Below are 68,230 nucleotides of genomic sequence, written 5' to 3' on the forward strand. Positions count from 1 at the left end.
TCGCCGCTATCAGCGCAGAGCCCGCTTTGGATCCTCTGCCCACCTCTCTGCCCCTCCCCTGCTTGCACTCTCCCAAAAATAAATATTAAAAAATATATATTTATTTTTACTTAAGAGAGAAAGTGAGAACCAGCAGGGGAGGGGCAAAGAGAGATAGAGAAAATCCCAAGCAGGCTCCATCCTGCCAGTGCGGAACCCAACTTGGGGCTCAATCTCATGAACTTCGAGATCATGACCTGAGCCAAATTCAAGAGTCAGACACTCAAACGATGGAGCCACCCAGGAGCCCCACATAACACTTTTTTTTTTTTCTTTTTACAAACTATGTTCTGGAAGAATATATTAGCTGTGACTTTCATTCCCACCTAGTAAAGAATCAGTTCTAAGAGGTGGGCATGAGGCTAATACGTTAAGAACCATTAAGTGAAGAGTGAGGGTAGAGAAGACAAAAAAGTGTTGAGCTCTGGGTCCCTGCAACAGTTCAGAGGTCAGGAGGGAGGAGACAGGAGAGACTTGAGACGCAGCAGCCAATAAGGATCTGAGTGGTGTGAGAGGTGGACTGCGGTGGAGGCTTTGGGAAGCCACTTGGATCCCCTTCAAGACCAAGACTCTCACTTTCTCACCTCCCAGGAGTGTGAGATGCTAGCGGCCCCAGGAGAAGTTCCACCCCAGTAAATGCCTTTGGTTGAAGAGAGCTGCTCACCCCTTCTGGGAATCAGCCAGAATTCGTGACTGTCCATGTGAGGGTTCAGAGGCCTGGTTCCCAGGCCTCAATTCAGAACAACTCAGAAGGGCTATCCAAGCTCCAATGCACCCCCGGGACCAGCTGAGGCCTCTATGTGACTGATGGCATCTCAGTTACACTCTGCCTACTCTGCTCCCCTCATTCCCTTGCAAGAGTTGTCCCTGAGATCACTCTCTGCCTCCTGCATGCAATTCTCCATGAGTCTGTTTCCTAAAAAATCTGACCCAAAACAGCCAAAAACTGAAAAAAAAAAAAAATCAAGTAGTGATAATGTGAATATGTTTTTCAGAGCTGTAGCAATAAAAGCCAAAAAATGAATGTTACCTTTGGCAGGGCAGGAAAATTATGGTGAGGGGGAACAGAAGAACATCACGTTATAACAAACTTCAATGATTTTCTTTAAACTATGTGCAAATTATGACTTTGATAAACATTTTTTGAAAACACTTTTGAGGGGCGCCTGGGTGGCTCAGTCGGTTGAGCGTCCGACTTCGGCTCAGGTCATGATCTCACGATCTGTGAGTTCGAGCCCCACATCGGGCTCTGGGCTGACAGCTCAGGGCCTGGAGCCTGCTTCAGATTCTGTGTCTCCCTCTCACTCTGACCCTCCCCCGTTCATGCTCTGTCTCTCTCTGTCTCAAAAATAAACAAACATTAAAAAAAATAATTAAAAAAAAGAAATACTGTTTTTAGAAAAAAAACACTTTTGATAAACATATTTAAAAAATATGAATATTTAAGAAAATAGGAAGAGGTGCTTGGGGGGGCTCAGTCAGTTAAGTGTCTGACTTCGGCCTAGGTCATAATCTCGCTGTTTCCGGGTTCCAGCCCTACGTCGTACTCTGTGCTGACAGCTCAGCCTGAAGCCTGTTTCAGATTCTGTGTCTCTCTCTCTCTCTCTCTTTCTCTCTCTCTCTCTCTGCCTTTCTCCAACTCGCACTCTCCCTCTCTCAAAAATAAACATAAAAAAAAAAAAAAGAAAGAAAGAAAGAAAATAAGAAGCACACAACTGTGAATGTGAATAGTAGTTACCTCAAAGAGATGGGCTGGAGGTAGCGAGGAGAAAAAACTTTAGCTTTTAATTTATAACCCTAAAAATAGTTGTAACTTCCAGGGGAGAAAGCTGGCAGCCATCTCCTTAAGCAAGCAACCAAAGGTGACATCACAAATATTGGAACTGACATCATGCACTTCCTTACACGATACACTGGTAAGGAAACAGCATTCTTCTGCAGTGTTCCTGCCAAAACACATCACACCTACACCTAACCATGAGGAAGTACTAGGCAAAGATTAAGAAATAATCTTAAAAACAGGCCTGTCCTCTTCAAAGTCATCAAGATCAAGAAAGACAATGAAAGGGGCACCTGGGTGGCTCAGTTAAGCGCCCAACCCTTGGTTTTGGCTCAGGTCATAATCTCACAGTTTTTGAGTTCGAGCCCCTTATTGGGCTCTGCACTCCTAGTGTGGATTCTGCTTGGGATTCTCTCTATCTCCGTCTCTCTCTGCCCCTCCCCTGCTCACACTCACGCTCTCTTTCTCAAAATAAATAAAACTTAAAAAAAAAAAAAAGACAAAAAACTGAAAGACTGTTCCAAATAGAAGGAAACTAAAGAGACTTCTTTAGTGTGTGGTGTGTGAATCCTTGCCAGGGAAGAACAATTGCTAAAACTACTATAAAGGACAATACCAGGGTAACTGATGAAATCTGAATATGGGTTGAAAATTAGTAAACAGTGTTGTACTGATGTTAAACTTCCTGATTTTGATGGTCATACTGTGATCACGTAAGGGAACATTTTTTTTTAATTTAATTTATTTTAAATATGAAATTTATTGTCAAATTGGTTTCCATACAACACCCAGTGCTCCTCCCAAGAGGTGCCCTCCTCAATGCCCACCACCCACCCTCCTCTCCCTCCCACCCCCCATCAACCCTCAGTTTATTCTCAGTTTTTAAGAGTCTCTTATGGTTTGGCTCTCTCCCTCTCTAACTTTTTTTTTCCTTCCCCTCCCCCATAGTCTTCTGTTAAGTTTCTCAGGATCCACATAAGAGTGAAAGGGAACATTCTTATTCTTAGAAAATATATAGTTGGGGCACCTGGGCGGCTCAAGTTGGTTGGGCACTGACTTTGGTTCAGGTTCAAGCTCCATGTTGGGCTCTGTGCTGACAGCTCGGAGCCTGGAGCCTGCTTTGTATTCTGTCTCTTCCTCTCTCTCTGCCCCTCCCCCACTTGTGCGTTGTGTCTCCCTCTCTCAAAAATAAACATAAAAAAATTTTTTTTTAAGAAAATATATACTCAACTATTTAGGAGTCAAGAGGTATGATGTCTTCAACTTCCTCTCAACTGGGACAGTAGGGGGAAGATACATCTATGTATATCAATTCAATGTAAAGTGTAGAGGGCAAAAAGTAAATTAATGAGTGGACAAAGGATATATGCATTCCTTGTACTATTCTTACAGAACTCTTATTCCATATACCCATAAGTCTACAAATACATCAAAACTACAAAAAAAAAAATACAATTTATAACTTTCAACTGCCTACTCTTTCTAATAGTCCTAAGCCTTTACAGAACTTCGAAAATGTCTGCTCAGTCTCATTAGTTACTAGATGTTGGGATCCCAACAGAAGGACTCAGATTAAAAGTGTTAAAGGCTCAGGATTCCAGGAAGCCCCCTCTCCAGCCTGCTCAGCCACCGGCATCCTGCCCAGAGTCCCGCTCACCTGTTGTCATGGGGACAATGTCTGAAAGCAGAAGCATCTGGATGCAGCCAGCTGGCTTGTTCCCAATCTTGATGTCCATGTACACCTGAGGATTTGATGAGGCCTTTTTCGCAGCGGGATCTCCCTGGGTGCAGGATAAATCATTAGGCTGGACAGAACTCGACCCCCCAAGTAGGAGAGCAAGTATTCTGAATACACACCAAGAACCCAACAGCCGCAAGCAGGCTACAGCAAGATGCTGGCAGGGAAGGTCCTGGGCCGTGAAAGGGAAGGCCACGGCCACAGCCCCTGGCCGGACACCCAGTGACAGGACACTTCAGCACCAGCTAACCTGAGCCCCACCTCGCAAGCTCATTCCCTCATCACACTTACCCTCAGACATGCCAGCTCGCTTCACCCTGCCCTGCGGTCACGGAACTTTCCTGGCCCATAGCACATAGCTCTTGACACATTCAAACACCAGTTCAAGCCCACCCACCGCACTCCTGTTACAGCGACCCACACCCTTCTCCTCCATGCCTACCCCTACAGATTCACAGTCCGGCTTCAATGGAAGCAGAAAGGGCTGCTCTCTGGCTTGGGCCTGACTGCTCAGAAGACTGAGGTTAATAAAAAGACCTTCCATTTTACTTCTAAGAAGTCTGCGATTTGCTCATGATTAATGAGGAGGTTGGGCCTTGCTTTGTGCTCCAGGTGGACCAGGATGACTAGCTGATAAACACAACATTCAGTACAAACCCTACCATTTGTTTCATAGAGAAAGCTCTATTGTCTCTGACCTATTTGTGGTGTGAACTGATAGGTCAAGATATAGGTATTGAGCTATGAGGCCCAGTACTGGAGTTGTTAAATAACTGGCTATCCAGTGGGGGAGGGCTGGCCACAAACACGAGACACACACAGATCCCAGAGCTACACAGCCTCGGTTCAAATCTAGGCTCCGTCACTTATGAGCTATGTAATGTTGGATAAGTTATTTGATCTCCTTGTGCCTAGTTTTGTCACCAAGAGTTGGAGATAATATTAGCACTTACCTCAAAGGATTATCATTAGTATTAAATATTTGTAAAACACTTAGAACAGTTGCTGGTATAGAGGAAGCAACATTTGAACATTTGTTAAGTAAATAATGTCAAAATAACGCTGTAAATGCAGGATAGAGGGAGCTACAGAATCCCAGAGGCAACAAAAGCCCGGAAGGGACACTGATCTCACTCAACTAGAGGATTCAAAAAAGGTTCCTAGAGAAGGCAGCAACCGAATTCAGCTATGAAAGATGAGTGGGAGATGGCGACACAAAGTAAGTTGGAAAGGGAATTTAGGCAAAGGAGCTGCTTAGGTAAAAACACAAGACACTTATAGGTACCTACAAACTCTGTCCTAGAATGTAAAATGTACATACAATGTGGAGAGGTGAGCAGGGTCTGAACACGGAGAGCCCTTCTGTCCCCCTAAAGGAGCCCAGACTACTCCTCCTATAGATGAGGAGTCCCTAGACTGCTTGAGAGGAGCCACATGGTCAGCACTATGCCTTAGAAAGCTCCCTCTGGCTGCTCAGGACAGGAGGAATCGGGCCCAGGGTGAGAGACCAGCTAGGAAGCTACCATCATTATTCGTAGCAGAGATGACAGAGGCTACAGCAAGCCAATGCAGCAGAAGCAAACAGGAGAGAAGAGATTCAGGCAGGTGTAAAAGAGAATGATAGCAGGATATGGCAGTGCATCAGGTGTGGATTGTGATGAGGAGTCAGAGATGACAGCGAGGTCCCTGGTTTGGGTGACTGTGGAAGATGGCAAAATTTGCTAAGATTGGGTACTTGGGACAACCAGAGAGGAAGGAAAGAGGAAATCCACTTGGGACATGCTTTGTTGACTTATGGTAACTGGGAGACATGCAGGCAGAAACCCGTGAAACTCAGGAGCAAGGTCAAGGTGAGGACTAGAGACCAGGAAATGAGCAGAACACTGAGTGCTGCAATAAGCTCAGACATGGGACACAGTGGCTGAAACTACAAGGACAATGGGCAGAGAGGAATGGGGGGCTAAGGGAGGAACTTGGAGAAACACCGCTGCTCAGAGGGCGGACAGAGGAAGGGTAGCCTCCAAGTTATCCCCAGAAGTGACGGTCAGGATGGTGTATCGAGAAGCAGGAGAAAGTGCCGAGGCAGGCAGCAACTGGCTAAGGACGGAGGGATTGAGGCCTCTCTGGAATCAGGCCAGGAATAGGAAGACAGCAAGCCTGGGGCCAAAGTCTCAGCGAGGGAGCAGGAAAGGTCAGGAGGATGGCGGATACTGGTGAGGGGGAGTCCTCACTGTCCTTTCTCATCTCAGACCCCCACCTAGTTCAAGCAATCACAAATCGGTATCCAAGCATGCATACCATACTTCTCACCTAGAACCCCTCACAGACAAGAAAGCCACGCTTCTCCATTCCATTCACCTGCCGCCACCTACATCAGGAGCGCCCTGGGTGGAAAGCGCCAGCCCCTCCTGTGGAAGCACACACCTTCAAACCTCACCTCCTGGGTTTCCACTTTGGAAGGCTCCGTCCGACCCTCCTTCCTCTTTATTCTCTTCAAGAGTCTGCCCAGAAAACTTCTTCAACCAGTCATCACCTGACCACACTGAAAGGAAAAGAACTGAACAGATGTTAAGAAATTCAGGCTATTGGCCAGCTGTTCACTAGCTGTGCCCAGTTCTTCACTTTGTCAGCAGAACGGACACACCATGTGGCTCTCACAGGCAGAAGTTACCTCTCGGACAAGGGAAGCTGTCACTGGGAAATGTCAGGCCTTCAAGTCCAGCTCTCAGCAGAGGCAGATAAGAGTAACAAGGGAGGACTAAGCCGAGCCAAAAGGGAAGTTCCAACCACTGTCAAGGCCGGAAGGGCACAGTGTACGTCTACATCCCGGAGCAAGACTTTCACAGAGACCATGCCTCTAGCTTTGCAGAGAATCTCAAAGTCTATTTCCATGGAGGAGCTGCATTCTCCCCTCCCCTGTACACCACTCTACCCGTGTATATACTCCCACCACAGCCGGAAGTAAAACAGGGATAAAAAGGCAACAGAGGCCAAAGTTGAGGATGTGATTGGGAATCTGTGATTGCCCCCACTTGCCTGGTCTGAATGAGCCTTCCTTAACGCTCACTAGTTTGGCTAAACGGACACGAATTGTCCACCCAAAGAGTTCAGGTTCATTCTAAAATGACTGCAATACAACTCAGCTGCTTAAACCTTGTAAGGTTAATAAAAGACCTTCCATTTTACTTCTAAGAAGTCTGAGATCTGCTCATGATTAATTCTATGCTGGGAGCCCACACCCCGCAATGGCAAGCTATACACAAAACCAACCATAAAATGTCCCTGAGCCACTACACATTTCTTTTCTTTCAACACCAACAGGAAGATCTGTGCTGGCATGATCTTTGAATCTGAGCTCAGAACTCTGAAATTATAAGGGTAAATGCAGTTACCATGTATTGAGTCCATTTTTAAAAGTCAAGATCAGCACTAAATGGGAAAGAAATAGTGTTGCTGGCTGGTGGGGGACATGTTTGATGAAAAAGTAACAGAAAACACGGATGTACAGGAATATTATCCAAGAACAACTGACACTTGGGTAGTTTTTTTTTAAGTTTATTTACTTATTTTTAAGAGAGAGAGAGGGAGGGAGGGAGGGGCAGAGAGAGAGGGAGAGAGAGAATCCCAAGCAGGCTCCCCACTGTCAGCATGGAGCCCGATACGGGGCTCAAACCCACAAACCATGAGATCATGACCAGAGCTGAAATCAAGAGTCGTACACTTAACTGACTGAGCCACCCAGGCATCCCAAGATTTTTAAAAAAGGTTTGTTTTGGGCCTTTTCATGAAAACTAAAAAAATATGAAATAGGATTCCTTAATTAGTAACATTTAAGTTATAGCTATGCTTCGTTCCTAGAAACAAAGATGAATCAAGTACTAATTTTACTTATAGCAATTAAGAAAAAGACTGAATGATAGCATGAAATACCCTTATTTCATATTTAATCATAAAGACAGATTATAAGAGAAGAAAGGTTTATCATAAAGATAAAAAAAAGGGGAGGGTAGAAACATGTAAGAGTCTTGTTGTAGGCAAAATAACACCCCCCCCCAATGGTGTCCACATCTTATTCTCCAGAACCCGTGAATATGTAATATTATATGGCAAGAAGGAAGGCTATCGCTCGTTGGTCTGCCGACCTTCAAATAAGGATATTATATTGGATTATTCAGGTGCTCCCAGTGTAATCACAAAGATCCTCTAAATGTGACAAGGGAGGCAGGGGAGTTAGTTTCAGAGTGACTCAGGGTGAGAAAGACTCACCTGGCCACTGCTGGCTTGAAGACAGAAGGGACCAGAAGCCGAGGAATGAGGTCAATCTCTACAAGCTGGAAAGAAACAGACTCTCCCGTAGAGCCTCCACAAGGAATGTAGTCCTGCTCATGCAGTGAGACACATTTTGGACTTAAGACTTCCAGAACTCTAAGATAATGAATTTGTGTTGTTGTTAAGCCACTAAATTTTGGTAATTTGTTACGGCAGCAGTAGGAATTTAAACCACTTTTCTTTGAAGCACTCAGCCTAACAAACCTTACAGGTTTTCTCTGGTTTAACTTTACTTAGAGAGAGCCACTTTTGAGCCATGACTCAAAAGTTTACACTTTGTTGACTAGAGCCAACCACAGCAGTTTTCCATGAAACCCTGTCTTTTATGCCAGATTCACAAGTTGACTTTGCAATCCTTTTACACTCTATTTGCAGTATACTGCCCTGGACTAGAGGCTGGCAAACTTTCTGTAAACGGCTAGACAGTAAATATTTGTTTGTAATTTTTTTAATGTTTATTTCTTTTTGAGAGAGAGAGAAAACAAGTGGGAAAGAGACAGAGAGGGGGACAGAGATCCAACGTGGGCTCTGCACTGATAGCAGAGACCCCTATGTGGGGCTTGAACCCACGAACCATGAGATCATGACCTGAGCTGAAGTCAGACGCTTAACTGACTGAGTCACCCATGTACCCCTAGACAGTAAATATTTCTTTGTGGGTCAAACAGAGTCTCTACTGCATATGCTTTTTTCCCCTTTTTTTCCAAAACCCATTAAACATATAAAAAACTATTTAGCTCATGGGCCATACAAAAGCAGGCTGCAGGACAGATGTGGCCTGCAGTCTGAATTTGCTGACCCCTGACATAGATACAAAAGTGTCAGGGAGAGGGGCGCTGGGGAGGCTCAGTCAGTTGAGTGTCTGACTCTTGATTTTGGCTCAGATTATGATCTCATGGTGCATGGGATTGAGCTCCATGTTGGGGTCTGTGCTGACAGCATGAAGCCTGCTTGGAATTCTCTCTCTCCTTTTTCCTGCCCCTCTCATGCTTGCTCACTCACACGCTCTCTCTCTCTCTTTCAAAATAAATAAATAAACATTTTTAAAAAACCCACAAGTGACACCTGGGTGGCTCAGTCAGTTAAATGTCCGACTTCAGCTCATGTCATGATCTTACAGTTCATGGGTTTGAGCCTCGCATCGGGCTATGTGCTGACAGCTCAGAACCTGGAGCCTGCTTCAGATTCTGTGTCTCCCTCCCTCTCTCTCTCTCTCTGCTCCTCCCCCACTCATGCTCTGTTTCTTTCTGTTCCCAAAAGTAAACATTAAAAAAAATTTTTTAATAAAAAAACAAAAACACACCAAAGTGTCAGGGAGAGACTCACCAACAAAGATGGTTGGCATTTATGCAAACATTTAAATAGGAAGGATTTCTGAATAACAATTCATTTCATAAGTAGCCAGTTCACAGTAAATACTTTCAAATAATGACAACTTTTGCTTCCTAGATAACTTGAGACTGTGGAAACTGGAAACACCATATGCACCTGAGGGTCCCATGTACTGTAAAGTAGCATCAAAAAATAGCTTCAGTAAAAAGCAAAGAGTCTCAGCCATATCATGTTGTCGATTGCCGCCGTAGCATCCTGCTAAGAGAATATAAGAGTTCATGTGTGTAGTCCAACTCTTCCTGTGGTTAGCACTCAAATAAAAACTCAGTAGCACACACATGGAAAAAAACCCCACACTTTCCCTCCTTCCCTCCCTAGATTATATGCATTTAACAAAGTGTATGTACTAACTGCTTATTAGAGCTGGTGATGTAAGGATGTGTGCTCAGGCACAGAAACCTGAAAACACACAGGAGACAGGAACCAGCAATGCAGGCTCTAGAAGGCAGAGACAGATCTCTGCAGGATCTGTCTTCCACATTCTGACTACATGAGGCTCTGACTATGAGCCTGGCTTGGTGAGCCTTCCTTCAACCAGAACTTCTTGTCCCTTGGCAACTGTCACCACCAAACCAGGGTTTTGGGGGTTGAATCATATCCCCCGAAACTTCAGGTCTGCCCAAATTTCAGAATGTGACCCTATTTACAAATGGGGTCTCTGCAAACATAATTAGTCAAGATGAGGCCATACTGCATTAAGGTGGTCCTTAATCCAATCAACGACTGGTATTCTTGTAAGTAGAGGAGACACAGACACATGTGGGGAACAAGGCCATGTGAAGACAGGGGCAAAGACTGGACTGATGCAGTTATAAGCTACAGAATGCCAAGGACTGCCAGGAGCCACCAGAAGCTAAGGAGGGAAGGATTCTTCCCTAGAGCTTTCAGAGGGAGCATGGTCCTGCCAATACCTTGATTTAGATCTGCTAGCCTCCAGAGCAGGTACAGCTGTGAGAATAAATTTCTCTTGTGTTAAGCCAAGTTTGTGGTAGTTTGTTATGGCAGCCCCAGGAATCTACTACATCCACCCAAATGGAGGGTGGCACCTTTTGTAGCCAATGACAATAGGCAACACCAAATACTAAACAAGGAAAATTTCTTACCTCTGCCAATTCAAACTCAACAAGAGCAAATCCTTGGTGCTTTTCACAACAGCAGATCGTTAGTATGTGAGCAATAGAAGGAAGCATGCCATATCCAGACGCCATTTAAAAAAATGAAAATCTAGGGGCGCCTGGGTGGCTGAGTTGGTTAAGCATCCAACTTCAGCTCAGGTCATGACCTTGCGGTTCACGAGTTTGAGCCCTGCACCGTGCTGATGGCTCAGGGCCTGGAGCCTGCTTCAGATTCTGTGTCTCTCTCTCTCTTTCTCTGCCCCTCCCCTGCTCTCGCTCACTCTCACTCTCAAAAAAAATAAACATTAAAAAAAATTTTTTTTAATGAAAATCTAATTTTTAGGGTTTCCTTAGTTTAGTCAACAGGGCTTCCAGAAATATTAAGGTTATTTTGTTCATTTTAAATAAACATAGCTGAATAGTGAACTAAATTTTTAAACTTTGTAGTATCCAATTCTATCACAACAGAATTTAAGACTTAAGTTACTTTCCAAGCATTTTAATAACTTGTTTATAAGACATACAGAAAGCAGACAAAGTTGTTTACCAATTATTCATTCCAACTGAACACCAACGGAGGACGGAGCGCTGACCTCACTACGGAGTTAAGTGATTATTAGTGAAGGAGCCTCATGCTTGTCCTCAGGAAAACATTATGTTAGCTGGCAGAAAGCAAGGGCAACAAGAGTTACTAATTTATAGAATTCAGGGATAGACGAGCCCCCAGTGGCCAGTCTTACTGTTTTATTTAAGAAATGAAGAACTCAGAGAGGTGAATATCAACCCAGAATTAGTGGCACAGCTGGTTCTAAAACTCCTATCTTAGAAAATTACAACCAAGGATCAAATAGAAATATACACCATAACTACGATACCAATTTAAGGGAAACTCCCCCAGATGAGCAGAGTCCAAGGCCCTGCCACTGTTGCAGCTGAACTTTCCTGCTGCCTGCTGCTATTTAAAATCACAACGGCCAATAAGGGAGGTCTGGGCAGCAGGTGTGGTGGGGTAGAGCTACCCAGCACGGGGATGTGAAACATTACTCAGACCTCTTAAGATTTTTCTAAAACTAGCTTCCTACTGAATCTTACTATGCAGTTTATATATTAAATGATCAAATATCAAAGCCCCCAAGTGGTTCCAATGTGGAGAAAGCCTTTCTTCAAATCCAACAAACTGTCAATCTAAATTTCAGCCCATAGCCACACCAGCATCCTGGCCTTGTTGTCCTTGGAACATTCCTTTTCCATCACCAAGATCATAGTCACGTTGACCTAGAGAGACATCCTCCTGAACTTCATTACATATCAACCGTAAACAATGCACAGGACTTAAAATTCTTCTCAAATTCTTTTCCTGACATTAGGAATCCGAACAAGAGACACTGAAAGAACTCACCTGTTTCATAATCCAGGGAAAACTAATTATCCATGATGTCTCCAAACAGAAATAAAAGTAGCACGGAGAACTTTGTTGTCTACCTCCTCTGCCAACCCAACAGCAAAGAGGAAGTGCCTTCTGAACCGGTGCCCTCCATACTCTTGGTACAGATGCTCCGTTAGCAAGACAGCCACAGGGAGAAGAAGGAGTCCCCAGTCTTTTAGGTATACAAAATGACCGGTGAGGTACACTCTTCCCCTATCCCCCTTCAGACTTACATCTAGCCCTTGGTTACTGTGATAGGTTCACTGCCTCCAGTTTCACAATCCCTTCAATAGTTACTAGAATGATTCCAAGAAAGTGCAAATCGGATCACATCACTATCCAGCTTAGCTTAATAGTCTCCAAAAGCTCACCAACGCCCACAGGACGGAGCCCAAATTCCTTAACACGGCATATAATAAGACCTTCATAAGGTCTGAGCCTTGCCGACCTATCTAGCCTTTCTCCCTGAACGCAAATCCCACATGTTGGACTACTTCACCTCTCCGGGCTCTTTTCTTGCTGCTCTCCATTCAGGCCACAGCCTCACTCATGATCTTTCAAACCCAGCTTCGGCCTCTGCGCTTCAGAAAGTTTGCCCTCACCTCTCCTGATGGAGTGAGTGTTCATTCCCCAAAGCCCTCAGCTCGACCCTCATCAATACTGTCTATTTTATGGTCACATCATGAGCCTTGCCAGCCCGCGCAGTAAGGCTGTTCCCAAAACTCCCCAACTATTCGGTGAATTCCTTCCTCTAAGGGGTCAGGGCTGCGGAGTTTATGGAATGAATGGGCTTGAGAGTTTGGAATGCGGTCTGAGGTCACAATAACAGATCTTACCAACTCTCCGAGACCAAGATCATAGAGGGAAAGGGCTCTGGGCAGCGCCAGGACCAGCAGAGCCGTCAAGTCGCGGGCGCTGCTCACAGGCTGAGGGGGCAGAGCCACAAGAGAAACCCACGCTAGCTCAGCAACGAACAACACGGTCTTGACGGCAGCCATCTTGCTCCCTGGCTCTTCCGCCGGAAGCCGAAGCCAGGCCCCGCCCCCGGACCCGACCTCTCGCTCGCTGGCGCAGCCGCTGTGCTCCTGGCCAGTGGCCTGCGGCGGATGTTTAGAGGGCACTCAGAATAGAGATCACAAATACATAGCGGCATTAACTGGGGAAGTCAGGAAATAGAAGAATCTACTTTAGATCCGGCCTTTATTTCTAATTATTTTAATGCCAGTGTAACATAAGTAACAGTGTTATATTCGTCTCAAATGTAAAATATAGTGATTCAATAATTCCAAATATTGCTGTGTGCTCAAGATAAATGTAACCTCGATCCCCTTCACCCGTTTCACTCATTCTTCCACCCATCTCCCCTCTGGTAAGCAGATTGTTCTCTATAGTTAAAGTCTGTTTTTGGTTTACCTCTTTATTTGGTCTTTGTTGTTTCTTAAATTCCGTATGTGAGTGAAATCCTAGGATATTTGTCTTACTCTGGCTTATTTTGCTTAGCATTATACTCTAGTTCCATCCATGTTGTTGCAGACAGCAAGATTTCCTTCTCTTATGGCTGAATAATATTGCATTGTATATATACACCACATCTTCAGTCATACATTTGTCGATGGACACTTGGGCTTCCATATTTGGCTATTTTAATAATGTTGCAATAAACATAAAGGTACGTGTATCCCTTTGAATTAGTATTTTCCTACTCTTGGGTAAACACCCAGTAGTGTGATTACTGGATCATAGGGCAGTTCTATTTTTACTTTTGAGGAACCTCCTTACTGTCTTCCATAGTGGCTGGGTTACCACTCACAGTGCATTGAGGGTTCCTACTTCACATCCTTGCCAACACTTCCTGTGTTTTTAAGTAGGCTCTATGCCCAACGTGGGGCTCAAACTCATGACCCTAAGTTAAAGAGTTGCATGCTTTACTGACTGAGCCACCCAAGTGCCCCAAGTTGTAGTTCTTCATATATTTTGAATCCTAAGCCTTTTTTAGATGTCATTTACAAACATCTTCTCCCACTCAGATTGTCCTAGTTTTCTTATTCCCTTTGCTGTGCAGATCAGGCCTTAGTTATTTAATTTAAAGTGAAACCAGACCTTAAAGAAAATGGGGAGCCTGCTAAGAATATTCCAAGCAAAATGATACCTTGGGTAAGGCCCTGAGAAAAGACAGCCTGCCAGGTTTCAAGGAAAAGGAGAAAGTGTTCCTGGAGGACAGTGAGGGCAAGTAGACTGGTTGACCTTGGCCAGGTGAGGATTGAGGACTAAAGGAACCACAACACACTTAGGACTCCAGCACTTGCTTGCTGTTGCCACTCAGACTTAGCCACCAAGCCTTTTCCCAGTGCCAGAGGAAATCTTAGCTGCATAATCAACCGGATGTAGGAAAGGGGACGCACAAACCCCAGCTAACACATCCAAGGAGGGAGGGGCCGGGTTCTGCTGATCTCCCCATACAGCCTTCATTCATGTGCCAACCCCAACCTGTACCCAATTCTCCCGTGCCAGACTTCTGTTCCCTGTAAGTTAAATGGAGGTCCATTATAAAACTCCTCCCACAACAATGCAATGGGACAGTTCTGTATACCTGGCTAACTCAAAATAGTCTGTTTATAACCATCAGGAAAGGATGATAGGCTATACATACTAAAAGTTACTTCCAGTGATAACTGAATTTAACAGGGTAAAACTGGTCAGAGTGAAACAGGACAGGCAGTTTTATGGAGATTTTTTTCTTTATTGAGAAACTTAAGACTTGGGTACATCAAATAAAACCAATTTCTGGGGGAAAAAAATCAAAACCCACAATAGAAAAAAAAAAGTTAACACTGTCTGGGCCATAGCAGAACCCAGAGAATATATTCTTTTAATTGAAAAATTCTAGGTGCTTCATAATTGACCTTTTGATACAAAATGACCTATTAAATTTCCAATTTGTGGTTCTTGGTGTTGAGGTCCATAGGACACGCTAGAAATCTTCAAACCTTGAGCTGAATTCCAGGAGGGGTTATTTGGCTTTTGAATCCTGAAAAGAAAAGCACCAACACAAATAAATACATAATCAGAAAAAGCGCAGAGATTCACTGAAATCTCTGGCTTTATAGAAGGTATTGTAGAAAGCGGTGCTTACTGACATGTGGGATGGACGATTGTGTTGGGACTGTCCTGTGCATTGCAGGATGTTTTAGCAGCATCCCTAGCCTCTACCCACTAGATGTAACACATCTCCAGGTATGACAACCAAAATAGGTCTCCATTGGCAAATGTCCTCTCAAAGAGGCACCCCTGACTGAGAGTCACCCACTTTGAGGCTATGTACTTACTATACAGCCCCACCCCACACCCTTCCTGGCCATCCTGTACCCAAAGTGATGGTTCACTTGCTTAAATCCCCAATGAAAAGTGTTCAGGCCTTTACCATATGCCCTTTTCCCTTGCCTCTGCCTATTTGGTTCGCTCCTTCCTCCACCAGGAGAGGCACCCACCAGTCCTTGTCAGAGGTCCTAGTTAAGCTTCACTCACTCTGCAGATGGGGGCCATGGCCTCCAGGTCCAGGAATCGACTAAAACCACACCCTGTAACTGTAGTCAGGTGTGTCTGCCTCTCCCACCTTACACAGGGCCTGTGTCCGTTGTGTTCTCAGAGCTAAGCAGTGGCTTCACACGCAAGCTCACCTCACCAACCTTAAGCCAAACCAGGGAGATGTTCATAGAAATGAGGCTGTGGGATCAGATTATGACAACACCTTGTATATCCATCTAAACCAAAAAAGTCATTCTTGAAAAAGATCTAACCAGGTGCTCCTTATGGAGAAAACTGCCCTGTTTCCTCCTTATAATTTACAACCTGTTCTCTCTTTTCTCCAAATTAACTCCTTCAGATTATAGAAAATACTCGGGTGACAGCCTGCCCAAGTTATCAGGTTAAATAGCAGAAACATGGCTCTATATGCTGCCCCTAATCTTTTAGGATGATCTTCACAAGTCAAAACCATTGCAAAAAACAAAAACAGCCAAACATACGGTTTTTCCTTGTCTAAGAGGTAGCAGCAGCAACAGCGCCCACCTTCTGGGCAGCTTCTTTCTTGGCATGATGAGCCTGTAGAACCGCCACAGCTTCATCCACCTGTGAGGAATCTCCAGGTGGTCAGTGACATCTGAGGAGAGGCCCTCCACCCCTCCCTGGTGCCCAGATCCAGTAGTAGGGTCTCCTGGTGCTGCCTGCTCTTCCCAATACCCACCCCACAAGCAGCCTTCCGTCTCTCTGCTGAACCAGGATGCCAAGGCCACCCCTTGTCCTCCCAGGCGGAGCAAGTGAAAGCCGAAGGGTCTGGAAACCAGCTCACCTTGGAGCGGAGAGACTCAGGGGACTCCAGCATGTGCAGCAGCTCAGAGTTGTCAATCTCCAGCAGCATTCCTGTGATTTTTCCAGCCAGGTTTGAATGCATGGTTTGGATGAGTGGGAATAAACGTTCTCCTGGGGGAAGAATATTTAATTAAAAACCAGGTTGAATCCCAGTAAAGAATGGACACGGGTATCCAGGTTAGTACCAGGTTCTGGCTCCCTCTTCTGCCAACACATGGGTCACTCACCCAACATCTGCTTCTGTTCCTGGGGGGGTGCTGCAGCCAACATGGAGGCGGTCAAGGGCTCCTGCCCCTGCACATGGACCGCAGGCTGGGGTGCCTGGGAATCAGGAGAGGCAGAAGGTTAGCATCAAGGAAAGGACATTTGATGGTCATGAGCCTGACCATTCGCTCTCAAAGCCTACTATGTGAAAAAGATAGAGGTGGATGTCCTTGCTGCCAAGGAACTAATCGCCGTCTTGGGGAGGAAGGGGTTACATGAGCAACAGAGGGGTACACAGCATAAACAAAAACCAACTACAATGAAAACAGCATGCAGGGCACCTGACAGTTAAGTGTCTGACTTAAGCTCAGGTCACAATCTCACAGTTCATGGGTTTGAGCCCCGTGTCAGGCTCTTTGCTGACAGTTCAGAGCCTGGAGCTTGTTTTGGATTCTGTGTCTCCCTCTCTCTCTGTCCCTCCCCCGCTTGTGCTCTCTCTCCCAAAAGTAAACAAAACAAAAAAAAGGAAACAGCATGCTATTAGAAGAGAAAGGAAATGAGTAAGAAACCTACAAGGCTCAACAATTATCAAGTGATTCCATTTATAATTATATCCCACATCACTTTATTATACCAAATGTTTTTAATGTTTACTTATTTTTTTGGAGGGGGGGGAAGGAAGGGAGGGCACGTGTGAGTGATCAGGAAAGGGGCAGAGAGAGGGGATCCAAAGCAGGCTCTGTGCTGACAGCAGAGAGCCTGATGTGGAGCTTAAACCCACGAACCGTGAGATTGTGACGTGAGCCGAAGTCGGACACTTAACCGACTGAGCCACCCAGGAACCCCATATCAAATGTTTTTATTCTATTAAATGCTTAAGGACTACCAACATACACTGTCAACGCCAGTCACAACTCTAAAAGTAGGGCCCTGTAGGCAAAAGCTACATAAGCAAAGTTCTGAGGCATCTCCAATTTAGAGAGCATGAAGTAGGAGCAGGCAGCTCAGGGGTCACAAGGCTAAGTGTTAAGTGTGGCTCCTCTAAGCAAATTACTACTGAGTTCTGGGTCTAATCCCCCAACCCCAACTTAACATCTCTGAAACTGAATGTCTCATCTGTAAAATGAAGTTCTTTACTGACTTAATGTACCAATCTTACAGAGAGGCTAAGCATCAACTCAGCCAGTGGAAATGAGAAGCTCAAAGAGCTAAGTGAGCACACATGTTGTAAAAAGGAAGGCAGAAGCACCAGCTGTTTCTGAGGCTGGGGCATTTCTAAGTAAATTATTATGGGGGGGAAGGCTTTCCAGCCCCTTTCCCTCACAGTAAAGAAAGCCCCTAGAAGGCAGCGTCATCATAGAAAACACAACACCCTGACACAGAGCAGGCATTAATGGCTGTTGAAGGAATCAAAGCAAAGACATCTTTTCAATCGAATGCAAACAGGGCAGATCCTTTCAGCATTCCGTTTGGTAGACCTCACCTGCAGAGGCTGGATGGCAGGGTGAGGGCTGCGGACACTGGAAGCGTATTTATAAGGTGCGACAGCCCGAGGAGCAGCAGCAGCAACAGCAGCACGAGGTGCTAAGGTCTGCACAGCTGTGGGAACACCTTAGGAAAAGAATAAGTAAAATTAAAGCCAATCAGTCTGGGCAAAGACCCGTCAAATCCCATCTTTCCCCATTCTGTGTGCATCCAATACCACCTCCAGACTGGCAGCTGTCAGTCAGCCCTTGCTGGGCGGCACCAGCCCCACCAAAGTCCATAGCCAAGCGGTCCGGGCACTCAGACCCTACAACAGACCAGCAAATGCACATCAGTGTCGGCAGCAGAGGTCCAACTGGCCACGTCCCACGGAAGGAGCAATTCCAAAGCATGTTCACACAACACATCACACGTGGAGCCACTACTGCTACTTTCGAGGAACAGCCAACAGATAACATACAACTCTTCCCGCCTCTTGGAATACAGGACACATTCTGTAAACAACAGTTTCCTTCAATCTCCCAACCCCACCCAAAAGAATAGGCTGCCTCTGTAGTCATCCAGCTAACAAGCATCTATAATTAACCTTTTTCGCATGAGTCACCAATGAGCAAAAAAAATCTTAAGTCACCGACATAGCCCAAGAACTCCCATGGTTTCTCTGCTCTTTAAGTACCAACCAGAGCACACAGCTAAGATTACAGAACCAGAACTGGAACATGAGCCCAACGAAGTGACCAACTCTGGGCAGAAGCTAGTCAACCTGACTCCCTCCTCCCCAGGCCACGCTTCTCAAGGCCAGTTTGCTCACCGACTCTCTGAGCAGTAGTAGGGAGGCCACGAGAGGCCGGAGCATTACCAGTTGGAGCCAGATGGCGAAGAGCTGGACGAGGCCCAGACTGGCGTATAGCACTTGGCATTCCTTGGAAGCCTGGTGAAGACAAAAACTGTGCATCACCAATCAAGCATATGGACCACAACCTAGGCTGTGCCTCAGAGGGGGCAAGGAGGAGAGGCGGGGAGACCAGAATACGTTTATCCTGGGTGACCAAGTCACCGTTCCCCACCACCTACCTTGAGGTCTCCCACCTTGCTGCCAGCGTGGATTAGGCCTCATCTGTGCTAACTGGTTAGGTGTGTAATACGGAGGTCTTCCCTGAGCCTGCAAGAAAGAGCATCCGAGCCCTTTTATTTGAAGGGCCTGAATCCACATGAAAGATCTCATCCTACTGCCAGGCCCAAGGCTAATTAAGCAGAAACTCTACTCAAAGGCGGGGGTAGGGGGCGGCAGCCGCAAGGCCAGTTAATGGGGATTCTTTTCTTTTAACTCTGTGGGGGGCAGGGAAGGAAGAGGGAGGGAGAAGAGAAATATCTTCATTTTCATGGGTCCTAACTCCAACAGTCTGAACTCCAATATCCAAAACCCCTCTCCCCCACCACCACAGGCTGCCGGAGTTGTCAGGGGGCAGGTTCCAAAGATCCATGAACACAAGCAGACCCACCTGTGGAACTGCTGGCACAAAGTAGCCACCAGCTGCAGGCTGGAACTGATTTAAGATGGCATTGGCAGGAAGTGCTCTCATTCCAGCCACCCGCTGCATATACTGGTTGGTCAGGTGAGCCTTTCTCTCTTCCTTTCTCTGGGCCAGGGCGACGTACAGCGGCTTGGAGCCCACGATGCGTCCATTCATCTCAGTGACCGCTTTGGTCGCCTCTTCAGGAGATGAGAAGCAGACAAAGCCAAACCCTTTGCTTCTCCCATCCTCCAACATTACCTACAAAGGGACCAGCTACTTAAGGAAAAAGTGTTCTATGTTGGGGGACAGCTATTAAGAGTCAAAAACCCTGGGTCCTGCCGCAAGAGTCCCCAAGTGTAGGATAAGGGTTCTCAGCCTTGTGCCAGGATGTCCCACAGGCCAATTAAGTCACAACCTCTAAGGACAGGACCTAGGCATTTTCACTTTGTTAGATCTCCGGGTGATCCTAAAGTTTCCAAACACTATGACATAGCTAATGGTTAAACCAGGAACTCAAAAGATGTTTCCTGATACCTGAAGCATAGCTACCTTTGGCTACCCACTAGAAATCTGGGCAGTGTCAAGCTATTTACTTGCAGAACTCATCTGCTCAAGACCTTGGTGCACAAAACCTTAATCATTGCTTATCAAGGTTAGGATATGGTTTTGAATTACCACATGCGAGCAGGAGTTACAAAACCAATGACCACCACCATTAATCCAACAGCAGAAAGATGGCCAGCTGGGAGAGACAGCTGGGATTCTCATCCCAACTCTAATCTCTAAGCTGCGTGACCTTAACATTTACTTGCCCTCTGTGAGCCTCAATGTCCAGGATGACCTCTAAGGCAAACTACCACAAAACCACATGTCTACTGGTTCTCTTCCCACATACAGCTAGTCATTCATGGATAGCTCTTTATCCTCACCTGAGAAGGTGACTTATTGCTTTCCCTGGTCTACATCCTCAGAAATAACCGGTAGCAACAGGACGAGGTATGCTTGGCACCATTTTGTGTCTTAGCTCGCTGCCTGGACAGCCTCCTGAGGTGGAGGACATGAGAGTAAGGATGTATATCAACCCAATATCTTTCTAACAATGAGATGAGCCAACACGGTGTATGAAAACATGACACCTTGATCTTGAAAATAGGGGCTGTGAAACTTGAAAGACCTGGTTCTTTTGTTCTTTTCCTGCCAACTTAAGCACTGTGCTGATAAGCAAGGAGAGACCATCATTCTTCACACTGATGGAAGGCCAGTGAAGGAAGTGATAAGAGGGAAGGGCCAAGGAAACAAGGAACCCGACAGGGTGGCCTCTGGTCAACTCTGCTACAACTGATAATGTTCCTTTGACAACGCTCCCAGGTTGTGCACGACTTAAACTAAGGGCCAAGACAGGGTCACACCAAAGTCTTTTTACCAGACCACTTGGCCTCTTTCTCATCCCTGAAAAGACTCTGACACCTGCTGCACCTCTGCTGAGCAGGAACAGCGTGTGCCTCAAGGCTACAACCCAAAACTTTCACACGGCATCCACTCCCATCACCCCCCCCACGCCCCCCCCCACCACGAACCAAGGACGTGCGGCACACCATCCTCTAACCAGTGTACTCCTGCTCAAGGACTCCAATTCCTTATCTCCACAAGGGGGTTCATACGCACTCACCCTGCTGTATCAGTTGATAGGACTATCAAAGAACACCAAGCAGACGACACACATGGCAAAATGTGGAAGAGTCATCTTTCCACTCCTCTTTGTGTGCCTTTAGCCTTTATAAGGCCAGGACAGAAGTTCCTAACCCCAGCTCCCAAGTCCTCAAAACACCTTCATTCAAGGACAAAGTGTGTGGCAGAGTTGTAGAGACAGGCCCCAAGACAAATGGAAAACAACCCGTCTGGATTTCCTCTGCTCATACTGTTGCACCATCTGTCCCCACACCAGCACAAAGCAGCAAAGAATGGGAAAGATTCAGGTGCTTGAGGGGGGTTGGCAGGAGGGACTGCTCAGATTCACCTCCACACCTCAGTGCCTGGGAGAGATGGTGCCATTTAACCTAATGAAATTCCATTCTCCAGAGCACATACTCAGATGCGTAATATTGGAGGCCAGGAGAAATTATGCTAGATGAATGTGATAGCTATTTTCAGCAACGAACACAATTTAGATTCCACTCCTTCAATGAAATAAAAAAAAATTACAGTTTCTACTTTCGATCTCCAAACCACAGTATAAAATACCTTAGCGCTGGTGATTGATCCAAAAGGAGAAAACTCTTTTCTTAACTTCTCATCATCAATGGTGTCATCCAAGTTCTTAATGTAGAGATTCACTCCCTGAAGCAGAGGGGCCACAGTTAATGCGCATCTGTACCCTATAGATGCCCTGAGACACTGGTTCTCAAAATGTGGTCCCCAGACCAGCAGCAACCACCTCCTTGGACGCTTCTTAGAAAAGCAAATTCTCAGACCAGGACCCAATCTACTGAATCAGAAATTCTGGGGCTCAGAAAGCCATGCTTTCACAAGCCCTAAAGGGGACTCTGATGCAGGCTCAGGGTTGAGACTCCTGCCGTAGTTTCTGAAGGGACCCTCAATGAGGGTTTGGAATGCTCTGACCATTGTCCCCAGCAAGGCTCTTGCCACCATTCCAACAAAAGGCAATCATTTAAGTAAAAAGAACCCACATGACTAAGAACAATAGACTGAGGCTTCCGGGAGTGAGTCCCTAAATAATACATCAATCTCTTTTGCCCTTGTTCTAGAATCACTGCTGTATCTGGTAAGTATATCCTTCCAAACCTGGGGATCTTGGGAGAAAGGAGAGGAAGAGGCAGTTTCCCAGTCCCCAAAGAGAAAGGCTGATAAACAGAAAGGCGCTCTTGTCGGGACTGCACAGTAAACCCTCAGTGGGGAGGCTGTGCTGAGACCACCTCTCACCTGATACCGACTAATTCTCTCTTGCTTCAGCTGTTCAAATTTCCGCTTTAACTCGGCCTGCCGTTCCACTTTCTTCTGTGCGCGGCCTACAAAAATGACTTTCCCACTGATTTCTTTTCCATTCATCTCTTCCACGGCCTAAAGAGGAAACACAGGTCTTAAAACCAAGACGTAGAGGCTAGGCCCTTACCCTGGAGGCCTCAAAGTCCCACCAAACATTTGGAGAGAAGGAAATCTTTCCTAGGGTTAAAAACTAGTTTAATTCCATTTCTGAAGCCAGCTAAGCAAATCCAAACTTCCTCATGAGTAAAAGGGGGTTACTACTTAAATGGATTATTGGCCCATATGATACAGGAAAATAAATGGTAGTTTTATAAATACAAGCATGGCAGACATGAGCCAAGGCTGATAATCTGGCTGTAGCTAAGTCTCTCAGGTTCTCTTGTGGGCAGTGAGTGATGTATGTCAAGGGCCAACACCATGCTTTATCTACAAAAATAGCTGCTGCCCTGTTATCAAGTCAGCAACTCCTGAGGGAAGACGGAGTCCCCTCACTATGAATGGAAGCAAACATCCATCCTACTCTTTCAACCTACAGGGCTGAACAGCTGAGGTGACAAGCTACATGCCCGGTGCTTTGGGAACAGGTAAATGATGTATTACCACGTGAAGTCCCTCAGGCCAGTAACTGCATCACTACAATACCCGGGCAATTCCAGTTCTACTCTATTTACCAGCCAGGCCTGACCACACTCAGGGGCCACTTCCTGAAAATTTCTCCCCGACCCTCGTGGTACTCTCACCTTATTGGCATCCTCGTGTTTTTCGTAACTCACAAAGCCAAAGCCTTTGGATTTCCCACTGGGATCTCTCATCACCTTGACACTTAGGGTCTTACCTATTACCAAAGGACAGAACTATTAGTAACACCGTCTCTACTGCAGCTCAAGGAGAGAAGGCTTCTGTAAGTGTCCAAATGAAGCCAATTCTTGCTGAACCCAGATGGGGTCCACAAAGAGGTGCGGTGCCTGGTCTTCTAGTTCTGACCAAGCTACTGGAAAGGCCCTGGGGCTGGGACAAGGTAGGATAAAGCCAAGAGTCTATTCCTATCTACTCTGTGACCCTGTCACACAAGGTAGTTTACTTCTGGGCCTAGGTGCCTTGTCTCTTAAACAACTAAGATCCACACGTTTTAGGTCTGGTGAACTATGGAAGGGGGCACATGGGGCAAAGAAGCCCAACTTACCAAACTGACTAAACAGCTCTTTCAGGCTCTCATCATCCACCTCTTCCCCAAAGTTTTTGATATAAACATTGGTGAACTCCTTGGCTTTGGCTCCAAGCTCGGCTTCCCGCTCTTTTCGAGACTTGAATCTGCCCACAAACCTAAAAAGAAATCATAGAAAACAGTGACTACCCAGAAGAACAAATCAGGATTCCAGGGGCCCAAAGGAATACAGGTTAAAGACTGACAGGAGAGGTTAAAACACACAAGTTCCCATCCAACCACCAAGAGAGCAAGCTCAGAGATGCCCCAACTCCCCAGCAGAAAGAGAGAGGCAGGACTGTCCTGCAAGGATCAGTCCCAGGACTCCTGGCTCAGACCAGGGCTACTCCTACCACATCACACTGCCTTCATGAAGAAACCTGGTGACCATTATTAAAACGTTCATTTCTGTGCATCTATGTAAATGCATAGAAAAGGTCTGGAAGGATACAAACCAAACTGTTAACAGTGGTTAATCCTAGGGGTGAGATTGCTAGAGTGAACTATGAGGTAGCCTTTGCTTTTGCACTTCGCACAATCTGGTGTTTGCACTTAATGGGAAAATGTATCCACACACTGAAAATCTTTAGATCTCTTTCCAGTGATACCTTTGGAAGACTTGACCATTGGCCACATACACATTATCAATGCAATCCATCCCCTAGTCTGTTCAACACAAAGGACAGAAATGATTTTTGCTTGTTATAGCCAAGACTTATTGTCCCTTCTCTCTCCCTGAATGGCTTAGCTTAAGACTCTCTTGTCCCCATTCTGCAATAACCATACCAAAGCGAGAAGGTCTACTATTAACAGCGTCTTCTGCAATCAGAGATTTTTTTCATTATAACCAAATTAAGCATTACTGTGGAGCCAGCCTTGTATGAGAAGGCCACTGAGTCATAAGTTAGCCAAGTGGAGATCTGGGGACAATTTGGCATCAACTCCTAGCAAATGACCCCACGGACAGACCTGAATCACAGGAAGACCAAGGTCACATGGCTAGTACACAGCTCCTGGTCAGTCCAGGGCCCTCTCCACTCTGCCGCTGGCCAAGACCCCTGCTCAGAAAGGGCTCAGAGCTGCCTTCTAGCAAGCCCCAGTTGCCGATGCTCATAAAACCCACGGACGAATGATGCTTTTAAGGGAGAGGCGGCAGGCAGGCCATGGCTTGGGCAGGAAGCCCACCTTGGCGAGTCAAAAGGGCTGCCACGGCTCGGGCAGGGAGACTCACCAGCCCTGGAGTGGAGAGGTAGGAGCAGGCCACACTTGGGCCGAGAGAACCAGTAGCCGCCTTGTGTGTGCCAGTTAATACCGAGGTGGGGCCACGGCTGGCTCATGCGATGGCTGTTGCTCCGGACTGGGACACTCACACTTTGCGGTCATTGAGGAGCATGCCGTTCATCTTCTCGATGGCCTTGTCAGCAGCCTCTTGGGTCTCGAAGTGGACAAAGGCATAACCCTTAGAGCCGTTCTCATCACACACCACCTGTCAAAGACAAGGGGGGGGGGGGCTACTTTAGCACCACCGGCATCTCCAGGTATTTGTCAACCACATGGCCTTCTCCTCAGAGTCTCCTGTGTCTGAGAGGCCGCTAGCCCATCCGTTGTCAAAAGATAGGAGACTCCAGCAGATAAGGTTTTTCCTAATAGTGAGCACACTACAAGGCACCTAGTGATGTTCCATTTACAAATGGCAGCCACTATTGGGCTGCTTTCAGTCCAAATGTTTTATTTCATTAAAAAAACATTGAGATCTGGGTGCAAAACCACCGTGCCGCAGAAAAAGTGATCACTGGCCAAGCCCACAATACAATTTCAGTCTAGTAGGGAGTCAGATACCACCACCACACCAGTTGTACTAAATTCTCCACATAAACAGGTGCAAAGGGAAGGAAGGAAGAGGATGAATTTATACTTCTGAGATGACCAAGTATAGCTGCCTGGAGACCAGAGGCACTGCTCTACTTCTCCCCCCAGAAAAGATAAACTCTTCAATGCCCTCCAAAGGTAGAAAACAGAAAGGATATTTCAGACAGAGGGAAGAATAAACAGAGAAACAAAAGCACCTGCTGGTTATACTGGATTGTGACACAAGATTATCTACAGGGAACTTTTAGCCTTTGGAGCCATTTCCAGCCAATTACCATATCCCATCGTCCAATTCCAAGGCTGCTTCCCATTTGGTATTTATCTTGTTTTCATGAGTCAATGATTATTCTACTGAAATCATTTAATCAATGCTTACCTTGCAAGACAGAATGTTTCCAAAAGCAGAAAAAGTATCATAAAGTGCCTTGTTATCTATAGATTTGTCCAGATTCTTGATGAAGACATTTCCCACACCAGATTTTCTCAAAGAGGGATCCCTCTGAGACCACATGATACGGATTGGCTTTCCCTTAATCACATCAAAGTTCATGGTATCCAAGGCCCGCTCAGCTGCAAGAGAGAAACATATTTCGGTCAAGGATATAAAGCATCACTCCGTGCAGACAACTGCCACCATCCCAGGAACAGAGGACTCCAAGACTTTTCAAGGTAATCACTGCGATAAAAGGCAACTCTATTAAAATTAAAAGGCATCAGATCCCTCCAGCCTGCGTTGTCAGTGAGGGTAGACGTTCTGGCCAGTTGCTCCCACTTCCTGGCACAAGTCTCCAGCCCTCTGGACCTGCACCCTTGTTGTGTAAAAGGGGTAGGCGAGAGCATCTAAATGGCCTTTTGGCACCAATATCAAGTCATAATTCCAAACATTTGACCGAGCTCTATCAGTTATAAAGATTTGCTGCTGACCACCCATGGTGACACAGGTGGAACAGTTGTGATATTATCTATTTCATAAAATGAGCAAACTTATGTCCAGGATGGCTAAACCATGCAGCTAACTAGTAAGAAACTAATACTAGATTTTCTGATTATTTTTCAGTTAGATATTGCATCAAATTACCAACGAGCTGTCATTTAGTCTACAATCTGTCTAGGAAACAAGTGACAGAACAAAACCTGGGAACAACTGACTGGGGAGATAGCGCTATCCGTTTCTTGTATCTTCAGCCCACTTTCTTGTATTTTCAATTTCTGAGAACAGAAACAGATTCGAAAGGCCTCAAAATGATAAATACCAATGGTCACACATGGAAATATTTTTATTATCAGGATGATAAAGATGAAACCGCATCTTTCTGCCTAAGCACACAGTGCAGTAGACTCTGCACCTAGTGGTTTCAGGGCCTTGTGAAGTCTTAATCTGAGTTCTGTGGAATTCCGGACTTCAAATGCCCTGGTGCTCAGCCAAGTTTTCCATCCACTGCTTTGGGATGCTTCCTTGGCTTCCCAACAAACCCATGTGTGTACCAAAAAGGACCAGAAGCTAAAACGTACCATCACCTGTCAGCAGGAACGCTTCTCTTATTGGCGACAAGTTCCCAGAGCTGGTGGCCACTTTTCCTGACTTACGCGATGAAACCCCCAGAATCTCCTCCATGAACAGACTGCAGGGGGGGTAGTTCTCCTGTCTCAAGGAACCACCTCACTTATAACAGGGACAAAATTCCCTAACCCTGCCTCTCCACAAGCTCAGCTGTCCAGTCAGCCAAGGGAGTATCTCCTTTTCACCCCTTTCCAACCACCCTTCCCACCTTCTCAGGTGGCCTCATTGACTATGGGAAGGAAAGAGGTCAGAGAAAGGGGAGACTGGGCAGCTCCAACTCAGGAAAAGTCCAGGCACAGAAGCAGTCACTTGTGATGGCTCTCTGCGATCCACAGCCCAGGACCCCAAACTGTGTCTGACTGATTAGCAGCAAAGAAGCCATTTCAACACAGCTCCTCAGTGTCTTTCCAGACAGTGCTGCAGAAGGCAAGTCGGCTTAGCCTAACAAATCTGGCTGCACTTATTTATAGCAGGGAGAGGTCCTGCAGAGGCATGTGTTGGCAGACACACTGACCAATGGCTTCTGCTACTATCTCTAAGTGACAGGACTTTTGTTCAGAAAGTGTCAAAAAGGCAGGCAACTGCCAATGTATCCACCACTCCCCCTAAAAAGGCCACACTTGGCCACCTTTGTGCCCTCCCTCTGGCCAGACACAACTCAGAGCACACAGAATTGATGGTATCAGTGCCTCTCGTCTCTCAACAAGTCCAACTCTCTGGTCTCAGCTGCAGCTCGGGCAAGTGACATTCTCTCTGTTTCATGGACAGTGAACAAAGTGTGGACAAAAATAGGGACCCAGAGATCCTTTGCCACAGAATGGCTTGTTTCCCCCAGTAATGATGTCTACAGTTGTTCCCTTTTAATCTGAAGTCACGTGCAGCCCCTGATTAGGTTTCCTCTGGCCTCCCTCCGGCCACGCCTGCAGCATACCTCTTCACTGTTCCAAGCAAGGGCCCAGTCTGGGCTGGCGGGGCACTGCACTGGCAGTCCCAGCTGAGCCTCCCACCTCCTGCAGTCCCTTTGCCCTCTCTGGAGTCCCATTTTCTTCAAATGGGATGAAGGAAAACGGTTTAGACAAGGGTAAGGCACTGTTCACAGGTGAGGCGATAATCCCCACCAGCCCAGTCAGTTTCCACAGTGTTTCCCCAGACTACCTGGCTACCCTTTCTCCACACTTCAGGGCTTTGTCCAGAGAGTAAAGGACCCATCCACCCCGGGAGCAAAGCCGGAGACCCGGGAGCTGGTGGCACCAATACAAGTCCCTGCTCAAGTAAAACCAACAGAATTGTTCTCACTGCTTCCTACCTTCCCTGAAAGACCCCTTAACAGCACAAAATCAGACAGACTCAGTCCAGGGTCAAAGTAGGGGAGCTGGCAGCAGCTTTAGAACCTAAAATTCTGGCAGGAATTGTGTTTCAGATGTTCTGCCTTTTTGGCAGGCCTGTGAGGGGCAGGAGCCCATACTCACTGACCAGACAAGGTTCCCACTAAAGCAGGACCATGCACACAATGGAATGACAGTGACTTCCTCCAAATCCCGTTTTACAGTCTCCTTGGGTTCCAACCCCACCGCCACCACTGATTAGCCCAAGGTCACCCAGTTAGCAAGCAGTGGAAGCGAGATTGAAACTCTGGTCACCTGATGCCAGGATCCTCCTTCTCAACCCCTGCATCCTGTGCTCCCCACCTCCATGGGGTAGACTCCTAGGGTCCCCTAGGATCTCACGAATTTGTGGATATAGCGTCTACTCACCGTCAGCCGGCTGCTGGAAGTTGACGTAGGCATAACCCAGGGAGCGGCGGGTGATCATATCGCGGCAGACCCGGATGGACAGCACAGGCCCCGCAGGACTGAACTTTTCGTACAGCATGGCCTCGGTGACGTCCGAGTGCAGGTCACCCACGTAGAGGGAGGCCATGGGGTAGCTGCTGGCCGCAGCGTTCATCTCCCCAGCCCCCACCACCCCGAGCCCCGCCAGGAGAACTTCTTATAGGGACCACACAGGACAAAAGGGGCTCTTCTCGGAGCCGTGGCCCGCGCCGCGGCTCACAGGTGGCAGACTGAAGCTAAGAGACGCCGGAGTAGCTCAGAGACACGGAGGACCGGAAGGAGGAGTTCAGGGACAGCTCGTTTGAGACTGCAAAACCGCAGACAAAAGGCTCTCAAAAACAATATGGCCCTCCCTGGGAGTTTGTAATTTGCAGCTGTCGTAGTCTGAAGCTCCAAATTTCAAAAAAGAAAAAAAAAAAATAATGTATTAAAACGGGGACTCCCCTCCAAATTATAAAAATTCTTCAAGAGGCGACCAAATGGTGCCCACGGGGGCCTCCAGGACACGCGTTTCTCTATAAATATAGGCCTCGGGCTCCCGGCGGTTTAAGATTACAGCAGCCAGGAGAAGAGGGAAACCAAATCTTGGTCGGTGCCGACTCGGCAAGCCCCGGGGGCCGGGCGCGCAGCCGCCTCCCACGCCGGGCCGGCGAAGGGCAGCGCGGACACGTGGTGCGCCCGGGGCCGGCGCGCTGGGGGCGAGGGCGGCGGGCGCGGGGCTGCCACGCGGCGCGGGGGCGGCCGGAGCGGAGGCGCGTGGACGCGGGCGGGCGGCTCACCACCGGACCGACGGACGCCAAGGTGCGGCGGCGGCGGGCGCGGGCAGGCCGGAAGCGTGCAGAAGTGACTTCCCCGCGGGTTCTCCGAGGAGGATGCGCTTTTTCTTTCTCTCTCTCTCTCCCTTCTTTTTTTTTTTTTTTTTTTTTTTTTAGATTTTAAAGCGTTTTCGTTTTTTTTTTTACTCTTTTCCTGTTTTTCCTTCAGGCTGCTGGGCCTGAAAGCGGCAGAGGCTGCGGCGACCCGGGGCGGAGAGAGGCGGCCGGGGGAGCCACCGCTCCATTTATACCCGCCCGCCCCGGGCGCTGCTGGTCGAAGGGCGCCTCGCGACCTGGGCGCAGTCGTGCCCGCCCACTCGGCCCGGGGGCCCGAGGCGGGGCGGCCACGCGAGAGCGACCCGGCGCGGCCGCGCGGCGCCACAGCGACCCCTGGCGCGCGGAGGACCGTTCCGCTGGGGTTTCCGCCGGACCCAAGGGCGGCTTTCCTGACGGTGCCACTGTATACACCACCTGCCCCTCCGGGAATAGATAGACCGCCTTCAACCCACCCACACACGTAACGTCTAGGATCCGTGTGTTGCTTATTGTAAAATAAAGCTGACATGAAATAAGTATAATTATATAAGTGGTTCATTATGTAAATGTTTGGGTGCAAATACAGAAGACATTCTGATGTTTTCAGAATACTAGGACCTAGAGGGAGAGGTACCGAGAACCCGACAGCCACATCTGCAGTAATACCCATGGGTGATGGGATTAAGTGTTGGGAAAGCTTCCAAGGAACAAAATGCAATCATCCCTCTATTTACATGGTGGTGGCATTCCTGGAAATTTAGTTGACATTTAAGGGCGCAAAAATATTTCTGTTTGGGCGGGGGCAGAGAGGGGAATAGATTTGAAATGGGTAAAGGGAATTTAGAGGTACAAACCTCCAGCTACGAAATAAATCACGAGAATGAAATGTACAGCGTAGGAAATACCGTCAATAATATTGTAATAACTTTGTACAGTGACAGAGGGTAACTACATGTACAGTGGTGAGCATTTCATACCATATATAATTGTTGAATCACTGTGCTGTGCACCTGAAACTAATATGTCAACTACCCTTCAGTAAAAATTTTAAAAATAAAAAATACTTTGTTTCCACATAAAAAGGAATCCAGTGTAGACTTCAACAGTTATAAAAAGTCTTTTCATCCACGCGAGAATCTAGTAGGTCATTTGAAAGTCGTGTGGTATATGGGACGAGTCTACATTATGTGGGACTGTCCCATGTGTTGCAGGATATACAACATCCCTTCTGCCAAAAATGCCAGGAACCACCCTTCTCATCGCTGTGACAAACGAATCCAGAAATTAACAAAGGGTCCACAGACACTCCCATTGAAAATCACTGATTTAAGTAAAGCAATGAAGAAATACACATATTTGTATATACATTCATCCAAAGCAGTGGTTAATTGGGGCTATTCTTTGCCAACATCAGATATAGGTGCATATACCATGGTAGACAAGGCAGAGGAAGTCCCTCTCTCATGGAGAGTTAGTCCAGATGGTGTATTATATCAAGAAACATTTATGGAATACTCCTTTAGATAGATCCCCTCCCCAGGGAAGCCACTACCCTGCGGTCTGAAGTAGCCTGCCAACACTGTTAATCATTCTCACACTATCCTGTTCTATTTTCAAGACTCTTATTAACTACCTAAAATTACATTGTTCAAATTTGTGTTTACCTGTTTGATACCTGTCTTTTCCTCACTGTATATAAATTTCATGAAAGCAGGGACCTAGAACAGTGCCTAATAATGGCACACTCTAAATGCTCAATAAATATTTGTTAAAGAAAGGAATGACTAGTAGGCACTCATGAGAAAAGCCCACACAATCCCTGTCCTCATGCAGCTGACTGTCCAGCGGCGGGGGGAGGGGGAGCTTGCTACTTGTAGGACCTCGAGCAAGCAAGTTTACCTCTGATTCTCAGATTTCCAGTCTGTAAGTAAACTAATAACGATATCACTTAGTAGGGTTATTGTGAGAATAAGCTAATACACATATATACACACGAGTCTTTTGTGTAAATGTTATTTTTATCAAGCTACACTTGGGCCGAGAAGAGAGGGGAGTTACCCTCATGAAGACAAGGAGAAAAGCACATGTAAAAGCCCTGAGAAGGAGTGGGTCAGAGCTGAGCCTGCAGGACTGTGGTGCAGTGGGAGGTGGAAAAGACTGCCTGCAGACCGCCTACTCTGGGAGACTTGAAACACTTTGGACTTTATCTGAGATCAAAGAGCAGAACTGAAGAATTTTAACTGGGAAGCGCCTTGGCTCAAATTAAATTTTTAAAAATACCTCTGGCCACAGAAAGGAAAAGGAGTAGCGGGTGGGGACAGGGAGACCTGGAAGTTATGGCCATTAAGATAGATAGTGGCTGTGGAGATAGAGAAAGTGGCTTGAATTTTTTAAAAATTTAGTATAATTTGTGATTAATTGAATATGGAAGGAGAAAGTATAGGTGTCACAGATGGTTCCCAAGGTTCTGGGAAGTCAAAAAAATTTCGATTCCCCGTATCTAAACACAAGAGCATCACTTAATTGGTCTTAGAGGGGAGAGATATGCAAAGTCACCAAAAAAAGCCACCTGGACTCCCGGCCTGCAAAATCCAAAGAGGACTTATTCCAGATTAAAAGAAGCCTGGGAAGAGGCTGGACAGATTAGCAGGCCAGTCAACCTGCTGAATGAGAGAAGATATTTTCAAATGATATATCCAATAAAGAGTTAATATCCAAAATATGTTAAGAACTTAGATAACCCAACACCAAAAAAAAAAAAAAACCCCAAATAATCCAATTAAAGATGGGCAGAAGACCTATGTAGATATTTTTCCAAGAAAAAAAAAATAATACAGATGACCAACAGACACATGAGAAGATGTTCAACATACTCATCATCATGGAAATGCAAATCAAAACTGCAATGAGATATCACAGTATAACCATCAGAATGGCTAGAATCAAAAAGACAAGAAATACCAAGTGTTGGCGAAGATGTGGAGAAAAAGGAACCCTGATTCACTGTTGGTGAGAATGTAAATTAGTGCAGCCACTGTAGAAAACAGTAGGGAGTTGCCTCAAAAAATTAAAAATGGAAAAACCAAATGATCCAGTAATTCCACTATTGGGTATTTACCCAACGAAAAGGAAAACACTAATTCAATAAGATGCATGCACCCCTATGTTTATCATAGCATTATTTACCATAACCGAGTTACACAAGCAACCCAGGTGGCCCTTGATAGATGAATGGATAGAGAAGATGTGGCATATATGTACATAATAGAATATTACTTAGCCATAAAAAAGAATGAGATCTTGCTATTTGGGACAACACGTATGGATCTAGAGGGTGCCATGCTCTGTGAAGTAGGTCAGACAGAGAAAGACAAATATCACATGATTTCACTTATATGTGGAATCTAAAAAACAAAACAAGCGAACAAAAAGCAGAAACACACCCATAAGTACAGAGAATAAACCGATGGTCACCAGATGGTAGGGAAGGGAGGGGGCTGGGCAAAATGGGTGAAAGGGAGTGGGAGGTACAGTCTTCCAGCTATGGAATGAATAAGGCACAGAGATGAAAGGTACAGCATAGGGAATAGAGTCAATTGTGTTATGGTGACAGATGGTAGCTACGTTTGTGGTGAGCATAGCACAATGTATAGATTTGTTGAATCAGTATGTTTGCACACCTGAATCTAACGTATCATGTGTGTCAACTATACTTCAAATCAAAACCAAAACCAACCAAACAAACAAAAACTTACCAGGCCAGTGATCTTAGAAAGAGGGCTGAGCACATCAGTCAAATCTGCCTTTGCTGGGGCAGGAAAGGGTGCAGTTTTGTTTTGTTTTGTTTTGTTTTTTCCACTGGGGCGGACGCTACTTTTAGGTCTGTACTTGATGGTATGACATATCAAGCAAGAGAAAGAATATGTCCAGGGTTGGGAAGAGGAAGAGGATACAACTTCAAAGTAAGGAGATGCACACGGGGGTAGCTCTCTGCAGCTGAGGGGTTTGCAGTATAGCAGAGATGTAAAAGCTTTACCTTCCTGATTCATTCGTCATTCAACAAACTTTATGAGGCATTCCTAAGAGCCAGGCTCTCTCTGCTCTGGGTGTGCTGGGGACAGAACTATGAGCTAAACATTCACAAACCAACCTGTCTTTATTGGGGAGAGAGATAAGAAACAATTAAGTGTATGTATGAGTCTGTGTGTGTGTGTGTGTGTGTGTGTGTGCATGCACATGTAAAATTTGAAAACTGCTTTGAATCTAGAAACTTTTTGAAGGTAAGAACAGGGGAAACCCAGCCCCATCCTCCTAGCAGAAGGCCAACTCTACCTACAAAAGCTCTCTTCCTCATAAGCAACAAAGGTTCTGCCCCTCAGGAAGGAAGACCCTTCCTTGTGTACAGACAGGATCTTTGAGATCTTAGAGGTTTGTTCCAGGCACCAAGACAAGTTGTGAACTTCAGACACCGGTTGTCACATCTCAGGGCCTCCATATCTGTTTGATGATCTCAGTAAGCCCTTTAATGAAGATGGGCCTAGAATTTGACCACTGGAGAAAAGATGTTTTTCCTTTCCTGTCCTCCCCACATCGAGGAGAGCTGGGAATCTGCATGACCCCTTGCTGGCCTTTACAGTTAGTCAGAAAATGCCAAGAATAAACAACCATTTACTGAGCACTGACTATGTGGAAGACATCATTTTCAAACCTCAAACTAGGACTAAACGTGCATGGCATGGCCAAAGACCAGGGTATTAAAAGCTGGAACTGGCCTGAAAAATAAAACAAAAAACAAAAACAAAAACATCATCTGTGGAGGTCAAGGGTATAAATGAGGAGATTCATAACTGCTGTCTTCCTGTTCAGGGCCCCAGGCTGGATGCTGGCTACAAAGATGGACAAGACTTTGTCCTTTCCCTGGAACTGGTCACAATCCTGTGGGAACAAACTGACTTCAAGATCAATTATTACACTCAGTGCCTATGGCGTTAGGTGCCACAGACAGGAGCCCTAGGCACTAAGGGAGTGGTTATCTGTACCAAGATTGAGGATCAAGGAAGGAGGAGGTGGTGATGAATCTGGGTTTAAAGGAAGATAATGTCTTAGAGGGTAGAAATAAAATGGAGGCAGGGAGAGAGCATTCCACAAACAGAAGTCCAGAGGTGGACAGACCATTTATTAGCTTGGATAAGTCACTTCACATTCCTGGGCCTCAGTTTCCTCATTGATAGAATAGAAAAGACATAATATATGTAAACTTACACACATTGCCAGCCATAAGACAAGCACTTGACAGACAGTGGATTACACAATACTGTGTTATGACAGCATAACATTTTCAAGGTTGCTGTGAGTGGCCAATGAGGCTAGAACTTGTGTGTGTGTGTGTGTGTGTGTGTGTGTGTGTGTGTGTGTGTATGTGTGTGTGTGTAGTGGGGAAGGAAACTGCAAAGTAGAGTTTGAGATTTTGCAGAGGTCCTTGAATGCCATTCTAGATTGTGGCATTCCCCAGAAGTAATTGACCCAATATTATTATTTGGAAATAATGACATTAACAGCAAACACTGCACAGTGCTTCCTACATGCCAGGCACTATTCCAAACTCTGTAGAGCAACTGGCCAAGATCACAAAGCTGGCAAGAGTGGGTCGAGACTTGAGTTTCTTCTTGCTGTAAATCTCATGCTGGCAAAAATAATACTAGTAATAATGATGACTAACATTTATTGAGGCTTACACATATCATTTCATTCAATCCTCACAACAGTCATGGAAAGTCGGTACCATCGTCAACTTGGCAGATGGGGGAATTGAGGGTGGTGAGGAAGTTGTGTGACATTTGTGACCTGACCACTGGCAGCTGGTAGAAAACTGGGAGCCAGGTCACTCTTAACTCCTTCAAAAGAACCTACTGTGGGGGGTGTTCTTGACTGACAGACGTTGCCCCTTTGGCTTCACCATCACGCTCACACAGGGGCCACAGCCAATGATGGGCATGGTGGAGGAATACACAGACTGTTCCTGTCTGGCATTAGACTCTTCTAATGGATATCCTCGCTCATGGACTCTCTGCCTGGCCAAGATTTCCTCAAACCTTCACTGCAGTCTGAAGCTCTTCCTTCCCACTGACCTAGCAGGCGTCAGACTTATGTCATGGTCTATAGGCTCTCCATGACTATTTCTGCTCCCATCCCCTTTATCCTTCACAGGCTTTTTCCCAATAAATCTCTCATACACCTGATCCCATCTTGGTGTCTGCTTCTTGGAGGACCCAAACTAACACATCGACCATATGCTCAACAATCCTGCCTCTTGCAGATGGCCCTTGAGGTTGACAATGCAGTTCATACCCACAAATTCATTTTATGTCGACAGAAAGTGTATTTGATAAATCAGGGTCTGAACACCTGGGAACAGGAACCTGTCATGAAAGTCTGATGGCCATAAGCATGGAGAGGGGCACCCAGGAGGGACAGGGATGTCCCAGGATGTTCCAGGGTAGCTCTGCAGGCTGGCAGCTTGGCTTCCTGACCCATGATCTGGTTCTGACACAGAAACAGACCCAGAGAAAAGAGGAGGCTTCAGCAGGCTCCACTCAGAGATGGACCAAATCATCCCTCAAAAATAGCCATCCATCTTTCTCTAATTCATACTCACCATGCTGACTCTTCACTTGAAATTTGATGTCTGGAAAGAATTCATTCATCGAGAAGAGGCGACCTTGGTGGCCCATAGAGTTAAAGCCACATGGATGCCTTATATGAGAAAGAGCCCCAGGGCACCTGAGTGGCTCAGTCAGTTAAGCATCTGGCTCTTGGTTTCAGCTCAGGTCATGATCTCACAGTTCATGAGTTCGAGCCTTGCATCAGGCTCTGTGCTGGCGGCGTGGAGCCTGCTTGGGATTCTCTCTCTGCCCCTCCTTTGCTCTCCCTCTCTCTCAAAATAAATAAATAAACTTTTAAAAAAATTTTAAAAAGAAAGAGTCTCAAATTCCCTGACCTTTAGTGAAAGTCCTCTACATCCCTCCATATCACCTGGGAACTTCTTAGAAACACAGTATCTCAGGTCCCACCCCTCACCTGCTGAATTAGGATCTGTATTTCATCAAGATTCCCAATAAAATTGGGAAACCCTGGGGCACCTGGGTGGCTCAGTCGGTTGAACGTCCAACATCGGCTCAGGTCACGATCTCACAGTTTGTGAGTTCGAGCCCCGCATCAGGCTCTGTGCTGACAGCTCAGAGCCTGGAGTCTGCTTCGGATCTGTGTCTCCCTCCCTCTCTCTCTCTGCCCCTCTCCTGCTCATGCTCTGTCTCTGTCTCTCAAAAATAAATAAATGTGAAAAAAAATTTTAAAAAAAATTGGGAAACCCCATTCTATTGTGCCCCATCCACTCTGCCCTTCCCTGGTACTAGGTGATTTTGACATCCATACGATGCAATATTATTCAGCAATAAAAAGTACTAGTACATGCTGCAGCATGAATGAGCCTTGAAAATATCATGATAAGTGAAAGGAGCCAGTCACAAAAGATAGCACATTGTAGGATTCCATTTACATGAAATGCCCAGAAGAGGCAAATTGGTAGAGATGGGAAGTAGACTGGTCTTTCCTAGGACTGGGGGTAGGAAGAGGCTGAGGGGAAATAGGGAGTGACTAATAATGGGCAGGGGTTTCATTTTGACAAGATCAAAATGTACTAAAGTTGGTTTTGATGATGGTTGTACAACTCTGTGAATATATTAAAAACAATTGAATTATATGGTTTCACTAAGTAAATTGTATGGTTTGTGAATTACATCTCAATGAAGCTAGCATATATGTAAAAGAGTATCTGCCTCATAGAATCATTGTGAGGACTCAATCAAACCATGTGTGTAAAGCAAGATTAGCTACCATGGAGCAGACACAGACCCTGCCCTTGAGTAGCTCAAGGCTGTCATTTGAAAAAAATGACAAAGGCATAAGAAACAAAACCTCCAAAAATGAATGAAAAATTATTTCTGAATGGGGTACAGATAACATGTCAGGCAAATCATAAGAGAGAAGTAACTTGGCCTATCCATCCATCCATCCATCCATCCATCCATCTATCCACCCATCATCTGTCCATCCAATAATTACCTGACACCTATTATATGCTGGATACAGGGAACCAAGATGAATTGCATGGGAGACAGGCATGCAAACAAATACATTCCATCACAACATGATAAATGCCTTGGAGAGGACACAGTGGAAGCCCAAGGGGGAGGGGGGTGGGTAATTAAGTGCCAAGGCCAGAAAAGTTCTCTCCGACAGGGAACATCTGGGTCCTTCTTTTTTTCCTGACATAATTTACTTTCTCTTTCAAACTAAAAAGCAATTCTTGCTCGTTGAAACAAGCCAAACTCTAAGTAAGAGAATAAAGATTGTTAACCTTAAAAATAAAACTGTCAGTTATTTTACCAGCAAAAAAGTGAGGTTTATTCAGAAATAGCAGAAAATTGCTATTTGGAACACTTGGAAAACAGCACATTCAGGAGAGGCTTTCTCTGAACTCTCCTTATCTGCCTAAAGACAAATCCTCCAAGAGGACTCAGTGGTGATCAGTCCTCTCCTGGGGAGTTTTATCACCCAGAGAGGATTGACTCTTATCACAGAAGAGGAGACTAGAAGTAATGCCACACCCAGACAAACTTTGTCACAAACTATTCTCTCTCTCATCTATTCTTCTAAGGGACGCTTCATCTTTTCTAAAATGCATGTGCTGCCCTCTAAGAGGCCTACATCCCCCCTCCCCTTTGCCTATCAAAATGGCGTTTAAGCCTGAATATTAAGCCATCTCAGAGACTTACTTGTTTTTCCCTGGGTATCTCCTCCAAATGCCTGAGGTTTACCTGTTAACACACTTGTACTCTTCCCTTGTTAACCTGCCTTCTATCACAGGGGTCTCAGCCAAGAACTCAGAAGAGTAGGGGGAAAATCATTTTGCCTCCCTCACAAATGCAATGGAGGGTGAGAGAGAAAGAAACACTCCCAGGTTTCTAGTGTAGGGTACTGGATAGATGGCAACAGTTCTGTGAAAGATGGGGACTCAAGGATGGAGGGAGGATGCCCAGGGAAGAGCCGGGCATACAAGTCTAGGTGGCCTTCAGAAGAGAGGTGATGGGCCAATATTTGTTACCTGGACCAATGCAATAGCTTCTTAGTTGGCCACCTGCTCAGCTCTTGTTGACTTCCAATCTGCTTTTCACACAGCAACAGGAATCCACTAGAAAATCCTTTCCTCCAAAACCCTTCAAGGTTTCTCACTGCTATTCAAATAACCTCTAGACTCTTTACTCTAGACCTCTAGACTCTTTACTATGGCTTATGAGGCCCACGAGCTTAAGAGCTCACGGATGCCTTTCTCTCCAATCTCATCTCACTTTATGCCTTGCCACCCCTGCTCCAGCCACATTGCCCTTCCTTCGGTTCCTTGAACTCTTCTCATTTCAGGGCCTTTGCACTTGCTCTCCGCTCCACTCCCCCAGGTTCTGACTGCCTGGCTCATTCTCATTCTTTAGGCACCCCTTTAAATATCACTTCCCACCAAAGGTCTTTGATGAACATCCTGTCCAAGCAGCGTCGCCATCACTTAACTCTGCCAGCTTCCTTCACAGCTATAGCACTGTCTGTCCGTTCTAGGAGGTCTATCTCACCAGACCATAAACTGCACCCAGTCAAGGGACCATTCTATCCTGTTCACCATTGTATCCCCATTGCCTAGCACAGTATCTGCCTTAGAGTAGGTGCTCCATACATTTTGGTTGAATGAACAAATGACCATATGTTTGTGAGCCATCGGCATGCGCATGACAGAAGGAGCCAGTGGAGGGGAGAAGAGAGAACACCGAAGCCTCATGGAAGGCCCACATGGAAGGGACAGTGAAGGAGACCGACAGTGTCTCCTTGAGAGAGAGAGAGAGAGAGAGAGAGAGAGAGAGCGCCTGTGCGTGAGCTGGGGAGGGGCAGAGAGAGAGGGGGGGAGAGAGAGAATCCCAAGCAGGGATTCTCTGAACTCACGAACCATGAGATAATCACCTGAGCAGGAATCAAGAGTCGGACCTTTAACGAACTAAGCCACCCAGGTACCTGCACCCCCACCCCCGGCTTTTTAACTTTTTTTTTTTTTTTACATGGTAGTTTTTAAAGATGAGGGTGACTAGAGGTGTTTACTGCCGAAGGAGATAAGCCCATAGAAGAGACAGAAGATCTCAGAGGGAGTGAAGAATTGTGAGACAAGGTCCCCCAAGGGAAGAAGGGGTGGGATCTGAAGCTCCAGTGGAGGACTTAGGCTGGGGCAGAAGAACGTGATTCCCTCAATTGTCCCTCCCCAGGAGGAGAAGAGTGTCTCCAGGCTCATCTGGAAGCACTCCACCCTGGCTTCCTACGAACACTCCAGCCACACTGGCCTTTTGGCCCTGTAGGACCTTTGCATTATCTGGGACCTCTCCTAGGACTCACTTTCCCTGCACTTTTCTCATTCTCCAGGTCTCAGCTGCATTATCTCCTCCTTAGAGAGGCCACCTTCTGCAGTGGCTGCCTCTGTGATTCTCCTTTATGGCACTCTGCTTGTTATCTTCCCAGAATGCATGAAAATCTAGAATGTACTTCTGTATCTAGAGCACGTGTCTGTGAGGGCAAGAGCCTGGCAGGTCTTAGTCATGCTTAAGTCTTCAATTCCTAGCTTGCAGTTGCCCAAACCAGTAGAACCCAGGCATGGTGCCGTTTTGTTTGTTTGTTTGCTTGTTTCTCAACCTCTCCCCCAACCACATCCAGCCGATCAAGTCCTAGATCCTGATCCCAGACTGACCCAGCTGTGCCTTCTACGCCAACTGGTCTCAGCCGGGGTCTCCTCTCAACTCCCCTCTGCTCTGTGAGTTAGCAGTCAGGGTTAATCTTGCTAAAGTGGGAAGCCAGACCTGCCACTCCCCTACTTCATCCCTTCAGAATCTCAGCATTGCTTTCAGAACCAAATGTCTTGACAAAGCCTTTCCAAACTGCCTGGCCCTGCTCTTCCCGCCCTCCTTACCCAAAGCCCACCCTCCCAGCCTCCGCCTTCCAGTATAGCGTCAGGCTTTTTACAACCTTCAAGTCTGAAATCGCCTGCTCTAGAAAGCCTGCCTTCCCTTCCTCCGTGGACGCGCGGAAGTGCTGGAAGTGCCTCCTTCCCACCGCACGGGGGCGCTGGCGGGGGCAGTCTAGTTCACGGTGGTATCTCTGGGGTTTAGCCAGTGGCGGCACCTGCTAGAGCCCTCCTCCTACCCACCCCTCCCCGCTCCCTCATCCAAAAGCTGATGGAACTGGAAGAGCAGGGGGCAGTTTTGCAAGAGTCTTTTTTTTTTTTAATTTTTTTAACGTTTTATTCATTTTTGAGACAGAGAGAGACAGAGCATGAACGGGGGAGGGTCAGAGAGAGAGGGAGACACAGAATCTGAAACAGGCTCCAGGCTCTGAGCTGTCAGCACAGAGCCCGACGCGGGGCTCGAACTCACAGACCGTGAGATCATGACCTGAGCCAAAGTCGGACGCTCAACCGACTGAGCCACCCAGGCACCCCTGCAAGAGTCTTAAAAGCGGAGATGTTCTGTTGTTTCACAGAATGTCGGGGTAACGGTTTGGAACGGCAATAGAGAAGGCCACTTCTGGTGGGGGGTGGGAGAATGGGTAGATAACAGGTCCTCAGGGAAGCAATGTCAGGGGAGTCAAGTCTTGCAGAAGGTACAAAGTTTGGGGGCAAGGCAGGCCCTGGAGGGTGGGTCCAGTGGCTAAGGGTGCAGATTTTGGGTCCTATAGGTTTACAAGCCATCAACCTACAGGTGACAGAAACCACCTGAACCGCGGGCTGACTGGGGTGTCGTGGGAGCCCTTGTTGTTCGATTGGAGACCACAGGGCCTGACTGGATGTGACCCAGAAGGCCAAACTGCGGTCAGCCCCAACCCGCTTGTGAAGCTGGGCTCTAATGGGTGCGCTGAAAAAGCTGTCCAAATTCCCAGCAGTGCTGGTGCTGATACAGAGGTGGGAGGATCACAGAAGAATCCGCTTATCTGGGAAGGCCTTGAATCAGCACAGGGACATTTAAAAAAAGGAGATTTGGCTTCGGGTGGAGGGTAGGGCTTGTGTGGGGTGCGGGTGGGAAGGCCAAGATCCCCCTCCCTACAGATCCCCGAAGCTCCTCCCTGGATACCAGCAACAACTCCCTCATCTGTCTCCCTCCGGCACCCTGACATCTACTCTATACGCAGCAGCCAGAATCGTTTTTCAAAAATGTAAATGAGACCGTGTCACTGGCCTCAACAGGCTGAAATCCTGTTACAGGCTTCCCATGGCTCTTAAGATAGGAACTGATAATAGTATTTTCCAAACTGCGGTGGTAAAGGGAATGATTGTAGGTGGGACATGGGGGAATTTAAAATTTTTTTTTTTTAATTTCAGCTGTGTATTAGAAAAAAAGTACGTGGTAGGTCAATCCTTTGGTTTCATGAATATTCTTGCTCAGGGTAAGGATACAAAGGGAGCCAATTTGAAGACAATTTTAAAGGGAATAATAGTACAAATGGAATCCCGTGAACAAGGTACTGGAACAGTAGAGGCCCCTCTGCGGTCTCATCTGGGCCTCCCTGGCTCTTGCTATATGGCCTGCAAGTCCTTGAAGGTGTCACTCACCAGTCTGCCAGAAATGTTCCGGATGTTCTCCCCCAGCTCACCCCCCAACACTTGTCCTTGGGAACTCTGCTGCAGCGTCACTCTCTGGCAGGGGTTTTCTTGTGGTCAGGGGCCTATCTCACAGGCCCCGCTATTTGCTGTTCTCAGCACTTCCTGCAGCTTGTGAGGATCTATTTTGTGTCTGGGATTCAACCCGCAGCCCCGGCTAGAATGCAAGCTTCTTGAAGCCGGGCTGTGTCTTGCTCACCATTGTACTCCCAGCACCTCGCACAGCACCAGCCACATTATGAAGCACTCATTTGAATGAATGAGTGAATGCAAGCCCAGGGACTTGACCTAGAGGCTCCTGATTGTTCACACCACCCACGTTGTGGCTGCCCCCATGGAATTAGAAGGCCTTGGCCCTGGCCTTTGAACAAGGGGCCCCACATTTTCATTTTGCACGAGGTCTCACAAATTATGTGGCTGGCCCTGAACAGAGGGCTCAGGAAAATGGAAAGTGAGGACAATGGGGGTGGCATGGGGGAGGTGGATGACTCCTTCCAGAAGCATGGCTGAGAAGGAAGATCAATGGGGTTGCAGCCTCTCTTTCTTGACCTGGCCCTGGCTCTGCCATCACGGATCATGGACACCAGATCTAGGCCCTCTTACTGAGGGGCCCCAGGACAGAGGTGCAGGTGGGGTCAAGGGGTTCTGCCCCAACTTTCCAAGTGTCTCTTCCAAGAGTTTCCAGCTGCTCCTCCCTGGCCTTGGGCTTGGCCTCTTGCTCCTGGCCTCTCCCCACCCCTCAGGGTCTGTTCTTCCCAGACTCCTTAGACCTCTAATGCCAGAACTTTGCTACAGGAATATATATATATATATATATATATATATATATATATATATATACACACACACACACGCACTCACATACACACACACAGATATGTGTGTGCATATTTATATATATGGATTTAATTTTAAAATTCTTGAAATTTTTTAAAGCCTGGAGAATAATGTAACAAACATCCATGTGCTCATCACCCAAAATAATCAACTGTTAACATGTTTGCTCCAGATATATTTTTTATATAAAATAAAGAGAACACTACAGATAAAGCCCCTTTGTACACCTCCTGGTTCAATTCCTCTCCTTCCCTTGATTCCCAGGAGCTGTTGTTATTGTTAGCCCAATGTGTGTCCTTCTAATCTATTTCTACAAACAAAACAGAGTGTGTGTTCATAGCAGCACTAACTGTAACAGCCAAAATGTGGAAATAACCCAAATGCCCATCCACTGATGAATGGCTCAATGAAATGTGGTATATCCACATAATGGAATATTATTAAGCAATAAAAAGAAATGCAGGGCCACTACATGCTAACTTGGATCAGTCTTGAAAACATAACAAAAGAAACCAGACACGAAAGGCTACATATTGTACGATTCCAAATCTACAGGGTAGGCAAATCCATTGAGACAGAAAAGAGATTTATAGTTGCCAAAGTGGTTGCTAGATGCGGGGGAAGGAGGAATAAGTAACAAGTGACTGCTTAGTAGGCATGAGACTCCTTCTTGAATGATAAAAACGTTCTGGAATCAGATGGTGGTGATGGCTGCACAACTCTGTAAATATAATAAAAACCACTGAAATGGGGGCATCTGGAAGGCTCAGTCAGAAGACCATATGCCTCTTGATCTCGGGGTCGTGAGGCATCCCCACAGTGGATTTAGAGATTAGTTAAAAATAAATAGGGGCACCTGGGTGGCTCAGTCGGTTAAGAATCTGACCCTTGGTTTCAGGTCAAGTCATGATCTCATGGTTTTGTGAGTTCCAGCCCCACATTGGGCTCCAAGGTGAAAGTACGGAGCGTGCTTGGGATTCTCTGTCTCCCTCTCTCTCTCTGCCCCTCCCCCCACTTGCGCTGTCTCTGTGTCTCCCAAAATAAATTTAAAAAAACTTAAAAAATTAAAAAAAATAAAATAAACCTGTCTTTAAAAAACCCCACTGAAGGGAGGGGGGATGGGCTAAATGGGTAAGGGGTCTTAAGGAAGACATTTGCTGGGCTGAGCACTGGGTGTTAAATGTAGGGGATGAATCACTGGAATCTACTCCTGAAATCATTGTTTCACTATATGCTAACTAATTTGGATGTAAATTAAAAAAATAATAAAATTTAAAAAACCCCACTGAAATGTACCTTTCAAAATGGTTAAAATGGTGAACTTTGTCATGTGAATTTTATCTCAATAATAAAAAGCCAGAACAGGATTTTAAAATATTTTCCTAGGAGTGCCTGGGTGGCTCAGTTAGTTGAGCATCCCACTCCATCCCCGATATCATCGGCTCAGGTTGTGATCCCAGGGTGATGGGATCAATCCCTGAGTTGGGCTCAGTGCTGAGCGTGGAGCCTGCTTAAGATTCTCTCCCTCTCCCCCTCCCAACTCTCCCTCTCTAAAATAAAGATAAAATGCAATAAATAAATAAATAAAATATTTCCTGAGTTCTTTCATTCTGTGGATTATTTCTGCACCTTGTTGACCCACCCAACATTATATGGATACATGTAGGCCTGGTTCTTTTTCTTTTCTTTTCTTTTCTTTTTTGGCTAGTTGCCTTTTATTGGAGCACATGCCATATTTTCTTTTCCTCCTGGTGGACATTACAGTTGATGCAATTTTTCTCTACTAGCTGTGCTGCTATGAACGGACTTGACAATGTCTCCTGGGATGCATTTGGGAGAATTTCTCTAGGGTATACAACTGCTGGATGGCAGGGAATACAAATTTTCAAAATATTGTCAAATTGCTCCCTAAGTGGTGGTGTCAATTACGCTCTCATCCACAGCATGTGAATTTCTATGAGTCCTTGCCACCAAAGCCTGTTATTATCAGACTTTGATTTTACCTATCTGATGGCTGTGCAGTTTCAATTTACAATGGTATTTCCTTTCTTTCTAGCTATCTTCTCTTTCATTGTTTCCCCCTTTGCCTTCTTTCTTTCCTTCTATCCTTGTTTTTCCTTCCTTCCTTCTTTTCCTTTTTTTGGTATTTTCTAGGCTCTTCTTGGACCTTTACACTTCCATGTGGATTTGGAATCAGTTTGACTAGTTCCATGAAAAACCCTATTAAGATTTTTCTTTTTTTTTCTTTTCTTTTCTTTTCTTTTCCTTTTTTGGAATAGTTCTGAAATCACAAATGTATTTGCAGGTTACCTGGATCATTACTGTATTGAGTATTCCCATCTATGAACAAATTATATAGTTCCATTTATTTAGGTCTTCTTTTACTTTTTAAAATAGACTTTATTGGGGCACCTGGGTGGCTCGGTCAGTTAAGCATCCAACTTCAGCTCAGGTCATGATCTCATGGTTCGTGGGTTCAAGCCCTGCATTGGGCTCTAGCACTGATAGTGTGGAGCCTGCTTGGGATTCTCTCTCTCTCCCTCTGTCTCTGCCCCTCCCCAGCTTGTGCTTTCTTTCTCAAAATAAGGAAATAAAAAAAATAAAATAGAATAAAATAAAATAAAATGAACTTTTTTTTCTAGAGCAGTGTTAGGTTCACAGCAAAATTGAGCAGAATGTACAAAATTGTCATATAACCTTTGCTTCCCCCACACACTACTGTCAACATCTCCCACATCTGCACATCCCACATTGGAGTAGTACATTTGTTGCATCGAGTAGTACCTATGTTGACACATCATTGTCATCTAAAATCCGTGATTCACATTAGGGTCCAGTCTTGGTGTTGAATACCTTATGGATTTTAACAAATGTACAATGACATATACCCATTATAGTATCACATAGAATAGTTCCACGGCTGTAAAAATCCTCTGTGTTCTGCCTAGCCTTATCCTCTCCTCCCCCACAACCCCTGGCAACCATTGATCTTCTCACCATCTCCATAGTTTTGCCTTTTCCAGAATGTCACATAGTTGGCATCACACAGTATGTAGCCTTTTCAGATTGACTTCTTTCACTTAGTAATATGCATTTAAGTTTCCTCTATGTCTTTTCACAGCTTGGTAGCTTATTTCTTTTTAGAGCTGAATAATATTCCATTGTCTGGCTCTACCACAGTTTTCCATTCATCTACTGAAGGATATCTTGGTTTGTTTCCAAGTTTTGGCAATTATAAATAAAGCCGCTATAAATATCTGTGCGCAGGTTTTGGCATGGACATAAAATTTCAACTTATTCGAGTAAATACCAAGCAGCCTGATTGCTAAATTGTACGGGAAGAATATGTTTAGATTTGTATTCCTTTACAAAGAAACAGTTGCATGATTTTCTGAGAAAACATCTAGCAAGTTTTTGTTATGTATATTCCTGGATGTCTCATAATTTGTGTTGCCATTGGAAATGACATCCTTTTGATTATATTTTCTTGTTTCCTGTTGTTAATCCAATAAGCATTCACAAGAATGCTACTGATTTATGTAGGATCCTCCAGTATTCAGCAATCCTACTAAATATTCTTATTAGTTTAATACTTTGCATGTAGATTCCTTTATTTTCTAGATGTAAAATAAATCATATGCATCTAAGGATGGTGTTACTCTTCTATTTCTTAAACTTCATTTTTTTCTATTATTTTATTACATTAGCTAGAAACTCCAGTAAAATTGTGAGCAGAAAGCATTCTTATCTTGTTTTTTTCATTTTTATTTTTATGGGAATGCTCGAGTTTCGGACTTCAGTATTATGCCTAGATATTTGGCAAATATCCCTATCAGGTTGATGTATTACCCTACACATCTTAATTTCCTAAGATTAGGAAAGAAATATGTTTAATTTTGTCAAATTATTTTTGTGCATTTATTAAAGTGATTACATGCTTGTATTCTTCTAATGTATTAAGGCTCAGAATATAAGAATTGTTTTCCTAGTGTTAAACAACCCTTCCATTTTTGGCTAAAGTCTATTCTATATTTCTATAAAATAAGGATTCTGTTTTATGTTTTATTATTTAGGGGATTTGCATCTATAATCATAACTAAATTTGTTCTATAATGTTCTCATCTCAGATTGCCCTTGCCTGGGCTTGATGTCAAGGTTATACTAGCATTAGAAAAATGAGTTAAGTATTTTTCCTTTTTTGCCATCCTCTAAAGGGGTGTGTATAAAACAGGGTGTATGGTTCAGGGTTCTCCAGAGAAACAGAACCAATAGAATGTATGTTTGTATTTAAACACACACACACACACACACACACACACACACACATAGAGGGAGGGAGAAAGAGAGAGAGAGAAACTTATGATAAGGAACTGGCTCACACTTATGGAGGCTGAGAAGTCCCAAGATCTTTGTCAACAAGCTGGAGACCCAGGTGAGTTGATGTGACCCAGTGACCCAGGTTCACTCTGAGTCTGAAGGTCTGAAGGCTGGGAACCAGAGGAACTGATGGTGTAGGTATCAGTCCCAAAGCTAGCAGGCTTGAGCCACAGAAAAATCTGATGCTTCCAATTGAGTCAGAGGGCCAGAAAAGACCAGTGTCCCAGCCACATAGCAGGCAGGACAAGATCCCTTTTACTCAGTCTTTTTTTTTTTTTTTTTTTTTTTTTTCCTATTCAGCTCTTCAACTGATTGGATGAGGCCCACCAACAATGTAGAGGGCAATTTGCTTATTTGGTCAACCAATTGCAATGCTAATATCATCCAAAAATACTCTTAGTACCCTTCTTTGTACACCTGCTTTGTACACCTTCTTTAAAGTACACCTTCTTTGAAGGTGTGGACAACTCAACTGTAAAACCTACTGAGCCTGTTAAGTTTTTTATGTGTGTTTGTTTGGGTAGGGAGGTTGGGTAATTTATTTTTCATGAGGATGATTTCTTTGGAAACATTCTGCCTACAGGGACCACCATGGGCTAGTCTTTAATGTTTCCCTTTGAGGAAGCCTGATCTTCACTTATACCTTGAAGACTAATAGGATCTAGGAGACAAAAGAAACCAAGAATCATGGGCTGTTTTATTTTGCAGAAACTACTTACTGGCTTTGGGGCGGTACCTACGAAGTCATTATTTTTAACTGACCACTAGGGGGCAGTAATAGATCAAGAACGGGTACAATACATTAAATCAGCTAACATTTGGTAGATTTTTCCTTTTTTGTTCATTAGGACGCTGAGACTTAGGGAAACCAACAAACTTGTCTGAGTCACGTATTCCAATATATAGAAAGTCTGGAATTTTAACTTAGGTCTGACTCCAAAATTTATTGTTTCCAGTATGGGTACAGTAAATAGTTACTCTAATTTCGTTCATATTTTCATTCATTTGAGAGCAAGACAGAGTGGCTTCAGATTCAGTCTTTGGAGCCAGAGTATTTGGATTAAAATTCTGGCTCCATCACAGACTAGCTAGCACCGTAAGAGCATTGTGCCTCAGTTTCCTCATCTGTCCATGGGGATATCAGGATTTACTTCATAAAACTTGCAAAAATGAAATGAGATGAGTCACAAAAAGTGTTTAAAATAGTGTCTGGCACTTAGTATTGATTTGAGCTACTGTTATTATTAACTCGACTAATACTTAGTAAAAGACTACTGTGTTCAATATCATTGCTGTAGGTACTGAGGATACAGCAACAACCCTTCCCACCCACCTTCCACCCCACACATGCACAGGCATCCCTGCCTCTTGCAGCTTACATTCTAGGGAGGGAGATCCACAATTGAAAAAAAAACAAAAAACCTTTATATTCTTTCAGTATGAGTAATGAAGATGGCCAAAAACAGAGCATGGAAGGGAGGGTAAGAAGTGCCAGGGCTAGAGGGGGGCTGGGAATTGAACATGGGAGAATTGAACACCTGTCAGAGGAGGTGTCACTAAATGACATCCAGCAAAACCCATAGAAAAGGAGGGAGGAACTTCTGGATATCCAGGAGTCATGGTGGGTATCCTGGAGCAGAACATTCGGGCAGAGAGAAGAGTGAGGGTGAAGGTCCCGAGATAGGAAGGTGCCCGCCTTCAAAGAATGGCAGAGTCGCCATGATGTTAATTTTATGGGTCAACTTGGCTAGGCCGTGGTGCCCAGTTCTTTGGTCTAACACCTTCTCGCTGTTGCTGTGAAGGCACTTTCTGGATGTGATCGCTGTTTCAGTCGGCGGACTTTGAGTAAAGCAGGTTACCCTCTATGATGTGGGTGGGCCTCGTGCAATCAGTAGAGGCCTTAAGAACAAAGACTGAGGTCCTCCTGAGGGAGAAGGCCGTTCTGCCCCCACACCGTAACACAGAAATTCTGTGCGAGTCTCCAGCCTTCGGACTCCAGACTACATCAACTCTTGCCTGAATTTCCATCCTGCTGGCCTGCCCTGTAGATTTCAGACTTCCTGCCCCCATGCGATCGGAGCCAATTCCTTAAAACGCATCTCTCTCCAAATACATAATGTGCATCCTATTGGTTCTGTTTCTCTGAAATAATCAGACTAATGCAGGCCAGGGTAGCACAAGAGGGCGGTGACAGGGAGAGTTCTGTGCGATGGGCCTGGGGTGAGGCGTGGGGTGGGGAGCTGACGATGTGGGGCCCTGTGGCCGTGGGGAGGGCTGTGGGCTTTCGTGGGCGAGGAAGTCAGCAGAGGGTGCTGAGCAAAAAGACTTGCATGTTCAAAGCTGCTGGGGTTACTGTGAGGAGAACGGGCTGTGGGGCAAGGGCGGAGCAGGGGGCCTGTGATGAGGCCACTGCAGGGATGCGGAAGAGAGACAGGACATGCTGATGGCTTGAATTGGATGACACAAGCGCTGGTGGTGAGAAGTGGGCAGGTTCTGGATGGCTTTTTTTTTTTTAAGTTTAGTTATTTATTTTGAGAGAGACAGAGATGGCGTGAGTAGGGGAGGGGCACGGGGTGGGTAGAGTCAGAGAATCCCAAGTAGGCTCCGGGCTGCCAGCCCAGAGCTTGATGTGGGGCTCGAACTCACGGACCATGAGATCATGATCCGAGCAGAAACCAAGAGTTGGACACCTAACCGGCTGAGCCACCCAGGCGCCCCTGGATGTATTTTGAAGGCAGAGCTGAGCTGACAGGGTTTGCTGGGTGTGGACTGTGAGGGAATTAGGTGTCAAGGACAACCTCAACCTTGGGGCTTTCAGACAGAGCAGCTAGAAGGGCAGAGCTGTCCTTTCCTGAGACCCTGAGGATTTGGGGAGGAGTGTGTCAGGGAGGGGGCTGAGACTCAGAAGTTTGGTTTTAAGACATGTTAGTTTTGGATGCCTCTTAGAGGTTTGGCCATTGGGTGTCCACATCTGGACTTCGGGGGCTTGGGCTCAGACGCACATTTGAGCCCAAGGCTCAGGCTTGGAGCCGCCTGGCCCGCGACCACACAGGGAGGCCGGCAGCGCTCCGCCTGGGACTCGGGCCTGTGTGCTCCCCTCAGCACCTCACCGTGGGCTATGTCCTGGAGCCTGCTGTAGCTCCCCACGCCGGTCCCACCCGGGGCAGGCGGGTAATACCCGCACCTCTTCCAGGCTGTTCTCTGCACTGCGTCCTCACACTGCAGATCACCGTTTCCACAGAAAACAGGAAGGAGCCCGGAAAACCCCAAACCTGGTTACCCATTAACCCAGCCCTGAGCGAGGGCCAAGTGGACGGGCCTCATTTTCTCACCAGAGCTGGTTACAGTTAGTCCAGGGGAGGCACGCGGGTTTTAGCTCTTGTGCCAACTTCAGTTCATTCTGTCTGGCTCTGGGTAGTGCTGTCTTAACAACAGGGAAGGGACGTAGCAATTGACTAGCAATGTCTGTCAAGGGAACAGGATCCGGAAGTGGCTGTTCAAGTGTCAGGTATTTGTCATTCCTGGTCCACCTGCAGAGGCTTGTGGACCTTACTTAAAGGGGCCCGTTACAGCACCATACAGCTTCCTGAGACTCTCAGGGTTGAGTCAGATGCTTTCAGTCCTGCCTGAATCAGACAGAAGAGCCCCCAAAGCCAACACCTGTCACTGTTTCACACATCCCACCAGCTAGATAATGAGGGCCTCTCAGCAGTCCTTTGGATCAGAGATTCAGCTATACAAGCAGGATGCGAGGCCCTGGTGAGGACATGGCTGACAACCACAGCCCACAGCTGTCTTCCTTAGTGGTCAGGCGACTTCCATGAACTGGAAAGTCTGTGGGTTTTTTTTTTCATCTTCTTCTTTTTTAGTTGAAGCACATCTTTCAACCTCAGGAAGGTGTAGAATTAATTAACTTCTGCTGTCTGAATGAAACTTTCTTCCTTAGAGGGCACCTGATGTGGGTATACAAGTTAACCCTAGGCAGATTTAGAATTAAATATATAGCATACTAAACCAAGAATTAAAACTTTAGGGGGCGCCTGGGTGGCTTGGTCAGTTAAGCGTCCGACTTCAGCTCAGGTCATGATCTCACAGTCCGTGAGTTCAAGCCCCGTGTCGGGTTCTGTGCTGACAGCTCAGAGCCTGGAGCCTGCTTCCAAGTCTGTGTCTCCCTCTCTCTCTGCCCCTCCCCTGCTCATGCTCTGTCTCTCTCTGTCTCAAAAATAAATAAAAAACATTAAAATTTTTTTTAAACTTTAGCATACTATTTCTGTTTAAAGAAAAAATCTACATACGTTAAGTTTTTTATATAAATAGATTAAAAAATTTTTTTAATGTTTATTTTTTTATTTTTATTAAAAAAAAATTTTTTTTAAGTTTTATTTATTTTTGAGACAGGGAGAGACAGAGCATGAACAGGGGAGGGTCAGAGAGAGGGAGACACAGAATCTGAAACAGGCTCCAGGCTCTGAGCTGTCAGCACAGAGTCCAACATGGGGCTCAAACTCATGGACTGCGAGATCATGACCTGAGCCGAAGTCAGACACTTAACTGACTGAGCCACACAGACGCCCCTAGTGTTTATTTTTAAAAGAAAGAGAGACAGAGTGAGAGCAGGAGAGGGGTAGAGAGAGGGGGAGACACAGAATCCGAAGCAGGCTCCAGGCTCTGAGCTGTCAACACAGAGCACAATGCGGGGCTTGAACCTACAAACCGTGAGATCATGACCTGAGCCAAAGTCAGACACTTAACTGACTGAGCCACCCAGGCACTCTTATATAAATAGATTTTTAAGAGAAATTAAGTTTCACCATACTTATAGGTTGGATTTATTAGATTTACAAGAACGATCTAAATCCTCAGGAAACTTTTGTTTTTATCAGATAAGTGAGATGCGGAAGATCCAGTCATCTATAAATGCACTTTAAAATATTTGAAGACACAAGTTTGTTAAAGGTCCATTTGAAGCATTTGATAAAATCTACTAGATCTTTTTTTAAATTAATTTTGTTTTTAGGTAGGCTTCACACTCAGCACAGAGCCCAATGTGGGGCTTGAACTCATAACCCTGAGATCAAGACCTGAGCTGAGATCAAGAGTCAGACACTTAACCAACTGAGCCACCCAGGGGCTCCAGATCTGTTACACCTTCAAACAAGATTTCTTTTTTTTTTTTTTTAAGTTTATTTATTTATTTTGAAAGGGGGAGGGGCAGAGAGAGAGGGAGAGAGAATCCCAAGCAGGCTCCACGCTGTCAATGTGGAGCCCAACTCAGGGCTTGAACTCACAAACAAACATACAAACAAAATCAAGAGTCAGATGCTTAACTGACTGAGCCACACAGGCATCCCTTGAAACAAGATTTCCAAGCTGAGTTTTAAAGGTTAAGAAAGAACTAGTGTTTTGATTCAGTAATTTTACTGGTAGAAATGAATTGTGGACTCTACAAATAAACTTTCTTTAATAAACCACCTTCATGAAACCACCCAAATGACCATCTACAGATGAATGGATCAACAAACTGTGGTATGTCCATACAGTGGAATACTAGTCAGCAGTAACAAAGGGAGGGACAACTGATTCACAGAATTTGATCGATGGATCTCTAAACCATATGCACAGTGAAGAAAGAAGCCAGGCTCCAACAGAAAGCAGATCAGTGTTTGCCAGGGGCTGGCATAGCACAAGGAGAATGACTGCCAATGGGAGCAAGGGAACTTTCGGGGTGACAGAAATGTTCTATACCACAATTTTGATGACCTGAGTGTATACACTGTCAAGACTCATCACATTGTACAGTTAAAATTGGTGAACTTTATTGTACATAAATTGTACCTCAATACTGTTGCTCTTAGAAAATAATACTATTCTCAAAAAAAAAAAAAAGAAAGAAAGAATATTATTCTCAAGGTCACTAAAACCTCCATATTCAACATGAGGAATGAAGCAAGATCACCTTCTGAGAATTTAATGGGAAGGGGAACGGGTTGTGAGGAGAGAGGCCAAGGAATAATGTGGTTATTGTAGAAAGCTGGAGAACCAGCTGGTGGAGAGGCAGAGTAGGCCCTCATTTGAAATTTCTGATTATGAATGAATCAGACCAATGACTTTTCTAGTTGATTGAATGACTCTTTTCCAGCAGGTATAGAACAAGCAGGAAGTTAGTTGTAACCAAGATCCAGGTTTTGCCTGGTATATTATCTATTGCCATATAACCATTAGCACACGATTTCTGTAGGTCAGGAGGCCTGGCATGGCCTAGATGGGTCCTCTGCTCAGGGTCTTACAAGGCTGCGATCATGGTGTTGGCTAGGCTCATCTGGAGGCTTGACTGGGGAAAACTCCACTCTCAAACTCATTCAGGTGGTTGGCAGAATTCACTTCCTTGTGCTGCATGATGGGGCCCTGGCTTTTTGCTGGCTGGCTGTTGGAGACTGCTCCTGTGGCCCCAGAGGCCACTCACTGTGCCTTGCCATGTGGGCTTCTCCAACATGGCTACTGTTGGAGCCATGGCTGACTTTATCAAACCTGCAGAGAGAGTTCCTCTATCCATATGGCTAAGACAGTCTTATATAAGATAAGGCAATCATTGCCTGGGGTGCAGCCCATCACCTTTGCCGTATGATATAGCTTAAACATGGGGATGACATCCCTTACATTTGCCATATTCTATTGATTAGAACCAAGCCACAGATTCTGCCTGTATCTGTGGAGGGGATTATACAACGGTATGGACACCAGGAGGTGGGGGTCATGGGGTCCATTATAAAGTCTGTTCCCACACCTGGTGACTGCAGTGGAGGGAGAGGTGGGACAAGGACTGAGGTTATTTGAAGGGGTGGTTACAGATATGAGGGTCCATGAGCCCTTAGCAAGATAAGGAAGGAAGTGGAACCAGGAGGTGACCAATGGCTGGAAGGGGATGGTGGGGTCAATGATTTGAAGAACTCCTTGAGGTTGGAGGGGTTTTGGGGTTTTTTTTTTTTTTAAAGTTTATTTATTTATTTTGAGAAAGAGAGAGCCCACAAGCAGGGGAGGGGCAGAGAGAGGGAGACAGAGGATCCAAAGCAGGCTCCTCATTGTCAGCAGAGCCTGATGAGGGGGCTCGAACCCATGAACCATGAGATCATGTCTTGAACCAAAATCAAGAGTCAGACGCTTAGTACACTAAGCCACCCAGGCGCCCCAAGGTTGGAGAGTTTGCCATGGGAAGGCTGAGAGGGGGAGCTTGAAGGAGAGCACTTGGAGGCTGGAGAACTGAGTATTTGAAAAACAGGATTCTCTAGAGGAGCCATTTTTGATGATGGTGGGTTCTGTGGGTGTGGGCAGTTGAGGTCACTGGAATCAAAGGGGTCTCCATGGCCTCCCTGCTCCTACCCCTGTCCCCTTGCTGTCTATCCTTCACATGGTGATTCCTAATACATACACCAGATCATGAGTCTCCTGGACACTTAACCCTCCTATGCCTTCCTGACTCAGAGTAAAACCTAACACCCTCTCGTGACTTGTCCCCCACCCCTCTCAGACTTTATCTCCTTCTGCTCTCCCCTTGCTGTCTAACCCTAGCTACACTGGCCTCTGGGACTAGTCCTTGACCCTCCCTGCCTAAAACACCCTCTTCTCTGATAGTTTCATGGCTCCCTCCCCCTCCCTTCCCCTCTCCCCCCCTCCTACCTTCCTCCCCTAGTGTCAGTTCAGACTGCTACCTCTGGCCTTCCCTGTCCATCCTATGTAAAACAGCACCTTTCCCTATCGCTCTCTGTTCCCTTATCCACATCATCCTTCTTCCACATCAAGCATTCCACCTATATATGTATTTGCCTAGGTGTTTATCATCTGTCTGCCTCTGTGAATCTGGGGATCTGTTTTATTTACTGCTGTATCCCAGCACCTAAATGAGTACCTGGCACATCGTCAGTACTCCCTACGTGTTGTTAAGAAAGCAGAGCTGGTTTCTATGTCCCGAGGGGTGGCTGAGTTGATACTGATGGGTCTGAGGCCAAAGCTTTGAGATGTAGGCCAGGAGCTGTTGTGGAGGCTTGGGTACCTCCTCCTCTGATATGTGGAAGGGGTAGAAGATAGAGCACTTAGTAGGCTGTCGAACTTGGCAGTTAAGAGCTCTGCCACCTAACAGCTGTGTTATCTTGAACAAGTTACTCAGTCTCTCTGAGCTTGTTTCTTCACCTATAAAATGGAGATAATAATAGAAATAAAACCCAGACTGTGGAGTTGTGTAGACAGACTCAGAGCCCACATGTAAAGCACTTGGTACTGGGCAAGTGCTCAGTAATGTTTGGATAATGTTATGTGACTTGTGCACCTGCTTATGATCCAGGACTTTCTGCTACTGTCCAAACAAACTTTGCCATTTACTATTTTTCTGATGTGGGGGAAAATTATTTTACCTCTTAATGTGACTGGGTTTTTCATCTGCATTACAGAGATAATAATTCCAGTCCTGGCTCCCTTGACCAGATTGTCAAGAGGTTTGAGTGGGATAATACCCTTGGAGGCACTTGAAATGTAACACGCTATATGATATAGGGCATTACTACTTTTCCTTCTTGTTGACTGGTTCCTTTTATGGTTGCTGGAGTTGTTCATTATTTTACAGAGGCTCTAACAGAACATCTGGGTGCCTGGGCTGGGGTGTTACACACTGGACTTCTTTGAACAGAGCAGGGCAATCCAGATCTTGCCCAAAGGCCTGAGTCAACCCTGACTTTAAAATGGCCCTGGGGCTCAGGGCAGAATAGGTTGGCCAGCTAGCTTTCTAAGATTCATGGGCTGAATGATACTCTTGCTTCTTTTTACTCTGACATGAAGTTAAAAAAAAAAGTCCTGAGAGCTGGGGTCTTTGGAGACCCAATGCCTGGCCTCTTTTCACCTGTCACTGTGAAATAATTGAGGGCCCTCTCAGCAGCCCTATTCATGAGAAACTCAATTTCCACAAACAGAACCCGCAGGCCTATGTGGCTAGCCTTTCACCGAAGCTCCAGGTAGGCTGTGTCCCAGGCAGTCAGGAGAGAAGCAAGCAGGACAGACAGTCTGGGTCAGGGAAGGTATGAACATCAATAGTGCCTCCTCCCCAGTGGCTGGGGAGCTGGGATGGTGACACTGTGACACACAAGCCCTCCAGGTGACACTGATCATTGGTTTCCTGGAACCCACTGGCAATCAGCCCTCCTAGTCTTACATTATGTTTTCTGGGGGAGTTCTCCAGAAAGTTGGGCCCAGTGCAGACACAATTCCATTTGAGGGTATCCAACCTACCCCTGTGGGATCAGAGAATTGTAGGTGGAGTCCCTATACCTGGTTCCTTAAACTCAAAGTAAATTGACCCCTGGACCATGTGTATGTGTGTGTGTGCACACACAGTAGTCAGTAGCTTACAGTGGCCCTGATTCTCCCATTCGTGTCGAACTCCCAGGCTGGAAGGTAAGGACCAGCTGATAGAGACTATCTGCCAACATCCATTCACATCTATTTCAGAGAACAGGGCTAAAATGCATTTCCCAGCCTCCTTTGCAGTTTGATGTGGCCAACCACCAAAGTTCTCACCAAGTGGATGGACATATATACACATGCTACTCTCGGGACTTGGCTTTAAGACTGGTCATGCCTCTACCAGACTTTCATTCCTCTCCTGCTGGCTTAAACCCCTGGAGACCTAGCGTCAACCATGTAGGCACAATGCCCTAGGGGATGGCAGGGAATCAAGATGGAAGGAATCTGGGTTCTAGAATGCCTACATTGGGCAGAGCTTCTTGCTGACTTGGAACATCCATCAGGCAGTGACACAAAAAATACATATACTTCTAGGGCACCTGGGTGGCCCAGTTGGTTGAGTGTCTGATTTTGGCTGAGGTCATGATCTTGAGGTTTGTGAGATCGAGCATTGTGTCAGGCTCTGTGCTGACGGTGTAGCTCTTGCTTGGGATTCTCTCTCTCCCTCTCTGCCCCTCCCTACCTTGCACATGCTCACTCTCTCTCCCTCAAAAAAAATATATAAACATTTTTTTAAAAAGAAAGAAAGTTCTATCTTCTTTCATCCACTATGTTATACCTGGGCCTCTTTGTTACAGCAGCCAAGGTTTACTCTCACTAGCACAGGGGAGAAAAGCATGATGGGCTGAAGGCTTCTCAGGCTAACATAATAGTCCAGCCCACCAATCCTTAAGGCCTGCCACTGGATGTCTTAGGCTTTGTATTACAGGACGCAGCTTGGGAAGGAAGCAGTGCACTCTATTGGGTAAGACTGAATCAGACCTTCATTTCCACTTTGGCTAGAACATTGATTAATGTCGTAAATTTTGGGTGCTTTCATTAACAAATTGAATCTCAACTTCCTTTTCTGTAAAATGGGGATAATAATAGTACTTTACTCCCAGGGCTATGGGAGGATTATATGAGATCATGTAAATCAAGGGCTCAAAACTGTTTACTGTTACTAAGGCAATCAGGTGGTATCTGGGCCTGATTCTTCCTACCCTCCTTCCCCAGGAAGGAGGGAAGGAAGCTAATGTCTTGAGTTTTCCACAAAGTCAAAAAATACTCAGTGACTCTTAAATGAATTATAAATTTCCAAAGCATCCAACACAAAATGTTTCTTATGGATCTACTATGGGCCAGGGACTAGGAGGCACCTGGAGGACAGAGATGCCCTTGTGGAAATTAATTTCCACTTTGCTTCTCAGAAAGTTATCAGTCCTTTCCAGGCCCACAAGCTGGAGCTCAGTTCACCTACTGAATAGAAATTTATGTTGACTAGTAAAGAAATCCCAACTCTTCTTCCCACCTCCTTATTGGATGTCTGGGCCCTGCCACACCCAGATTGAATCATCATCTTGGGGTGGTGGCATCTGTGTGGCTGAGTCAGTTGAGTGTCTGACTCTTGATTTCAGCTCAGGACATGATTTCAGGGTGGTAGGATCAAGCTCCACATCAGGCTCTGTGCTGGGTGTGGAGCCTGCTTGGGATTCTCTCTCTCTCCCTCTGTCCCTCTCCCCTACTCTCTCTTTCCCTGTCTCTCTCTCAAATAAAATAAAATAAAATAAAATAAAATAAAAAGCATCTAGGTGTTACCAATGAATAGGTAGATTTGAACCTGGAAACTCCTTCTCCCAGTCACTACCCCAAGCAGGACTGACTTTCTTTCTTTCTTTCTTTCTTTCTTTCTTTCTTTCCTTTCCTTTCCTTTCTTTCTTTCTTTCTCTTTCTCTCTCTCTCTCTCTCTCTCTCTCTCTCTTTTTTAAGTTTATTTCTTTATTTTGAGAGAGTGAGTGAGCATGTGAGCGGGGGAGGGACAGAGAGAAAGAGATTCCCAAGCAGGCTCTGGGCTGTCAGCACACAGCCTGACCATGAGATCATGATCTGAGCCAAAATCAAGAGTCAGACACTTAACTGACTGAGCCACCCAGCATCGCCCCCACCCCCAAGCAGCACTTTCTTAAAAGGTCTGACCTTGGCATTTGCCTTGGTATTCACCTGGCAGAACCTTCCATGGCTTGTATTGCCTATAAGCTAAAGCCCAAACTCTGCATGGCACCCAAGGTTTTCCCCAATTTGGATCCAGCCTCTTTCCATTAATGACACTAATGACTAAGATTGAGTGTTTCATATGGCACAAGCTCTGGGCTGAGGGCTTTATGCGTGTTGCCCCATTTGATTTCCGCTAACTTTAGGAGATGGTGACTTGGCTTAGTTGTCTCATTTATAAAATGGGAACGTTCCAAGAAAAGCATCCCCACAGTGTCCGGGGTGTAGGTGAAACAGTTAATAGCCATTACTGCATCATCCCTATTTGATTGATGAGGAAGCTGGGGTTTAGGGGTGTTAAGTAACTTGCCCAAAACCCCAACCCTGAAAAGTGACAGAGGTGGAGCCTGAACCCAGGAAGTCAGGCTTCAGTGCCCAGGCTAGCCTGCCTTCCCTTCATCGCTGAAGGCCTGCACTCAACTTAGAACCAACTTGCAGGGCACCTGGTGACATCTCCAGGCCTTTGCACATAGGTTCCCTGTGCTGGTAGAATGCCTCCTCTGGTAGCTGTCCCCTCCCCCGTGGCCACCCTAGGCAGAGGCAGACAGCCCCTCTGTGTCCCCTCAGCCTTCTCAACAGGCCTGACTCCACTCTCACCTCACCAAACTGTCATTAGAAGGAGGGCACACACCCTCAGGGTGACAGTGTCCCCATCACCTCTGGCTCCACCATGCCTGATCTGGCACAGAGCAGACCTCTGCAAATGCTTGTTAGAATTACTGCAAGCCAAATCCATCAGGGCAAGAGTGGAGACCGATACCTGCTGGCAGGGATGCCTGCCTGTTCTCAGCTATCAGTGTGCGCTCCAGAGCGAGTGCACTTTTCTTTGGCCAGAGCCTCCTCCCCATTTGCCAGAACTTCCAGTACCTTGGCCCCGTCTCTCACTTTGCTCTCCAGCCTCCCCACAAAGTCAGCCAGCTGGGAGTTCACCCTTACAGGGGCCTGTACCATCCAGCAGCTTGAGTCTGGAAGATTCCTCACCTCCCCAGTTTATTTATTCAACAAATATTTATTGAACACCAAATTAGAGCCAGGTACTGTGCATGGCACCAGATACAGGATAGAAAGCAAAGCACACATGGTCTCTGGCCTCACGGAGCTTACATGCTGCCGGGGGAGACGGTCAACCAAGAAGTAAACACACATGATGTGTAATGGCAAGTGCCCCATGAAGGAGAAGAATAAGAATAAGGGACTTTGAGATAGATGAACTAACTATTCAAGCAGTCAGGGAAGCCTTCTCTGAGGAGGTGGGTTAAAGCCAAGGCTTGAGGGTGTAAAGAGCTCAGCCATGAGAAAGGTAGGGGAAGAGCATTCTAGGCAAGGAAACAGCATATGCAAAGTCCTGGAGGTGGGAATAGGTTGAAATGTTGAGAAAAGGAAGGAAAGCCAGGGTGGCAGGAACACAGCGAACAAGATCAGAACTGGCTGGAAATCAGGTTGGGCCCAGAAGAGGAAGAGCTTGGATTTTATCTTTGGAATAATAGGGTAATCGAGTAAGGGTTTTATACCAGAGTTGGTATGATATGATTTGTATGTTTAAAGCTCTTTCTGGTTGCCTTGAGAACAGAGTGACAAAGCAAGAGAGAAGCAAGGTGACCTTGTGGAGGGCAGTGATCTGGGGGCAGGTGAAGTGGCCACACCAGGGTGATAGCTGTAGGTTCAGAGAGAAGAGTATTGACTCCAGAGATATTAAGAAGTAGAATCTTTCTGAGGTTTTTAGGAGAACTAAAACAACTTTATTGGATGCCTGCAACAGTCCCAGCAATGGGGTAGGAGTTGGGGACACCAGAAAGGGTTGGGGATAGAAACAAAAGATGTAAGTCCTCAACCCCGGAAACAAATACATAGTCACCAATCCCCCCCACCATCTCTTGGGGGAGAATGAACCCAAGGTCAACTCAGATGCTGGAAGTTCTGGGCCATTTCCATCTCATTCGATGGTGTCAACAGACTCTCCTAGAGTTGAGGACTGGAAACATGGAAATGGGCTTCCATATTCTCGGGCTATCAAGTTGTCAAACTGCAGGATTGTGGCACTGACATGGTGTCAGGGGAGCAGTGTGCCACCAGCTGGGATAGCCAGGGAGACGAGGAAGGGAAGAAGGGAGTCTCGGAGCAGAAGCAGCCCCTCCCGTCCTCTGTGAGAAAGGACAAGTCGGGCTCTGCCTTCTGTCCCCCTCTACCCGCTCCTGGGAGCCTGCTGACCACCCTGCCCTCCCTGTCATCTCCCTCAGGAGCACTCTAGGCCGGTGACCCCCTCCTTAAAACGACACCCTCTCTCCCCACTGCTACACATCTCAGATGTATCCAGGAGGACAGAGATCTGATGGACCTAACCCTGAGGACTGAAAGAACACTTCAGCTCTTCATGCCTTCTTGAGGAATTTGCCTTTTTTAAAAGAGATTTCTGGGTCATTTAAATGATCTCTGCCCTCTGCTCTACTTCTCTGAAAGGGCCCTCTCCCCCAGGGTTTTAGCAAACTCTATTTCTGAGCCCAAGGACCTCCTCAATTTAGTCTCTGGGGAGGGTAGTTCCATCAAAGGGTGGGGGTGAAAGAATCTTGCCAGGGGTGACATTTGAAGGAACTATTTAATAACCAGTGCAAATAAGCACCAAGGAATTGCCAGCTGGAGGACCCCATAGTCTTGGGTCTACCAGGCATTAACCAGCATGGGGTCCTGGGGGAAAAGCCACCCAAAGCTACCTGGGGCAGGGGGCCACTTAGAGGCACTCAGGGGATGTGAATACTTGCCAACAAGCACAGAAGTGGTTCTACATTTTTTACAACTGGTCTGGCAGTACTGGTCCAGCTGAATGTCAGTCCTGGGTCTGCCCCAATCTTGTCCAGTCTCTGCTGTTCCACCAGGAATGGTCACCAGGCCATTTGTTCCCTCTCTTAGGCCCAGGCGGAGCTGGGTAATGAAATGGCCTCTGAGCAGAGCCAGCTGCGCGGAATCCTGGGTGAACAGGATCTCAGGCCCTTGACCCACTGTGTGACCTTGAAGGGCCGAGCCGCCTCTGACTGTCCCTCCTCTCACCCCTCCTTGCAGTTATTTTTGTCCAGCCTGACGGCCCTTGGCTGTCCCCACAGTCTGGGCTCTGTGAGCCGGATACAAACCAGGCAGCACAAACGTCTGGTGTGGAATCCCAAGAGGGTTCCTCTCTGGGCGCCATCACATGGGAACATGACCTTCCACACTGTGCACCCAACGGGGACCACACATCTGGAGGATGGTGACGGCGCGAGAGGCCGGGAGCTGGGTTCTCTTTACTCAATCCTGGCTCTTGTCTGGGAATGCTGTCCCAGGCCTGCTGGTGAGAACGCCCTGTTTTGGAGTCTTACTGTTGCCCAGAAATCTCCCAGCTCTGTGTAGGGAAGTGTGGGTCAGCTGGAGGGTAGGTGTCTGCAGTGGGGAAGACGGCCCGAGCAGGCCCTGCTGGGCCCCTAATCCCCAGGCCTTGGCCGTGGTGCACAGGGCAGCTGTCCTGTGGTTCACTGCAGTGGGGTGGGCAGGGACAGACAGGGGTTCTCCGGAGACAACTTTGTGGCCCCTGCTCAGTTACTGTCTCAGGAAGCAAGGCAGACACTACGTTCTGGCCCTGGGGGCCTGGGAAGGCTGCACCAGTCAGTCACTGCTCTGGCTGGGGGTCTGATCTCTCTAGGCAAGCAATCTGCCCGAGGCCACTGTGCCTTTAGGTGAAAGCTTTGTTCCCAGACCTTAGATTCATGCCTGCTGCCCCCTGTGTGCCTGGGGGGCAGGTAAGAGCCTGGGCAAAGCTAGTGGGGGCCCTCCCACGACTTATCTGTCCAGGTAAGAAATGAGACGAGGCCTCTGAGATCACAACAGCTCCAAGAGAGCTGGGTGGACAAGCTGGGACAGGCAGTGAGGAGGGGAGATGGGCCAGAGGAGGAAGGGGCGCCTCTGATGGGTGAGGAAGATGCCTTCATAGATAGATGAGCCAGGCCAGGAAGCAGGGCAGACGATAGCACTGTTTTTAGAGCTCCTGGAAAAAGAACCCTCCTCACTCCCGGGGAGAAGCCGGCTCAGAAAGCCCCGATTTCAGTGATTTCAGAGACCCAGGAGTGGCAGAGCACAGCTCCTGCTGGCCTCCCAGCAGCCCCTGGGGAAGAAGGCCTGGGGGCAGGAACACCCACATAAGCAGGGGACCCCAGGATGCCAGGGAGCACGGGGGAAGAAGATCGCACGAGGGGTGCCATGTGGCTGCTCCTGGCAGCCCTGATGTTGGGGGCCATGGGGAGGGGGGCAGCGGGCCTCTCCAGGGGGCGGGCCCTCCGGGTAGAAGATGCTCCTCGACTGGGCAGCACATGCCTCCGGGCTGGCAGGACGGTACCAGCGGCTCTGCGCACGGGAGTGGTTCGGAGGGCGGGGATGGGGTAGACCAGAGAGGAGGCGCTGGGGAGGATGGGACCGGGCACTCTTCCCAGGACGGTGAGCTGGCTGCTGGGGGCTGACAGCCCTGGACAGCTATGGAAGAAGGACCAGGGCCAGGCAGGGAAGGCCAGGGGGCCAGCGGGCGTGGGAGAAGGCTCCATCTCAGCTGCGTAGCTGTTGAGGTGTGAGAGAAGACGAATCCGGACAGGGTCTGCACGGCTGCTCGGCCCTTCCAGCACCCCCAGGTACCTGATGACCTCGGTGAGGCACTCGCGAAAACCGATGCTCCGGAAATCAACTGCCAGGGCTCGGGCATCAAAGAATCCTGCAAAGTGAGGCGTGATGAGGGCATGCCAGGCGGGGGACAAGTGCTGATCCTGGGGTCAGGTCTGTGTGACCCTGGGCATGTCACCTCACCTCTCTGAGCCCTGGTCTCCACATCTGTAAAGTGGGAATAATCACCCCTTCCTGGGGTATCTGGGGTGTGTTGTGAGGACCAAGTGAGTTCACTGAATTATGAAGCAGGATAAAATGTAGAGTATTGTTTTCATCGAAATTCATGATTAATGCAGAGAAGAAACTTTGCGACCAAGGTACTGTCGTTTAAGTGGACGCTTTGCCAGGTGTGACAGGCCTGCGCACGTAGAGGTGTAGAACACCCCTGCCTGCTGGTGGGGGCGGATGTTGGGAGGTGGCAGCAGCAGCGGTCAGAGCTTGGGGACTCCTCAGAGAAGGCAGCATGATGTCACAGTGAAGCCTGAGGTCTTTGGACCTCAACTTCTCCACTTGACTAGCTGCCTGACTGTGGACAAGCCTCTTAATCTTTCTAAGCCTCAATTTCCTTGGCCGCAAAATGGGCATATAGTGATACTTGCTGCACAGGGTTGTGACGGTGAAATTAAATGCAACGGTGCACAGAAACAGTCAACGAATTCATCATTTACACCTGACCCTTGAACGACATGGGGTGACGGGCACTGATCCTCCCCCAGGGCAGTCGAAAACCTGAGCAAACTTTTGACTCCCCAGAAACTACCTAGAGTGAGAACCGCCAGAGATAACGTTTTACCGTGATAGCAATTTACTGGAGAGACGAACTGCTCACGCGGAGATGATTAGTGTCTCATGGAGTCTTAAGCAGATACTCGCAACACTTGAGCTCACCGCAAGAGCAACAGGAGGTAGCTAGGAAATTATCACAGTAGCACGGTATGTATAGACTACAGCGACTTTTATGCGATTAAGATTATAATGCATCTTCGCGTTTATATTTCTCTCCACTGCAAATGGCACCATGTGCAGTCTGTAAGTATTTGTATGAGGAAGTTTTGATAAGTTGTAACGTCCATAATAGATGCGTGTCTATTTTACGGTAGCGAATGATAAAACAGACCAGCATCTCCATTTATTTCACGCATTCATGACATACCTAACTTTTTCGTACGTTTTCCCAATATTTCTAGGCTATGTGGTGCATCTGCAATTGTTTTTCAAACTGTTGCAAATCTCTAAAAAAATTTTTAACACATGTACTGCGAACATTCTGCATAGAAGAGGACCTGTGCTACTCAAACCTGTGTTGTTCAAGGGTCAAGGGCATATTAGTGGCTTGGCCCCTGTGGGCATTTGAGTCTGTCCCCTAGCCTGAAGGGCTGTCAGGAAAGCAGGACCCCACTCTGGTCCTCAGCTGCTGCCATCAGGCTGGGACCCTCTCTTTGGCTGGTTTCAGTGAGGTCTGACCAGGTGGACTGCCCACAGAGGTATTTAATTCTCACTGCCTTTATACCTGCCCCGCCATCAACCACCTTCTGTGCAAAGACAGAATAGCCTCTGTGAGCACTGGCCTCATGACTATGGCGGCAAATATCTGGTCCCTGGTTCATGGCTGAGGCCCCCACAGAGGGACAGCTCTACGGGAGACGATGTTTGGAGTCAGGCCTCCTTGGGGGCAAGACCTTGTTGCATACTTAACTATGCGACTTTGAGCAAAACCCTTCAGTTTCTGTGTTTGCTGTTCTTTTTCAACTAACATTTTCTAAGTTCTTATTGAGTACTTAATTTGCATTATCTGATTTAATCCTTAGAAAAACCCTGTCATTACTCCCATTTCAGAGATGAGAAAACTGAGGAATAGAGAAGCTAAATCATTTGTCCAACGTAATAGAGCTGGCAAGTCATAGAGCCAACCTCGCAATTCATGGGATTCGAATCAATTCAATTCAGGATTCTAACCCAGAGGCAGTGCTCTAAGCCACATCTCTGTCTTCCCATTAGCCCTTAGCCAGAAAATGGTGATGGCGACAACCCCCAGCCTCGAGATTCTTATAGGAATCGAATGATATAACAATGGTGAAAGCATTTTGAAACTACAAAATGCTGCCCCAAATATTAGTCACTGTTTTTCTTTTAATTGGGTAACCATAAATGTAGTTTGAAGTATCTCCCCCACTGGTTGACCGGAATCAGAAGTTTTCACTGCTGGCCATGCCTTCCTTTGGCAGAAGTTCTCAAAGCGACCACCTGCATCAGGGTCATCAGGCATGCTTGCTAAACTTGCAAATTCCTAACCTCCAGGCCAGACCTCCTGGCTCAGAATCTCCGGGGTGTGCCCCAGGGCTGCCTGCCCCTAGATGATCCTGCGCAGTTCACTGAAGCTTGAGAAGCACCAGGCTGGGTCAATTAAAATGCAACTGTCCCCTCCAAAGGTAGCAAGTTAAGGTTTTAGGACTTAGGTTCTTGTGTCAAGGTCTGTGGAGCTTTCCAGCTTTCTCGGTTGTGAAATCACCAAAATATACAGTGAGGCTTAGTCTTTTGAAAGCCACAGTTCCATGACTTCACGTAATGCACCAGCTCAAAGTAACGGAATGAGTTACAATTGTATGCTACCACAATCCCACGACCGATCTTGAACTGTGAGCATGACATACGATCCCAGCACTGCTGAGGACACACTATTACCCCAGCGCTAGCCCAGAAGGCACCCCAGTGAACATCTGTGGCTAAAAATCTCAGGCAGGCCCCACCCAGGGGTTCAACTGGGATCCCAGTGAGAATGAGTTCATTCAGGCTAATGCTTAAGGAGGGTGGGGGCTAAGGGTGGGGAAGCCAGAGGGACAGTCTGTGTAGAAGAGCTCCTCCAAGGGCTAAGGCCGGAAGGAGTAGAGTTGAGAACAAGGTTGGGACACATGGGGACACTGACAGTGGAGAGGGCGATACTGAAAGAAAAGAGACAGGCTTTGTGGCTGCTCCACCTGGACCTGCTTTAGCCCCACCATAGACTGTGAGCTCCATGAGGGCAGGGACCCCATCTGCTTTGCTCACCAGTGGATCCCCAGGGCCTCGCCCCCACATATTTGTTGCTTGAATGACTCATGGGAGAGAAAAGCATCAGTACCTGTCCCACCAGTGGCGTGGAGCATTTTCAAGTGATCCACTGTCATCTGCAGGACCTCGGCCTTCTCCAGCTTGGAGGAGCCCTGTGTGCGCAGAGGACAGAAGTGTGAAGGCTTCCAGCTGACCTCTCTCTCACTTCCCGGCAGCGTCAGCAACCTCACCAGCTCAAGGTCATCCTCCCACTCCACCACTGCCAGCCTTTCGGCTTCTGCTTTGGCCAAGGCGCCCAGCCGAATAGATTCTCTTCAGGTCTCATTTTCGTCTGCCCGCCCGCTGCACCGTTGAGCGTCTCTCCTGCAACGTCCCCCTTTCCCTTGACTTCCACGACACCCCATGTTCTTGCTTCTTCTTCCACCTGGCTCTTGCTCGCTAGACACACTCTCCCTGGGAGGTCTCGTATGTGACCTCCATGACTTAGTGCACCGTCACCGGAATGCCACTCCTGCGTGCCCATCTGCCTTCTAGACCAGCTTTCCTGGGAATCAACTCCACACCCACCACGCCCGAGATCATCTTAGCCCCACAGCGCTTGCTCCTCCTCTATTCTCTCTTGAGCAATGATTCCTAAGCGTCCAGCATCACCTGATCTCCCAAGTGAAACCTGAGTGTCAGACTCTCCACGTAAGTTCTTGAGGGCAGGTACCAGGTCTAGGTCTAGCTGGGCCTGTGAAAGTTTGAGTGAACGTCTGTGGAATGACTGACTTCTTCTCAGGAAGAAAGGCACATGACCCATGACCATGCCTTGGAGCACAGGGTAGAGAATCTTCCAGGCAGTCTGATTGGTTTAACTGTCTGGCTTCCACTGTAGTCTTCCTCTTCCACAGGTGCAACGGCAGGGGGCTCGCTCCCCGGGTAGCCTGTTCCACTTTCAAATGGCTCTGGGACTGTCAGTAGTACAGAGGGCTAGGGGGCTTTAGAAGCAAACACAGTTCGGTGTTCCCATTCCGTTCTGCTATTTACTTAGTTGTGTGATCTAGTGCGAGTTACTTTACCTCTCTGTGCTTCAATTTCCTTACCCATGCCATGGGCACAATAATCCCTACCCTTTGGGATCATGGGGTGATGGACACAGAGCCACAACATCTGAGACGCCACAGCAAATACAAATTTCCATTCCCCTTATCCCTGGCCAGTGACAGATATCAGTACACAAAACCCCAGCACCTCAGGCAGCTGCCACCAATCAGTAAGACATGCCATGAAAAACGGACCTTATCTGTCACCTGCATGGTACTTCC

At 46.7% G+C, this 68,230-nt stretch overlaps 2 protein-coding genes, 1 long non-coding RNA gene and 1 other non-coding gene across 10 annotated transcripts in view; all 4 read right to left on the minus strand.

The window, feature by feature from the left end:
• Window positions 1–9,215: 9,215 nt before the first annotated feature.
• LOC122226228 lies at window positions 9,216–12,634 on the minus strand. Of its 2 annotated transcripts, XR_006205522.1 has the most exons (4): window positions 11,793–12,634; window positions 10,941–11,055; window positions 10,382–10,420; window positions 9,216–9,476 (listed from the first exon to the last, which is right to left on the minus strand). It is a non-coding gene; the product is annotated as an uncharacterized LOC122226228 (long non-coding RNA). The 2 variants fall into 2 exon arrangements; XR_006205523.1 differs by lacking the exon at window positions 10,382–10,420 and having other exon boundaries at window positions 9,216–9,473.
• Window positions 12,635–14,538: 1,904 nt separating this feature from the next.
• PABPC4 (poly(A) binding protein cytoplasmic 4) lies at window positions 14,539–29,488 on the minus strand. 6 transcript variants are annotated; one of them, XM_042951655.1, is made up of 16 exons: window positions 28,785–29,488; window positions 25,846–26,039; window positions 24,971–25,086; window positions 23,580–23,719; window positions 23,137–23,231; window positions 22,334–22,471; window positions 21,635–21,730; window positions 19,379–19,651; window positions 18,966–19,038; window positions 18,688–18,807; window positions 18,097–18,183; window positions 17,875–18,002; window positions 16,415–16,508; window positions 16,168–16,298; window positions 15,845–15,947; window positions 14,539–14,847 (listed from the first exon to the last, which is right to left on the minus strand). In XM_042951655.1, the coding sequence occupies exons 1-15, from the start codon at window positions 28,975–28,977 to the stop codon at window positions 15,858–15,860; spliced, it is 1,968 nt and encodes a 655-aa protein (XP_042807589.1). In that variant the 5' UTR covers window positions 28,978–29,488; the 3' UTR covers window positions 14,539–14,847; window positions 15,845–15,857. The 6 variants fall into 6 exon arrangements, with proteins under 6 accessions (XP_042807589.1, XP_042807591.1, XP_042807588.1 ...); XM_042951657.1 differs by having other exon boundaries at window positions 18,736–18,807; window positions 18,951–19,038; XM_042951654.1 differs by having other exon boundaries at window positions 15,888–15,947; window positions 18,951–19,038.
• Window positions 21,239–21,373, minus strand: LOC122229066. The gene has a single exon (XR_006206926.1). It is a non-coding gene; the product is annotated as a small nucleolar RNA SNORA55 (small nucleolar RNA).
• Window positions 29,489–60,175: 30,687 nt separating the features above from the next.
• HEYL (hes related family bHLH transcription factor with YRPW motif like) overlaps window positions 60,176–68,230 on the minus strand; it is a 16,348-nt gene continuing 8,293 nt past the window's right edge. The window contains exons 4-5 of the mRNA XM_042952490.1: window positions 66,994–67,075; window positions 60,176–63,924 (exon numbers count right to left, since the gene is read on the minus strand). Of these exons, the coding sequence (XP_042808424.1) occupies window positions 63,251–63,924; window positions 66,994–67,075 (756 nt within the window). The 3' untranslated portion in view covers window positions 60,176–63,250. The remainder of the gene's footprint in view (window positions 63,925–66,993; window positions 67,076–68,230) is intronic.

Source organism: Panthera leo, chromosome C1 (genome assembly GCF_018350215.1).
Source record: "Panthera leo isolate Ple1 chromosome C1, P.leo_Ple1_pat1.1, whole genome shotgun sequence".
Taxonomy (NCBI): domain Eukaryota; kingdom Metazoa; phylum Chordata; class Mammalia; order Carnivora; family Felidae; genus Panthera; species Panthera leo.

What these genes read in the sequence shown, in the direction of transcription:
- PABPC4 (XM_042951653.1), bottom strand. Translation starts at nt 28,977, where the DNA reads ATGAACGCTGCGGCCAGCAGCTACCCCATGGCCTCCCTCTACGTGGGT. An exon ending in GCAAGGTGGGAGACCTCAAG is followed by an intron (nt 18,808 to 18,950) that starts GTAGGTGGTGGG and finishes TGTCTTCACCAG; the next exon opens with GCTTCCAAGGAATGCCAAGT. An exon ending in GGAACAGAAGCAGATGTTGG is followed by an intron (nt 16,299 to 16,414) that starts GTGAGTGACCCA and finishes TTCTTCCCCCAG; the next exon opens with GAGAACGTTTATTCCCACTC.